General features: G+C 38.8%; 3 protein-coding genes across 4 annotated transcripts; 2 read left to right on the plus strand and 1 right to left on the minus strand.

Moving 5' to 3' along the window:
- Positions 1-27,610: 27,610 nt before the first annotated feature.
- LOC107760461 (beta-amyrin 28-monooxygenase-like) lies at positions 27,611-47,856 on the plus strand. 2 transcript variants are annotated; one of them, XM_016578510.2, is made up of 4 exons: positions 27,611-28,327; positions 30,042-30,500; positions 30,874-31,061; positions 47,316-47,856. In XM_016578510.2, the coding sequence occupies exons 1-4, from the start codon at positions 27,832-27,834 to the stop codon at positions 47,337-47,339; spliced, it is 1,167 nt and encodes a 388-aa protein (XP_016433996.2). In that variant the 5' UTR covers positions 27,611-27,831; the 3' UTR covers positions 47,340-47,856. The 2 variants fall into 2 exon arrangements, with proteins under 2 accessions (XP_016433996.2, XP_016433995.2); XM_016578509.2 differs by lacking the exon at positions 47,316-47,856 and adding an exon at positions 43,417-44,020 and having other exon boundaries at positions 27,618-28,327.
- LOC107760462 (uncharacterized) lies at positions 31,068-35,302 on the plus strand. Its single transcript, XM_016578511.2, has 3 exons — positions 31,068-33,181; positions 33,261-34,132; positions 34,212-35,302. Exons 2-3 carry the CDS (start codon positions 33,593-33,595, stop codon positions 34,248-34,250), a joined length of 579 nt encoding a protein of 192 aa, XP_016433997.1. The 5' UTR covers positions 31,068-33,181; positions 33,261-33,592; the 3' UTR covers positions 34,251-35,302.
- Positions 47,857-49,264: 1,408 nt separating the features above from the next.
- LOC107760460 (beta-amyrin 28-monooxygenase) lies at positions 49,265-54,309 on the minus strand. Its single transcript, XM_016578507.2, has 4 exons — positions 53,687-54,309; positions 51,840-52,295; positions 51,059-51,246; positions 49,265-49,795 (listed from the first exon to the last, which is right to left on the minus strand). Exons 1-4 carry the CDS (start codon positions 54,195-54,197, stop codon positions 49,496-49,498), a joined length of 1,455 nt encoding a protein of 484 aa, XP_016433993.2. The 5' UTR covers positions 54,198-54,309; the 3' UTR covers positions 49,265-49,495.
- Between the last annotated feature and the right edge of the window lie 17,780 nt (positions 54,310-72,089).

The raw sequence follows: 72,089 nt of genomic DNA on the forward strand, positions 1-72,089 counted from the left end.
TGCGATATGGTGAAATAGAGATGGGCTGAATGCCTGTCACTAGATCAATACCAAAATTAATATTCCTATCGGGCGGTATGCTCGGTAGGTATGCTGGAAACACATCTGAAAACTACCGGAATTGATTCAATAGTAGGAGTATCAACATTAACATCCCCCCACAAAGGCTAAGCATGCCAAGCACACCTTCTGAACCATCTGTTGTGCCTTTAGAAAAAGACACCACCTTATAAGGAACATGGTCCAATGAACCTATCCACTCCAACCTCGGCAATCCCGAAATAGCCAATGTCACGGTCTTAGGGTGATAATAAAGAATAGCGTGATATGGTGACAACCAATCCATGACCAAAATCACATCAAAATCCCTCATATTGAGTAATAAAAGGTCAACATTAGTCTCATAGCCCCTAATCATGACAAAATAAGAATGATAGACCCGGTCCACCATAATAGAATTTCCAACAGCGTAGACACATAAATAAGGGGTACTCAAAGAATTACGAGTCATATCTAAATATGAAATAAAATAGGATGACACATACGAATAAGTGGAACCCAGATCAAATAAGACTGATATATCTCTATGACAGATTAGAACAATACATGTGATGACAGCATCCCTACAGGGGAAAGCATAACAACGGGCCTGACCTCCCCATCCAGGACAACCTCTACCCGCCTGCCCTCCACCTCTAGCTGGTTGTGCAGGTAGAGTAGAACCTAGAGCAAAAATCATAGCTTGAGTACCCTACAGAGGTCCAACCCTCCGAAGCCTGGAACAATCTCTCACCATGTGCCAGTATCACTATACTCAAAATAACCTCTCTGTGGGCGTGGCTGCTGGTACTGAGTCTGACCCGGACGACAAGAATAAATGATGTAGAAACACCGTGCAGGAGGTGCAAAGGAAGATGGTTGTCCAAAATGAGTACTTTGAGGTCCTTGACTAATTGGAGCATTGCGAGTACCTGAAGTGCAGAGTGAACAGGTCGACTGACAAAACCTCTGCTATGACGAGCTATAGCTGAAGAAAGGGAACCGCTAAATTCTCCAAAGCCTCGAGACCTCTTGGCATCCATGTAAGCACGTAATTTTTGACCCGCGCAAGTTTTAAAAGTAGTATTTTAAAAAATATTTATTTATTTTTATTTTAATAGGATTTTAGTCAACTTTTAGTTTTAATTTTAAAACATAAGTTTAAAAAAAAATACAAAAATAGTTTTATAACGTTTGTTTTATCTTATTAGTATTTTATAATATTTATAACATTTAAAAAATACCAAAAATATTTTTTATTTAAATATATAGTTCACTTATACTTTATTCTTATTAACTAAAATTAATTAGTATATTTTGGTAGTATTTTTATTGTTTTATTTTATTCAATGAGAGAATTGAATTTGGGCCAATTGGGAGCTCATTTTCGTATTTTAGTGGCCCAGCAAGACAAATGCCATTATTCTCAATCCATTAGCCCACTCTACACTTAAATACAAGATTTAATCTTAGCCAGCTATTCTCCTCTAGCCCATGTTAATTCTTACACTCATATAAAATCAAAATTAAACCCTAATCTAGGCAGCTGGACACAGACAGAAATTGAGGGATAGAAAAAGTGGGGGGCCGAAAGGGACTAGGGTTAGGAGGTTGGAAATTTTGGCTTTGTTCATCAATTATCTTCTTCAATTTTTCTGCCTCTTTGAGATTTCAATAAGAAAAACTTATACAAAAAAAATGTTTCGTGCTAGATAGGATTAGAGTTTCAAAATCAGAATATACAGAAATATAAATTTCCGCTTCTTCATTCTAATTTCGAATTTGGTTTCGAAAATGGATTTCACTCGAGGTACTGAGATTTGGTTCGAGTTCGTCGCCGATCGAGGTCCGTTCATGGTTGCTAGTTCCTACTTCTTGGCTGCTGTTACTTCAGATTTCCATTGCTGGACTCACTTGTATTCGATTCCAAGCGAAATTAATTAAAGAGTTTCGCATTCTCAGGTCTACTTCTCTCTTTCTTTTTCATGTTTGATGTTTGATTTTTGTGTGGCTAAATATGACTTGAGCCTTAGTTAATTGGTATTCGGGAATATATAACTCATTTGGTTCTTAATTAAGTATGAATAGAGGTTGGTTCTGCCAAAATTTATATGAGTTGATTTGAGTGATTTTCTTTTTACATCTAGGTACATGTAGATCTTTTGTGTGTTTTGAAGTGTTATTCCAGTAGTAAATCTGTTGAAGTATTAGGGTTGTTTCCTTTTGAAAAGATCTAATTAAAGTCTAGTATTTGGCCTGTTTAATCAAAGCTTGAATGAGTTTCAATGTTGTTAGCATAGGTATGAATATGTCGTGTTTGCTAGATTAATTTGATCACCGCTTGGAACCATTAGTCTATAGGATAGCTACATGGCATGTTCTCATATTGTTTCTTTCGCTTGAGTTAGTAACGCACGCATGCAAGTTTTCTTCACGAGCCTCATTAGTCTCTAAACAATGTTAGTCCCTATATTTTCTTGAGAAGTTGATCCAATGCTGTTTGAACCTAGTCCGTTTTAGGTCCCATTGAATTTGAGTTGAAGTAGCACTCCTGTTAACTAGACTTAGGACAAGAAAAATGCATTTTATGGATTACCATTTGGCCTCACACCGAATCCCAAATGTAGCAAGAATTAAAATCGCTGCTTTAGGCATACTCGATTAATAATAAAATCATCGTGACTATGAGTACAGTTCCCGTGGCATAGTCATGATACATAATCCCCAATTCGAGTGTACGTTTCACGTGACTCGACCACACCTTCAAATTATAATAAAATAAACATGTTGTAAATCGCGGGTGCGTTTCACGTGGCGCGATTCGCAATGTGTACAAAAACAAATGATTGCGCGACATCGCGCCTTGTTCAAACAAATTCCATAAATACTAAAAACGGTTAAAAAGTAAAAAATGCACAATAAGTTTCTATTATGTATTAAATCAGATAATTAGGCCAATTATTAATAGTTGAGCGACCGTGCTAAAACCACGGAACTCGGGAGTGCCTCACACCTTCTCCCAGGTTAACAGAACTCCTTACCCGGTCTTTTGATTTTCGCAGACTTTAAACTGAGTCATTTTTTCCTCGATTTGGGATTTAAAATAAACCGGTGACTTGGGATACCATAAATTATTCCAAGTGGCGACTTTGAAATCAATAAATAATCTCATTTCGATTAATGTCACTTTAATTGGAAAAACTCCCTATCCCCTCGGGAAAAAAAAGGAGGTGTGACAATCCCTATCCCCCGTCTCCTGACCACTGATATGCTCTAACTTCCTGGCAATCTCTACAACCTGATAAAATAGAGTATCATTCTCCAACTCCCGTGTCATCCCAACTCTGAGACCACAACCGAGTCTCTCAATAAATCTGCGGACTCTCTCTCTAACAGTGAAAACCAAATCAGGTGCATGATGAGATAATTCAGCAAACCTCATAGCATACTCGGACACAGTCATAGTCCCATGAAGCAATATAACGCATCCATGAAGGTTTGCGAAACGAACTCCCTCAAGAAGAGAGTAGCGAACTGAGCCTAAGTAAGTGGCGTGCTTCAGCTGGACTACTCTCCTCATAAGCCTGCCACCATTATATAACAGACCCGTCAGCTGGAATGTAATATGGGGAAACCCTACTCAACTCCACTATGCCTATAGTATACAGAATACGGTGACACTAGTATAAAAAGCCTTGTGCATCATCAAAAGTTGCGCCACTGTCCTGACCTCAGGCTAAACCGCAATTATAGGTTGTACCGACATAACACCCAAAGCCTGATAAATATGAGCCCGTTGCTCTGGAGTACGTGCAACAAGAGTCTGACCTCCTCCCTAGCTTGAGAAGTAGCTGGTGCAATTGGGATCACTCCCGCCTGAGCCAAGGTACCCAACATGCTTAGGAAATGTGCCAAAGTCTCCTGAAGTCCAGGGTTAGAAACAGGCGCCTCAGGTGCCTTCTCATCAACCGGTGCCTCAACTGCTACTCTAGCAGGTGCTCTAGTTACAGTACGTGCACCACCTCGGCCTCTGCCTCTGCCCCATCCCCTAGCAACACTAGACCTGGGGGCAGTATTATCAGTAACTGAAGCTCGTGTCCTCACTATCTGTGAGAGAATATAAATACAAAAGATCAAACTCCGAAATTGATAAATCCGCATTATAAGGAATGAAAAGAGTGAAATTTCTTAATAGTTCTGTGGCCTCTTGGAGATAAGCACAGATGTCTCCGTACCGATTTGCAAGACTCTACTAAACTTGCTTATGACTCGTAGAACCTATGAACCTAGAGCTCTGACATCAACTTTTCACGACCCAAAATCTCACCTTAAGGATCGTGATGACACCTAGTCTCTAAGACTAGGTAAGCCTAACACATGATGACATCAAACAGAATAAAGCAACTTAACTGTTAATTAAAAGCTGGAAACTGCCACAACATAGCCGTAAAGTTAATACAACAATCATACATCTCCAAATCCGATAATATTGAGTCATAATCTCTACATAGAGTACACAAGAAATCTCAAAATATAATATTGTTTGGAATAAAATAAACAGTAGTAAAGAAACAATAGAAGGTGACTCCGAGGCCTGCAAGCGAAAAAAAAGGTATACCTTGAAGTCTCCTCAGCTCTGGCTCGACTCTTTAGTGATTAACACGATCTGAGGTACCTGGATCTGCACATAAAAAATGTGTAGAAGTATAGTATGAGTATACCATAATCGGTACCCAATTAGTATAAAGACTAACCTCGATGGAGTAGTGACTAATTTCAAGCCCAGACACTCACTGGTCAAAATACGATGTGCAAGATATCAACATAGAACGGACAATGGAAAGCTTAATAGAACAGATATTAACCACCTCGAAGAATATGCAACAACAACTCAATATAGAATAATCCGCCTATGCCAACATAATATCAATGGTATCGAGGCACGTAATGACATATCAAATTCCACTAACAACTCATAAAAACTAAAAGGAAAGTCATTTAATGAGAACAAGAATTTGATCAAAACATCAACCCTCCTTTCCAACACATGAACAATAGCGAGAATCACCCCCGATATATTTGATAACAATCCCTGACAAGCCACCCTTATGTCACCACATGCACATTATCAATGGAATGTCACCCTTAAATACCCACCCTTATCTCGCCTCATGCACATAAATAATGGAATACCACCCTTATGTCGCCGCATTCATATCTCACTCACAACATAACAATCAACCCGTATAACATATGCCCAAGTGCCACAATATCACCAAAACAACAATACCAAAATCACAACAAGATATAGCTCACAACTCAACAACAATATGTTCAAAAATCCTAACAATAACATAAGAGTACATGGAGTGAGCAACAATAAAACATGTTTCACATAACAAATAAACCCAATTCAAGATATACCAATAGCCTAAGGTCTAATCCGATCAATTACCACATATACGCCCGTGTATACACTCGTCACCTTATGTACACATCATTTCACATAGTAAAAATAAAGCAAATTAGGCCAAATCCTAAGGAAAATTTACTCACACAAAGTTAGGCAAGATACTTACCACAAACAAGCTAAGTCAATACTCTAAGAAGCCCTTCCCGCGTGAATCAACCTCTGGACGGTTCGAATCTAGCCAAAACAACTTAATAATATCAACGAAAAAGGGCTAAAATTACCCCTAACATATCAGAATTAGTACAAAAAGGCCCTCCGTCCACCTATTTGAACAAAAATGCCCCTACCATTATATTTTGGGCTCAAGATTACCCCTAATACTAATAGAAAAATTCGAAAAAAGAAAAACTTAATTAATATCTGCATGTCACCATCCCATTGGCCTAACGTAAACCCTAAGAAAAATTATAATTAAACTCACTAGTAACCCGCACGAATATTTGCTCGCCCCAATTTTAAAACATAACTCTCTCTCTCTCTCTCTCTCTCTCTCTCTCTCTCTACCATTTTCGTTTTAATGAGTGTTTTTGTATGAATTGTATATTTACGATTATTCATGAAATAAATCCAAAATTGAGTTTTCTATTAGAATTATTTTTATGGAAGAAGGAAGGAAGTGTCATATTATTTTTTATGCTAAAAAGTTTAGATTCTTTTTTGTTTGTGTAAGCTTTTTAATTCAAAATTTCTGGACGTTTTCTTCACTAATTTTTGTTATTTCTGTGTGAAAATCTAAGGATTGTTTTTCATTTTTTTCACTGCTTACGTAATTTGTATTTTTATTTTAAATTTATTTCGCTATTTGTTCTATTAATATGTAAGCTTTTTTGCTATGTGTAATGGGTATTGTGCAATTATCACATTTCACACACACTGGGTTCATATGATGTACTAATAATAGGTGACAAATTTTTATTTAATTTCTTCACTAGTATTTGTTTTCTTCTTTTGAATTATTTTTTATTATCATGGATTTTATTTTTTCGATTAGATAATTGTGTTAAGTCTAGTAAAAAAAAGGATTTTCTCTTCATAATTTGCAAGTGAGATGGGGTTGTTGTGTTTGTTTGATATTTCCTGTGGATTCCGCCTAAGCAACAACGAGGAAAAGAAGGCATAGAGAGAGAGAGGGAGAGAGAGAGAGAGAGATGTGTTTTAAAATCGGAGCAAGTCAAAATTCAAACGGGTTACGTGTGGGTTTAATTATATTTGGAGTGAAGTTTAAGTTAGGCCAATAGGACGGTGACAAGTGGATATTAATTAAAAAAAATTTCAGAATTTTTTGTTAGTGATAAGGGTAATGTTGAGCGAGAAGAATAACGGTAGGAGCATTTTTATTCAAATAGGTGGACATAGGATATTTTTGTACCAATTCAAATACTTCAGGGGCAGTTTTGAACCTTTTCCGTAATATCAATAAAAGCCAAAGGAAATAACCCAAACGATAAAGCTACGATCTTTGTTCAATTATGAAAAGTCAACTAAAAAGTCAACCCCAAGCTTGCATCCCGAAACCTGACCAAACCCACAAATTCTGAACACCCATTCCAACACGAGTCCAAATATATGTGTTTCATCCAATTCCGAACTCAAACCGACCTTCAAATCATCAATTTTTTTTACTTTAGAAATATTTTTACTAAGATCCACAATTATTCTTCAATTAGATTCACCAATCAATCGCTAAATTTAAGGTTGGTATAATGAATAATAAATAAATTCGAGTAAAATAATACTTACCCCAATTCAAATCGTGAAAACTCCCTCCAAAATCACCCAAATTCGAGCTCTATAACTCAATATGTGATAAAGTAATTAAAACCCTCGAAATAGAGTACTTAAGTGGTCTGCTGAGGTGTACACATTGCGATCGCGGGACCTATATCGCGACCGCAAAGGAAAAATCCACTCCCAGCTGCTGACCCTCCTACGCAAACATGAGACAACCTTCGCGAACGCGATGCTCAAACTGTCGGGGCCTACACGAACGTGGTTGCACACACTCGATCGCGAAGAACGAACACGTGCCACCCCCAGCCGACCTTCCCTTCTAGGCGAACACGACCTCACCTAAGCGAACGCGAAGGCCACTGCCTCACAAGCTAAGCGAACGCGGCCCATCCTTCGTGAATGTTGATACCCAATTTTACCCTCATATTTTATAAAATATTATTTTGCAGTATTACTTAGTTTACAAGAGTCATATAAGTATTTTCAAGTACTTATTAATTATCCTTTTAAAGTATTTTGTGACTTAATCATCCAAAGTTATTATTTATACCCACATGTGTGTTTTATAATATTTTTACTTTATTTCATATAATTGCATTTGTATTTTTAGCTATTTACACAATATTTTGCAATAATAAATCATATTCTATACATAATTATATTTATTATATTTATTATATTATTTATGCTAAAATAGCATTTTTATATTTTGATAATGTTAAACTATTATTTTCAACAATTTTACTGCATAAGTAATATTTTTATTATTTATTAATTATTTTTTATAAATTATATTAAATACATTTCGTATATTTAATTTGCAGCCCAATATAGGGCTAATTTCAGACCAAAATAGGCCCAAGTCATCGGCCCAGAGATCCCAAATCTTTAGTCCAACCTCCCTTGTCCCAAACCAAACGACCCCTCTCTCAAACCTGGTCGAGACCCGTTAAAATGACCGGCTCCGCTTTTGTCACGACCCAATTTCCCCTCAATATGATGTCGTGACGGCACCTAGTCTCTACGACTAGGTAAGCCAAATATTTGCGGAATAATGAAATAAAAATATAAATTTAACAACTAACTGTTAAAAAATACATAGTAATCCCAAAACCCGGAACATCGTTAATCACAAACTACAGAAGAAAAATTTAGTGTCTCTATACATCAGAGTCTAATAAGGAAAAATACAGAAGATAATGGACATAAGAAAGAGTAGAAGGGGACTCCGTGGTCTGCAGACACGACAGATATACTTTGAAGTCTCCAAAGCTGTCCCGGCTCACTGATAGTCCGGCTGATAAGGAGCACCTGGATATGCACACGAAAAACATGTACAGTAGAGTAGCATGAGTACACCACAATCGGTACCCAATAAGTGCCAAGCCTAACCTCGGTCGAGTAGTGACGAGGTCAAGTCAGGACCCTACTGGTATAAATAATAATAAAGCAAGGCAAGAACGAAATATCGCAGTAAAATAAAGACTGAAATTTAACAAGAAAGAATTCATAGAAGATAACAGCTCAGTACACAGAGATAACAATAGGGGATCTCCCGAGATACCGTCTCGTAGTTCCAAACGTAAATGTGCAGGGGGATTTCCCAGAATACCGTTCCGTAGTCCCAAAGTAAATATGCAGAACAGAAGTATCTCCCGGAATACCGTTCCGTAGTCCCAAAGTAAATATGCAAGACAGGGGGATCTCCCGGAATACCGTTTTGTAGTACCAAAGTAAATATGCAGTACAAGGGGATCTCCCGGAATATCGTTCCGTAGTCCCAAAGTAAATATGCAGGGAGAACTCCCGAGGAACCGCCTCGTTGTCTCAAAAGTAAATACACAGATCAAGCGACAAATACAACAGTTAACATTAGGATTTCTACGGCTATACTGATAAAGAACAAGGAAAAAGCAGGAAAACAACTAGGCATGCTTCATAGAGTTCAAGTAAGCAGTTAAAGCACGTAGACATGCGATATTAGACTAAACATGATAGCTACATATTGGAATAACTCAATTAAGAATGAAAACATGTTAATATTCATTAAAATGGTATAACTAAAAATAAAAGGAAAACAGGTTGTTGCTCAGTAAAAATTGGGTTTTTCAACAACTAGTCGTGTACGTACTCGTCACCTCACGTGCACGACGCTCCCATATCATAATAGTTCCAAATCTTAAGGGAAATCTCCCCCCCCCCCACACACACACACAAAGTTAGGCAAGCCACTTACCTCGAGTCAAGTTCAATCAATCCGTAAGAATGTCCTTTCCTCGATTATCTGACTCCGAATGGCCCAAATCTAGCCAAACGCAATTGCATATCATGAATACAACCATAATACACTCATCTAATTAATGAAATCAATATTTTAACAAATATTTAGAAATTCGCTTTAAAACGTCGACCCGGGCTAACGTCTCAGAATCGAATAAAGTCAGAAAATACGAACACCCATTTACTCATGAGTTCACTCATACCAAAATTATCCAAATCCGATGTCTAAATCCCAATCAAAACTTAGAAATTTTGTTAGGGAACGTTTCTCCCATTTTCCCAGCTTTTCAATCCAAATCTGAAATTAAATGGAGAAAACAACTATAGATTAATGAAATATACCCCAAAATGAGTAAGGAATCGGAACCCCAAAGCTCTCTCTGCAAATCCCTCAAAGAATTGCCAATTTCCGAGCTCCCAAGTCCAAAAATGGAGAAATGAATCAAACCCTCGAAATTCTCTCTTTTCTGCCCAGCGAACCCGCTCCTGCGACCTCACCATCGCACCTTCGGTGCTATTTCTACAGCTAGGACTCCGCACCTGCGAGTTTTCATTAAAACTCTAGAGTCTGCACCTGCGCGCCTAAGTCTGCATCTACGGATGCGCTTCTGCATCTACTCGTCCGCTTCTGCGGAACCTTGGGTCCTTCTCATCTCCGCGTCTGTGACTACCCTTCCGCAGATGCGGCTCCGCTCTTGCGATCCCAACCTCGCTTCTGCGGGTCCGCACCTGCGGACTCCCCACCGCAGGTGCGAAAACACTAGAAACCAGCATGTCAGAAATTCTTCTAATTCCAAGCTTTCACTCGTTAAGCACTTGAAACTCACCCGAGGCCCCCTGGACCTCAACCAAACACACCAACCTATCTTAAAACACCATACAAACTTAGTCGAATCCTCAAACTACCCCAAATACCCTCAAAAACACTGATTACACTCGGATTCAAGCCTAAAGATCTTTGAAATTTCCAAATTAGACAACCGATGCCGAAACCCATCAAGTCACGTTCGATTGACCTCAAATTTTGGACACAAGTCATAAATAACATTACGGACCTACTCCAACTTCCGGAATTAGAATCCGACCCCGATATTAAAATTTCCACTGCCGGTCCAAATCTCCAAAAATTCGACTTTCGCCATTTCAAGCCCAAATGAGCTACAGACCTCCAACACACAATCTGGATACGCCCCTAAGTCCAAAATCACCCAAACGGAGCTAACGGAACCGACAAAACTCCATTCCGGAGTCGTCTTCATATTATTCTGACTACGGTCAAAATTCTAAGACTTAAGCTCCCGTTTTAGGGACTAAGTGTCCAAAAATACTCCGAAACCAAAACAAAACCTCCCGCCAAGTCACATAACCAGAAAAAGATACGGGGGAAACAGTAAATAGGGAATCGAGGCTATTACTTTCAAAACGACCGGCCGGGTCGTTACATCCTCCCCCGAACGAGTATAAAGACATACCTGAAGCGGTGAAAAGATGAGGATAACAGTTGCGCATATCCTGCTCGGTCTCCCAAGTCGCCTCCTTGACCGGCTGTCCCCTCCACTGAACCTTCACGGAAGCAATGTTCTTTGACCTTAGCTTTCTGACATGTCTGTCTAAAATAGTCACTGGCTCCTCAACATAAGATAGATCCTTGTCCAATTGGACTCAGCTGAAATCCAATACATGAGCCGGATCACCGTGATACTTTCGGAGCATAGAAACGTGGAATACCGGATGAAATCCTACTAGGCTGGGAGGTAAGGCAAGCTCGTAAGCAACTTTCCCAACTCGCTGCAACACCTCAAAGGGACCAATAAACCTTGGGCTCAGCTTGCCCCTCTTTCCGAACCTCATAACACCCTTCATAGGCAAAACCCGGAGCAAGACCCGCTCTCCAACCATGGATGCAACATCGTGAACCTTTCGATCCGCATAACTCTTATGTTTGGACTGGGTTGTGCGAAGTCTACCTTGAATCAGCTTAGCCTTCTCCAAGGCATCCTGAACCAAGTCCGTACCCAATAATCTGGCCTTGCTCGGACCAACTCACTGGGGACCGACACCGCCTACCATACAATGCCTCATACGGTGCCATCTGAATACTGGACTGGTAACTGTTGTTGTAAGTGAAAACATCGCAAGTGGCAAAAACTTGTCCCAAGCACCCCCAAAATCTATCAGACAAGCGCAGAGCATATCGTCCAATATCTGAATAGTACGCTCGGACTGTCCGTCCGTCTGAGGGTGAAATAATGTGCTCAGCTCTACTTTAGTACCCAACTCCTGCTGTACGGCTCTCCAGAATCATGATGTAAACTGCGTACCTCGGTCAGAGATGATAGAGACCGGTACGCCATGAAGCCTAACGATCTCACAGATGTAGATTTCGAGCTAGCTGCTCGGAAGAATAGGTAGTCATCACAGGAAAAAAATGAGCCGACTTGGTTAGCCTATCCACAATCACTCAAACTGCATCAAACCTCCGTTGAGTCTGTGGGAGTCCATCAATGAAATCCATAGTGATCCGCTCCCATTTTCACTCCGAATCTCTAACTTTTGAAGCAACCCACCTGGCCGCTGATGCTCATACTTTACCTGCTGGCAATTTAGACATCAGGCCACGTACTCTACTATGTCCTTCTTCATTCTCCTCCACCAGTAATGTTGTCTCAAGTTCTGATACATCTTTGTGGCACCCGGATGAATAGAGTACCGCGAACTGTGAGCCTCCTGGGGAATCAACTCACGCAAATCATCTACATTGGGCACACATAGCCTGCCCTCCATCCTCAATGCACCATCAAATCCAATAGTGACCTCCTTAGCATCACTGTGCTAGACCGTGTCCTTAAGGACAAGCAGATAGGGGTCATCATACTGACGCTCCCTGATACGGTCATAAAGAGAAGACCGAGAGACCACACAAGCCAATACTTGACTCAACTCAGAAATATCCAATCTCACAAACTTGCTGGCTAAGGCCTGAACATCCAACGCCATGGGCGTCTCTGCTGCTGGTAGATATGCTAAGCTCCCCAAACTCTCTGCCCGGTGACTCAAAGCATCGGCCACCACATTGGCCTTCCCAGGGTGGTATAAAATGGTGATATCATAATCCTTAAGTAGATCCAACCACCTCCTCTGACGCAAATTAAGATCCTTATGCTTGAACAGATGCTGCAAACTCCGGTGATCGGTGTAAATCTCACAAGGAACACCGTACAAATAATGCCGCCAAATCTTCAAGGCATGAACAATAGCTGCTAACTCAAGGTCGTGGACATGATAGTTCTTTTCATGCACCTTCAGCTGTCTGGACGCGTAGGCAATTACCCTACCGTCCTGCATCAACACCGCGCCGAGACCAATCCGCGATGCATCATAATATACAGTATAAGACCCCGAACCTGTAGGTAATACCAATACTGGGGTTGTAGTCAAAGCTGTCTTGAGCTTCTGAAAGCTCTCCTCACATTCCTCTGTCCACCTGAACGGAGCACCCTTCTGGGTCAGCCTGGTCATAGGTGCTGCAATAGATGATAATCCCTTTACAAAGCGACGGTAATACCCCACCAAACCAAGAAAACTCTAGATCTCTGTAGCTGAGGACAGTGTGGCCCAACTATGCACTGCTTCAATCTTCTTCGGATCCACCTGGATCCCATCACTCGATACTATATGACCCAGGAATGCCACTGAGTCTAGCCAAAACTCACAATTTGAAAATTTTGCATATAACTTCTTTTCTCTTAAGGTCTGAAGCACAGTCCTCAGGTGCTGCTCATGATCTTCCCGAGTCCGGGAGTACACCAGAATGTCGTCAATAAACACAATGACGAATGAGTCAAGATAAGGCTGAAACACACTGTGCATTAAGTGCATAAAATCTGTCGGGGCATTGGTCAGCCCAAAAGACATTACAAGGAACTCGTAGTGACCATATCGAGTCCTAAAAGCAGTTTTCGGGATATCTGGCTCCCGAATCTTCAACTGATGATAGACTGAGCATAAGTCAATCTTGAAAAACACTCTGGCACCCTGTAACTGATCAAATAAGTCATCAATACGAGGCAATGGATACATATTCTTCACTGTAACTTTGTTCAACTGGGGTAATCAATACACATCCTCATAGAACCATCATTCTTCTTCACAAATAAGACAAGAGCACCCCAAGGTGACACACTGGGCCGAATGAAGCCCTTATCAAGCAAATCCTGTAACTACTCCTTCAACTTCTTCAATTCAGGAGGAGCCATACGATATGGAGGAATAGAGATGGGTTGAGTGCCCGACAACAAATCAATCCCAAAATCAATATCTCTGTCGGGCGGCATGCCCGAAAGATCAGCTGGGAACACATCTGGAAAGTCCCTCACTACTAGAACTGACTCAACTGTAGGGGTATTAATACTGACATCTCTCACATAAGCTAGATACGCGTCACACCCCTTCTCAACCATTCGTTGAGCTTTAAGAAATGAAATAACTCTGCTGGGAGTATACTCTAAGGTACCTCTCCACTCTAATCACGGTAAACCTGGCATAGCCAGCGTCACGGTCTTAGCGTGACAATCACGAATAGCATAATTGGGCAACAACCAGTCCATGCCCAAAATAATATCAAAGTCCACCATGCTGAGCAATAATAAATCGGCTCTGGTCTCAAAACCACTAAGAGTAATCAAACACGACCGATACACGCGGTCCATAACAAGAGAATCTCCCACAGGAGTAGACACATAAACAGGGGAACTCAAAGAATCCCGAGATACGCCCAAATACGGGGCAAAATAAGAGGACACATAAGAATATGTAGAGCCAGGGTCAAATAATACCGATGCATCTCTATGACAGACCGGGCCAATACCTGTAATGACAGAATCAGAAGTGACTGCCTCTGTACGAGCAGGAAGGGCATAATATCTGGCCCGGCCTCCCCCTCTAGGGTGACCTCCACCTCGAGCTGGCTGAGCAGGTGGGGTGGCAACTGGTGCTGTAATCATAGCCTAAGGACTCGGTGTAGCACGCTGTGGATGAGAAGTCTGTGGTGGTGTACCCCTCCTAAATATGAGGCAATCCCTCACCATATGGCGAGTGTCGCCACAATCAAAACAAGCTCTAGGAGGGTGTGACTGTTGTGGCTGGCTCGGGCCAGGTCTGCTGGACTGGCCGCTACGAACACCCCGTGCAGGAGGCAAATTAGATAATGGCGGTGCATAATAAGGCTCATGGGGCCTAGAAGGAGCTGGAACACTACTGGCGGTTGGAAGAGCTGAATGAACGGGGCGACTCACATAACCCCTACCATGGCGAGCTGTTGGGGTATGAGCACCCGAATAATAACCAGTCTCTCGAGACCTCTTGGCCTCTCTCTCCTCTCTATCTCGGGAAAGCATGCCCTCCAATCTCTTGGCAATACTCACAACCTGCTGATAAGAAATATCCATCTCTAGCTCTCTAGCCATACTAATCTGGATACTGGGTGGAGTCCCTCAATAAACCGTTGAACCCTCTCTCGAACTATGGCAACCAAGGCCGGTACATGTCGGGCCAAGTCACTAAAATGGACTGCATACTCTGACACAGTCATAGAACCCTGGCGCAACTGCTCAAACTCCGCGCGCCATGCATCCTAAGGCTTTGAGGGACATACTCTCTCAAAAACATGTCCGAAAACTGAGTCCATGTAAGTGAAGCTGCCTCAGCCGGACTACTGAACTCATAAGCACGCCATCACTGGTAGGCTGCTCCTCTAAGTTGAAAGGTGGTAAAAGAAACCCCACTCGTCTCTGCTACGCCCATAGTACGGAGAATACGATGACACTCCTCCAGAAAACCCTAAGCATCATCTGTAGCCAATCCGATGAAGGTAGGTGGGTGGTACTTCTTGTACCTCTCAAGTCTAAGCTGCTCCACCTCAGAAGCTGCTACCCTAACCTCGGGCTGAGCTGGAGCTACCGACTTCATTGGTACAATCTCTGGAATTTGATCGACCTGAACCCGCTGCTCTAGATTACCGGCGATGGGAGTTTTTGCTCCTCCCCCGGCCTAAGAAGTGTCAGGAGCAAGTGGAATCAATCCAGCCTGAGCTAAGGTGCTGAACATGATCAGAAACTGGGCTAGAGTCTCCTGGAGGGCTGGTGCAGAAACAGGTACCTCAGGTGTCTGCCCTCCAGCTGGAGCTACTGGGGGCTCCTCTGTAGCAGCTAGTGCGGGTACTCTGGCTGCACCACGTGGACGTCATCGGCCTCTACCCTGGCCCCGGCCTTTCGCGGCTCTAGCAGGGGGCGCGGGTGCCTGGCCATCAGATCCGCTTGTACGTGTCCTCACCATCTGTGAGAGAATAGAATACAGAAGTTTAGAATTTTTGAAGTCAACAATTTTTCGCACGACAAGGAATCAAAGTAGTGAAATTTTCTTAACAGTTCCATAGCCTCCCGAAGATAAGTACAGACGTCTAAATACTAATCCGCGAGAATCTAATAAACCGACTTGTGACTCACGACACCTATGAACCTAGAGCTCTGATACCAACTTGTCACGACCCATTTTTCCTCCGTATGACATCGTGATTGCACCTAGTCTCTACGACTAGGTAAGCCTAACATTTGCGGAATAATGAAATGAAAACAAAAATTTAACAACTAACTGTTCAAAAATACACAGTAATCCCAAAATTTGAAACACCGTGAATCATAAACTACAGAAGAAAAATCTAGTGTCTCTATACATCAGAGTCTAACAAGGAAAAATACATAAGATAATGGACATGAGAAAGAGTAGAAGGGGACTCTGAGGTCTGCGGACGTGGTAGATATACCTTGAAGTCTCCAAAGCTGTCCCGGCTCACTGATAGTGCGGCTGATAAGGAGCACCTGGATCTGCACATGAAAAATATGTGCAGAAAAGTAGCATGAGTATACCACAATCGGTACCCAATAAGTGCCAAGCCTAACCTCGATCGAGTAGTGACGAGGTCAGGTCAGGACCTTACTGGTATAAATAATAATAAAGCAAGGCAAGAACGAAATATCGCAGTAAAATAAAGACTGAAATTTAACAAGAAGAATTCATAGAAGATAATAGTTCAGTACACAGAGACAACAATAGGGAATCCCCTGAGATACCGTCTCGTAGTCCCAAACGTAAATGTGCAGGGGGATCTCCCGGAATACCATTCCATAGTCCCAAAGTAAATATGCAGAACATGGGATCTCCCGGAATACCGTTCCGTAGTCCCAAAGTAAATATGCAAGACATGGGGATCTCTCGAAATACCGTTCCGTAGTCCCAAAGTAAATATGCAGTACATGGGGAATCTCCCGGAATACCGTTCCGTAGTCCCAAAGTATATATGTAGGGAGAACTCCCGAGGAACCGCCTCGTAGTCTCAAAAGTAAGTACATAGATCAGAAGACAAATACAACAGTTAACAGTAAGATTTCTACGGCTATACTGATAAAGAACAAGGAAAAAACAGGAAAACAACTAGGCATGCTTCATAGAGTTCAAGTAAGCAGTTAAAGCACGTAGACATGCGATATTAGACTAAACAAGATAGCTATACATATTGGAATAACTCAATTAAGAATGAAAACATGTTAATATTCATTAAAATGGTATAACTAAAAATAAAAGAAAAATATGTTGTTGTCTCAGTAAAAATCAGGTTTTTCAACAACTAGCCCGTGTACGTACTCGTCACCTCACGTGCACGGCGCTCCCATATCAATATAGTTCCAAATCCTAAGGGAAATTCCCCCACACAAAGTTAGGCAAGCCACTTACCTCGAGTCAAGCTCCATCAATCCGTAAGAATGCCCTTTCCTCGATTATCCGACTCTGAATGACCCAACTCTTGCCAAACATAATTACATATCATGAATACAATCATTATAGACTCATCTAATTAATGATATAAATATTTTAACAAAAATTCAGAAATTCGCTCTAAAACGCCGGCCCGGGCCCACGTCTCGGAATCGGATAAAAGTCACAAAATACGAACACCCATTCACTCACGAGTTCACTCGTACCAAAATTATCCAAATCCGATGTCTAAATCCCAATCAAAACTCAGAAATTTGGTTAGGGAACATTTCTCCCATTTTCCCAGCTTTTCAATCCAAATCTGAAATTAAATGGAGAAAACAACTATAGATTAATGAAATACACCCATAAACAAGCAAGGAATCGGAACCCAAAGCTCTCTCTGCAAATCCCTCAAAGAATTGCCAATTTTCGAGCTCCCAAGTCCAAAAATGGAGAAATGAATCAAACCCTCGAAATTCTCTCTTTTCTGCCCAACGAACCCGCTCCTGCGACCTCACCATCGCACCTTCGGTGCCACTTCTGTGGCTAGGACTCCGCACCTGCGAGTATTCATTAAAACTCCAGAGTCCGCACCTGCGAGTATTCATTAAAACTCCAGAGTCCGCACCTGCACGCCTAAGTCCGCATCTGCGGATGCGCTTCTGCATCTACTCGTCCGCTTCTGCTGAACCTTGGGTCCTTCTCATATCCTCATATGCGACTACCCTTCCGCAGATGCGGCTCCGCTCCTGTGGCTCACTTGTCGCATCTGCGACCACTGACTCCCAGGCCTAAAGGCACACCTGCGATCCCAGCCTCGCTTCTGCGGGGCCGCACCTACGGACTCCCCATCGCAGGTGCGAAAACACCAGAAAGCAGCATGTCAAAAATTCTTCTAAGTCCAAGCTTTCACCCGTTAAGCACCCGAAACACATCCGAGACCCCCGGTACCTCAACCAAACATACCAACCAATCTTAAAATACCATACGAACTTAGTCAAATCCTCAAACCACCCCAAATACCATCAAAAACACCGATTACACCCGGATTCAAGCCTAAAGTTCTTTAAAATTTCTAATTTCGACAACCGATGCCGAAACCCATCAAATCATGTATGATTGACCTCAAATTTTGTACACAAGTCATAATCAACATTATGGACCTACTCCAACTTCCGGAATCAGAATCCGACCCCGATATCAAAATTTTCACTTCCGGTCCAAATCTCCAAAAATTCGACTTTCGCCATTTCAAGCATAAATGAGCTACAAACCTCCAACACACAATCCGGACACGCCCCTAAGTCCAAAATCACCCAACGAAGCTAACGGAATCGACAAAACTCCATTCCGAATTCGTCTTCACACTGTTCTGACTACGGTCAAAATTCTAAGACTTAAGCTCCCGTTTTAGTGACTAAGTGTCCCAAAAATACTCCGAAACCAAAACAAAACCTCCTGACAAGTCGCATAAGCAGAAAAAGATACGGGGGAAACAATAAATAGGGTATCAGGGCTATTACTTTCAAAACGACCGGCCGGGTCGTTACAACTTTCTTTTAAATCCTGGCCGTTAATCTCTCAAGATCAACGACCCACAATCACCCCTCCGCTTTTAATTAACCAAACCCACCCGAAACCCTTAAATCCTCTCTTCTCCTATCCTGTCAAACCCTAGCTGCCACCCCCAAACCTCCTCCGAATTCGATCAACTCATGGAATCTTACCATGATTCACTTACCTTTAATAGATTATCTCATTGTTACTTATGTGACTATGATGTTACTTAGTACTTACCCGATTTTAGCAAGTACCAATCTTCCGAATCAAGAGAAATCGGACTCACTCCTCAAGATTCAGACGATTTTTCGTCTATATACATTTGTGGTAATGCCTTACCTCTATTTTGATGTTTTCGTGATCAAGATGAGTTTTACTACATTGAGTTATTATTACCTGTTCTAAAACGGATTGTGATTATTGTTTTCAATTATATTCCAATTATTGGGTTTTTTCGATATATTTATTGCAGAGGTTATTTGTCTAGTGAGTATCACATGACTTGAACCTCGTCACTACTCCACCGGGGTTAGTCTTGATACTTATTGGGTACTGATTGTTGTGTACTCATACTACGCTTCTGCACATCTTTTTTGTGCAGATCCAGGTCCTCGGATCGGACTGATCGGCAGTGAAGCGTAGCACGTACCGGAGACTTCAAGGTATTCCTGCATGATCCGATCGCATGCCTTGGAGCCACCGTCTTATTTCACTTCTACTGTTTATGTGTTTCAGACAGTATTGTATTTTGATATTGATCTTGTATATTGAGTTAGAGCTTGTGACTCTATACCACCTAGTTCTGGGATATTATGTTGAGTATTTGCCGCGTTCGCCTGTATTACTCTTATTTATGTTAGACTCCGTTTTCATTAATTCATGGTTTTATTGCTCATAATAATGTTGAGTGACCGGATTACCTAGTTGAAAGATTATGTGCCATCATGACTTCCAAGTAGAAATTTTGGATCGTGACAAAAAGCATGAGACTTATTTAGCCTTGATGCTTTAAAACCCCAAGAACAATTCTTATATACACAATCAATGAAGTAACTGTTATTATGTAGGTATGATGTTAGTTTCTAACATATGCCAATTAAAATATGGTATATTATCACAACTTTGAAAGTTAACAATAAACAGTAAACATAACTTGTTGAAACTAAGACAAAGAATACTACCTCAGGCAAAGCAGATACATCATTAGCTAGTATCTTTGATGACAAAATCAAGTGTTGGTAAACTTATTCAAATCCTAATCTCATACATACCTGCTCGAATATGATTTTCGAACTTTGAATTGGAAATTATTCTTGATTGCATGGTATTTCATCACATTACGTATGTTCTCCTTATCTTTGAATAACTGAGCCACTTCAACTTTTTTGTGTAAAGCGTTTGTAATTATATTCATATCATTGACTTCCATATTCTTATCACTCTCTAATTTTCTTATTGTTAACATATCAACAACTTCATCTTCATGGTGCGATGTTGCTTTCACGGTCATGCTGTGTATTCTTAGCCTTGGCATTGCAACTGATCTTATAGTCGAGCAGCTCGCATATGCATTATTCTCTTTGAATGTAAGATACAGGGGAAAAACTATCACATTTGAATTTGTCTCTTTCAACTTGATATACATCTTCAAAGCCATTTCACTATTTACTGTTAATGGTGGATAACCATCTTTAATAGTATACTTGATATCAACTGTAGTCGTATACTACTTATGAAGATAGTTTGCAACCTAGAATTGAAAATCATCGAAATTCCAATTCGATTTGATTAACATTCCATCAACTTCAAAATTTATAAATCGATTATCATCAGACCAATATCCACTGTGCTGTAGCAACATAGGTATTTCGACCATTGTTATATTTCAACTTTGAATCATAACATTTAATCCGAAATTTGTCATTGCGTCAATTTTCTCCAAAAGTTTCTCTAGAATTCGTCTGCTCACCAACAAACGCGCAAACAGTAGGAAAGCAACGTACATATTTCAACCATTGGTATATTTCATCTTTGACTCAAAATAATTCTCCCAAATTTGTCAAAGCTTCAATTTTCCCCAAACGTGCAGACAGTAGGAAAATTCTTAGGTTTTATTTGAATTTGCAATTTATATAATCCATAGGTACCGAGAAATACGCAGAAAATCACGTGTATCTCGTGTTGGGGAAAGAGGGATATCAGATGGAAAGATTTTGGGCGTACCGACAGTAATTAGAGGTTTTAGGGGTATGGCTTGTCATTAAATTTTAATAGTGGAGTATATCTGTCCTTCCCCCTATATTTATTCTAGCGTCCGTAACTAATTTCGGATAATGGGTCAAAAATGAAAAAAAAAAACTATTTTCTTATGTATGTTTGAATTCATAATATGATCTCTCATGATTTTCTTTCGAATCTGAGCCACACCTGTAATTATGGCCAATATTTTGGCTAATGGAGTCCATCTCACATAAGCATAAGTATCTTTGCAAAGTGTAGACTTTGTTGGCAATATTCTTTGGGACCCAAAAAGATTACATTGTGTGGTGAACATTATTTGTATAAGTTGTATCTCTTCTTTTACAACTAAGAGACCAAAACTTTTTTACCTATAAAAGGGAAGGACATTAGTTCATTTTAGACACACCAACAAGACTTGAGTCTTCATTTCTTATTTCTTCCTTTCCTCATTATTAAGAGTGTTTTGTATGAGAGTTGAGTGTTGGGAACCACTTGTGTGAATCTTTTTTTTGGAGTGATCTTGTGAGGTTATTACCTTAGGGTATTTGGGATTAATTAGAGTATTTACTTAATTACAGTATTTACTCTAATTTTTTAATCTCTTTTGTACTCTTATTGATATAGTAAAATTGCTCTTCTCCGCTTGTGGACGTAGGTCACACTGACCGAACCACGTTAAATTGGTGTCATCTTTATATTCTTTAATTATCGTTGTTATCAACTTGCATTGTCTTTGTTATTGTCATTATAACATTGTTTGGCTAAATTTCACACTTCCAGAGTTCTCGATCCTATCAAATTGGTATTAGAGTCGGATCTAATCGGGTTTGTTTCAGTAGTCAATATGACTTTAACAAAGACTTATGTTGAGAAATTTGATCGAAGTGTAAATTTCGGAATGTGGCAATTAAATATGGAAGCTATCCTAATTCAGGATGGCATAGATTTGGCGTTGCAAGGAAAGGAGAAGAAGACGGATGGGGAGTTTGCCGTCATAGACAAAAAGGCAAAAGCATGTATCATTTTAAATCTCTCAAATGAGGTTTTACGTAATGTTTCTGTAGAAACCACAGCCAAAGGCATGTAGAAAAAATTGAAAACCTTATATATGAAGAGGACGGTGGAAAATAGACTTTACCTGAAGCAGAATCTTTATACAATTCGTATGGGTGGAGGTACTTCTATTATCTCTCATCTTGATGCCTTTGATTCCATTCTTATGGATTTAAGTAATATAGATGCTTAAATTAAAGATGAGGATCAAGTCGTGTTACTGCTTTATTCTCTACCCCCATCTTTTAAGCATATAAGAGATATTATGCTTTATGCAAGGGATAATTTCTCTTATAAGGATATTAAATCTATCTTAAAATCAAAAGAACAGATAGATAGTGATATTACTAGGGAAGCTAGTGAAACTCAAGCGGAAGTTGGCTTGTTTGTTAGGGAAAAATCCGACTCCATATCAAGATACAATAATTTAGAGTGTCGCTATTTTCATAAGAAAGGTCACATTATATTTGAATGCTTTAAACTGAAAAATAAAGAAAAGCATAAAGAAAGAAAAAATGAGCACAAAAATACTGACACCGCTGAAGCTAGTGTAGCAACTGATGAGATTGAGGGAACTATATTTTTAGCAACTGAAACTAGTTTCAGATCAGACAATGAGTGGATTTTAGATTCCGGTTGTTCATATCATGTGTCCTAGTAAGGACTTGTTTTCTACATATGATTCAGTTGCAGGTGGAGTTGTCCAACTAGGTAACAATGTTACTTGTAACGTTATTGGCAAAGGTACAATTCGGATGATAATGTACGATGGTGTAGTGAGAACTCTCACCGATATTAGACATGTTCCTGACTTGAAGAAAAATCTCATTGTAACGACCCGACCGGTCATTTTGAGTATTACAACCCCATTTTTATATTTACTACTCAAATTGGGCTTTACAGTTGTCGTGTGACTTGCCGGGGCAATTGGTTCGGGTCCGGTGAGGTTTTGGAATGAATTGGAACACTTAGTTCCAAGGTTTAAAGCTTAAGTTAAAATAGTGACCGGATGTCGACTTATGTGTAAACGACCTAGGAATTTAATTCTGATAATTCCAATAGCTCAGTATGGTGATTTTGGACTTAGGAGCATATCCGAAAAATTATTTGGAGGTCCGTAGTGGAATTAGGCTTGAAATGCCGAGAGTTAAATTTTGGGAAGTTTGACCGGGGGATTGAATTTTTTGATATCGAGGTCGGAATCCGATTCTAGAAATTGGAATAGTTTCGTTATATCATTTATGACTTGTGTGCAAAATTTGAAGTCATTGCGGATTGATTTGATGTGTTTCTGCACAAGATATAGAATTTGAAAGTTTAAAGTTCAAAGATTTTGATTTGAGGTTTGATTCGACGTTTTGATATTATTTGATGTGATTTGAGGCCTCGAGTAGGTCTGTGTTATGTTATAGAACGTGTTGGAATATTTGGTTGAGGTCTTGACAGGGCTTGGGTGTATTTTTCGATCATTGGTTGAGACATTTAATAAAGTTAAGAAATTTGAAAGTTTGGCCATGATCAATATCGGGTCAAGACGACCTCTTTTTAGTGTGTGAGTACACGAGCAGATCCATAGCGTGTCTTATGATTGAAATTCATATATGGTTTGTGTCTGGGAGTGTTTCGGATGAGTTTCGATGTGAGTTTTGAGCGAGTTCGGGCATTTCGTCACTCTAATATTTTTCTGGCACTTTTGGGGGTGCGGAGCGCACATTTTTTGGTGCTGAGGTGAAGGAGGGACGTGGACCGCACATAAGAGTGCGGACCGCAGCAGAATTTTGCAGACCGCACAATTCTGTACGCGGCCGCGCTCCAGGGACTTCTGCTGATTTGCTGGTCCAACTTCGGAAGCCTATATCTTTTGATCTACAAGGAATTTGGAGATGATTCAAAAACGGAAGTTGTAGTCCTTCGTGTCTATTTTCCAGAAAAGTACAAAAGTCATCATTTGGACATCTGTAGATAAAGTTATGACCAAAATACTAAAACCTAGCAGTGCAGCCACCAAGAATTTCGCGGACCGCAGCAGAATTTCACGGCCGCGCTTGGACTTTTGCGGACCGCGAAGTGGGAGTTCAGAAGGTGCACTATATAATGGGGTTTAGGGTATTATTTCATATTTTAGACCTAGAGAGCTCGGTTTGTGGCAATATTTCGTGGGTTTTTCAAGAAATTCATCGGAGTAAGTGATTCTAACTCGAATTTGGTTAATATACATGAATATATCTATGATTTCATCATTTCATTAGTACTTTGAGGTGAAAATTTGGAAAAAATTGTAGAAATTTCATAAGAACAAATTTTTGGGATTTGAATACCGATTCGGAGTCGGATTTGAGTGAAATTAGTATGGTTGAACTCGTAATTGAATGGGTTATCGGATTTTATGAGTTTCGTCGGATTCCGAGACATGGTGAGTTTCTACTCTTGGAGTGTAATTTTGGATTTTGTGGGAAATATTAGTATTTTGATATGGAATTAATTCCTATAATTGTGTGGACTGAATCAAATTAATTGTGACTAGATTCGAGCCGTTCGAAAGTTGATACACGCATAATGGGATTTCTGGAGCATTGTTTAGCTTGCTCGGCATTGGATTTGGCTTGTTCGAGGTAAATAACTCTTCTAATCTTGGAGCTGAGGGTATAAACCCGGATTATACATGTTATGTATTTTGTGTTGAGATGACGCACATGCTAGGTGACGGGCGTGTGGGCGTGCACCGTGTGAACTGTGTAGTTATTTGAACTTGTTTGAAATCACGAAATCTCTACGTACTAGAGTTATCAAAATGTGATTCATGCTATAAACTATGTTTAGACTACAAGTCTAATCCTGTTGGGACCCACCGAGGTCATTTATGCTATTAAGTTATCTGTTTTCATTGCATTTCATACTCAGTCATACGTATTTATATGCATATCATATCTCAGCATCTGTTGTTATTTATTGATACATTATATCATCATTTTCGGGTTGTTTACATGACATTGTGAGCCCATGAGAGAGAGACTGGAGAGATTGATGACTGAGTGAGGCCGAGTGCCTGATTGATTCTGATATTGATATTATGATACGTGAGTTGTCCGTGCGGTTATTAGCGCTTGAGCTGAAGGAGCTCCTCCGGAGTCTGTACACACCCCAGTGAGCGCGGTTGATATTATTGAGGGATGGATCTTCCCTAGATATAGATCTTGTCCGAAGTATTATATATCTGGAGATGGAACTTCTCCACGGGCTAGATTGGCTCTACTCGGTACTGAATGACTGATAATCAGTTGATGTGTATATTCCGGGATGGATCTTTCCTGAGCCAGATTGGCCATATACAGTACCGAGTGATTGGGCATGATGAGTGGAATATGTGAGAAAGGGAGATTGAGTACTCTGAGAGTGTGAGTACATGAGTTCATCTCTGAGGTACATTGCATTGACATGCACACATGACATACATGCATAGAGATGTATTTTTCTCATGTTGTACAGTATCACATCATTCATAATTTCTCACACATGTTGACAGATGGGCATAGTGATGCATCTGTTTTACACTGGTTATCTGGAAAGAAAATGAAATATCTTATTATTATTGAAAGAATTTTGGGAAAATTATTATTTTTCAAACTTATTCATATTTTTGGCAACTTCGGTAAATGATTTGGGTTTTTATTGATGTACTTGAAAGGCAGAACTATTTTCAGAAATCATGTTTTCTTTTGTTGAGCATTTGATCGTTGAGTTACTTCTGGTATTATTTTCTTTATATTGTTATGAACTGTTGTGGACTAGTGATTTTGGACCCGACCTTGGTAGAAGCTCGTCACTACTTTCAACCTAAGGCTAGGTTTGTTACTTACTCAGTACATGGGGTCGGTTGTACTGATACTACACTTCTGCACATTGCGTGCAGATGTTGACTGCTGTTGTTGCTGTGCTCGATGGTTGCGAGATTTGAAGATGCACCTGCATTCCTGTTGTAGTTGCCTCTTATTCATGGTAGCCTTAGATTTATAAAAGCTCTGTTTATGTATTATTCAAACAGACTATGTATTTATTTCATTTCTGCTTTGTATACTTTATTCTTAGAAACTCATGATTTGTACTACCAGTTCTTGGGGAAATGTATTGATTTTAGATATTTTTTTTAATTAATTTTATTGGAATTAGATAGTTGATAATTGGCTTACCTAACGAGTTGGGTTAGGTTCCATCACGACTAGTGGGATTTTGGGTCGTGACACTCATCTCTTTGGGCACTCTAGAATCTCTTGGGTGCAAGTACACAGGTGAAGGTGGAGTTCTGAAAGTTTCTCATGGTGCTCTTGTAATCATGAAAGCACACAGATCTGGTTCGTTGTATACTTTATTGGGCTCCACTGCTATAGGCCCTACTATAGTTTCGGTATCAGACAACTTGTCTGATTTTGATGGCATTAAATTTTGACACATGCCCATTGGGGCTTTTACGGAGAAGGTGGAGCAATCTTACTATATTAGCCAAAATTAGGTCAAGGTGGAGATTTATAATTATGACCAATATTTTGGCTAATGGAGACCATCTCACATAAGCATAAGCATCTTTGCAAAGTGTAGACTTTGGTGGCAATATTCTTTGAGACCCAAAAATATTGCATTGTGTGGTGGATATCATTTGCACAAGTTGTATCTCTTCTTTTACACCTAAGAGGCCAAGACTTTTTTGCCTATAAAAGGTAAGGTCATTAGTTCATTTTAGACACACTAACAAGACTTGAGCCTTCATTTCTTGTTTCTTCCTTTCCTCCTTTATTAAGAGTGTTTTGTATGAGAGTTGACTGTTGGGAAGCACTTGTGTGAACCATTTCTTTGGAGTGATCTTGTGAGGTTATTCCCTTAGGGTATTTGGGACTAATTAGAGTATTTACTCTAATTTTATACTCTATTTTGTACTCTTATTGGTATAGTGAAATTGATCTTCTCCGCTTGTGGACGTAGGTCACACTGACCGAACCACGTTAAATTGGTGTCTTCTTTATATGCTTTAATTGTCGTTGTTATCAACTTGCATTGTCTTTATTATTGTCATTATAATATTGTTTAGCTAAATTTCGCACTACCCGAGTTCCCGATCCTAACAACACCTATGGGCCATATTGCTACTCTTTGCAATATAGAACTAATGCAAATAATCAGAATCAAATGGAGAGATATCCAAATTATACTCTGTTTGTTTGAGTATGTGCGGTATTATTTCGTTTTTAGCCGATTTTAAAAAAAGAAAGATACTTTCTTTAGAAATAATTTAAATTTTAACTTCATTATCTTTTTATCTTTATTAACATAATTTTGTATTATATATTTAAGACGATAAGCTCTATAGGTCTTTCTTTCTATTTTAAATTTAATGCAATTAAATAAGTTTACATAAATGATACAAAGGCAGTAATACTATATGAGAGAGAAAAGACCTATAATGTAGAATTATTTTTGGGAAAGAATAGTTTCATATTTTTTGTATAGTTTGAGAGTAATATACTTGTCAAACAAAAGAAAGCAGAAAAGAGGAGTCTCTTTAAACGATTCAAAGCTCTTAGCCGTCGACTGCCGCTTTGAGAAAATATCTGTATATATTTCTTTTGAAGTGAAAAGAAATACTACTGTCAATGGAAATACTAATTAGCTTTTCAATTTTTATTGCGTCTATCCTAAGTCTTCTTTACCTTCTCAATTTATTTACAAGAAACAGAACAAAGACGTTAAATCTTCCTCCCGGCAGCTACGGGTGGCCAGTGATCGGAGAAACTCCAGAGTTTCTCCGATCAAGACGGGACGGAAGCCCAGAGAAATTTGTGACAGACAGAATAGAGAAGTATCAATCTCAGATTTTCAAGACTTGTATAGTGGGTGAAAAAGTTGCTGTGTTATGTGGCCCTGCTGGAAACAAGTTCTTGTTTGGAAATGAAAATAAGTTGGTCAATGTTTGGTGGCCAAGTTCTGTGAGACAACTGCTTGGATCGTGTTTGTCTACTATTTCTGGGGAAGAAGCTAAGCTCATGAGGAAGATGCTGACCTATTTTGTTAGCCCAGATGCTTTCTCTAAGCTCTATATTAAGACCATGGAATTGAGCACTCAGCAACATATCAAGAATTATTGGCAAGGTACACTTACTTCCCTAAATTACATTTTATATTTGTTTTTAAGGGGTCATTTGGTTGATGGTTTGGAATAATTAATTCCATAATAAAATCTCGGGGAAAATAATATAATGTTTGGTTGGCCGTACAAGAAAAAATAATAATAATTTTCGTATAACTAACGCAACGGTTGCTTGGCGGAATTACATAATACCTACATTGAGTTCTATGTGAATTTATGTCTTAGTTTAATTGCTGGATAGAATGTAAAAAAAGATTATATTTGTTAATACTAGCATTAAACTATCTAAATACAAAAAAAATACTCTTTTAAATTAAGTAATGCATATATAAAAACTCCTCGCGTAATAATACTTTCATCATTAATCCTCAATAAACAATCTCTACATAATAATCCTAAATTCTTTCGAGTGGATGTTTTGGAGTGTGATAAATCATATATGGCCAGAGTAGATTGACAATATGAAAGATTCAATGAGTATACTTTGCAGCATATATCAAATTCAGAATAATATTAGAAATCTATTTATAAAGTGTGATTCCCAACAAAACGCAAAATTCATTGCTCTTTAACTACAATTCTGTTTTTTGGTAAAATAAAATATCGAAATAAAATTTTCATTTTGAAATACACTAAATGAGCGTTTGGTATGGTGGATAAGCAAAAATAGTTTCGTACCGCCTTATTCCTTGTTTGGTAACTAATCATGAGATAAGTTATCCCACGATTATAAGTAGTATCGGGATAACTTATATCTGCCAGAGAGTGGAATAGTAATCGCAGAATAAGTTATCTCAAAATAAATCAGTAAAATTGACAGTCTTAGGATTAATACAACATACCAAACAGTAAATAAAAAATAATACTAAAATAACTAATCACAGTATAGCTAATTTCAATATAGCTAATTCTAACCAAAGGACCTATCCTTCTTCTCCCGTTCAAACGAAAAGGAAAAGTGTTCGAGTAAATTGTACATCGTTTGACTTGCATAATTAAAGAGACGTGCGAAAATTTTCTTAGTTAAATTTTATGCAGTATATTGACGTCTTGTAATTTATAATGTGCTTTGAAAGACCTCCACTAACCACACAAGTAGTGATTGCACAAGTTCAAATATTTTATGTTGTGTGACTCACATTGGACGGTTGGAGACTTGGAGGACCTCAACTAACCAAAGCGAAAGATAAGTAAAATATTTCATAGGCAATTATGTCATTATAGTAGGTGTTTAAAAAGTTTGACAATGTCATGCCTTCTAAATTATTCTTCGAGACTTAATTATCTACAAAAAATTGCAAATAATAGATTCAAGTTTTTTGATCTTAAATGGTTGAATATAAAATACTTATATAGTTTTAAAAACTTTTGTTACAAAACTTCAACAACAAAATATTGAATGTGAAATTGTTGTAGTTTTAAAATGCTTTAATAACTCGCTTTACAACATTCTAGTATCCAAAATTAATGATTAGAGATATTGAAAATCTGTGAGGTTTCTTCGTTGAGTTAATATTTCTGAAATCTCATTTCAATTCTTCATTTGTAATATTGGCCACTAGTATACGTTACTTTGATGGCATTTGAGCTGAAGTTCACTTTTAGTTCTCTTATTATGTGACCTTTAATTAGACTAAATGTCACGTGTTGAATTTCTCGAACTCGTTGCTAAATATATATGCACACAAATATTGAGGTTTATTTGTCTACATGAAGGTAAAGAGGAGTTGAAAGTCTTCCCAACTATCAAGTTACACACCTTTGAGTTGGCATGTCGTCTATTCATGAGCTTAGAAGACACAAATCGCATTTCAAATCTCTTCAATCTGTTCAACATTTTCTTGAAAGGAGTCTTATCATTGGCTCTGAATTTCCCTGGAACAAGATTTTATCATGCAAAGAAAGCAACAAATTCTATACGAAAAGAACTCGTGTTGATTGTCCAGCAGAGAAGAGAGGCCTTAGAACAGAAATTATTAGTTTGTCCTCCCCAAGATCTTCTCTCACATTTGCTTCTATTTCCGGACGAGAACGGTAAATTCATGTCTGAACTGGAGTTAGCAAATAACATACTGTTGCTGCTCTTTGCTGGCCATGATACTACCAGTGTTACTTTAACATTGGTGATGAAGTATCTTGGAGAGTTGCCTCATGTTTACGACAAAGTTTTGCAAGGTCAGTATATCATGTGTAATTATCCACCCCACCCCACCCCTCTCCAAAAAAAATGCAAATATAAGAATATTGAGTTGTCATCTAAAAGTTTAAGATATTAGAATCCAACCACAGTTTTTGATAACTTAATGTCTTAACATGACACCTAGATCATGTCAAAATTTATGGTTCTAACACGTAGAAATACTTTTTTGTTTTTAGGTGGTAGTGAAATTTGAAGATAAAACATCTTATCTACTCTAATATCACGTTAAAATATGGCTTATGTTAGAGAGGACACACATTTAACTTATTTAATTATATTATGAAGGCCTGGGACAGCTGTCCTGATGAAACTAGTTGTATTATTCTTTTGTCTTGATAATGAAAACAGAACAAAAAGAGATTGCATCATTAAAAGGAGGAAGGGAATACTTGAATTGGGATGATATGCAGAAGATGAAGTATACATGGGATGTAGTATCTGAAGTTCTCAGGCTAACATCACCAATCACTGGAAGTTTCAGAGAAGCACTAGTAAATTTGGACTACCAAGGTTACATCATTCCAAAAGGATGGAAGGTACTTTATTACTTTTACACTTTTACTTGATCAAAAGATTATATGGTTTAAATTAGAAGGGCAGATTTTTTTAAGTCTAAAACTCAAAAGGCATAAGTAGATGATATATATGAACTTGCTCTTGAACACTATTCCCTTCAATTAAACATCTTCAACATGCTTTAGAACAATTTGTTCAAGGTTAATTTCTAAGTTTTCTTAAACCGCTTGACGGGCAAAATTACCAAGATCAAACAATGTAGTAATACATTCCGTTTTTTACTTAGCTTTTAAATAGAAAGTCTTATTTGAAAGTATTTACGCATGTCATCTTCTCTTTGGAAATTTCTTTGAGACGCCCCATCATTGGAGACTTTAGGCCCAACATTTACCAAGGTTTTAATCTTATTAAAGATCTATATGTTTGTTTACCCGAAAAATCGGATAAAGTTGAATTTGTACGTAGTTCTAATGGTATGTGGCATAGCTTGATACAAATCATAAAGAGAAATAGAAATATCCAATCTTGACTATAAGAACGAAAGATAAAACTGTTGAAAAGAGGAAATAAATGAAGTAAGAGAGCTCAAAGGATTGATCTTTCAATATAAGGAATAATTTTTTGTTACAATGTGTGAATGTCCTGCTCACAGAAACAACAATCATCCCCTTTATAGTGGAGGGATCCTACTTTAGATATAATAAAAAATACATAGTGAGGAACCCATGGGGAACTAGCTTTTTCCTAATTCCTGCCAGGATTCTCTCTCCTAGTGTGGTTGCAACGACTCTTGTTTGTGAGCTCAATATTGACTCGAGCTCTCGATCTTGACTCGAGCTCGATTCTGACTCGGAGTCTGGTATTGATTCGAGGTCGGTGTCGGTCGGTCTATGCATCTTAGGCTCGATAATTTTGCCTCGCCCCGTAGTTCGATTTGGATACGAGCTCGATAATGATACCGAGCTTGTCATTGATCGGTCCTAGAACTCGAAGCTTGATGACCTGACTTCGGACCTCGACCTGGTATTACGGAGCCGCCCTTCGATCAAATTATTATCATACCGACCAGTCCGTACGACGGACTAATCGGTTTTGACCGTGTACAGATAGTCCCCGTGTTTCTCGGAAAGAATGTAACGAGAAACGATATGATTTTCTGACGGTACGATTAGATATATACTGACGTGTGCATCGAATCCGATCGTGACGTACGCTATAGCTGTCCCATCTATTTAGTTTACTGAGGCATTTAATGCGTGTGAGACGGTGGTTGGCCATTACCTATATTGGACCGCCACTGCTCAACCTATAAATATACCATTTATCACTTTTACATCTTCTGATCTCAAATTCCTAAGCATTTTCTCATACCTTCTGAATTAAGTGCAAAATTTTCCTTCTGTGGTTTTTACTGCCTAATCTTTCTTTGAAACACCACATCTTCTTTATTTCTTTCTTCTAAATTCAAAAAATGGTGAAAACATCAAAAACCGTCCCTCAAAAAGAAGAGGCTTCTTCTTCACATCCCGTCGCCGATAAAATACCGGTGGAGCCACGACCTGAGGAGTTTGTTCCTAGAACGTGTCTTCTCACCTCCGATTTTAAGGTCGGTAAGGGCTCGTTGGTTCCCGGTCGGTGTGAAACGGTATCAAGGTATTTGTGCTCGATAACCAAAAAGTAACTTGCACAGTTAAAGACAGATTGCAACTGGGATAACAAGGAAGTGGTAATTCCGACTCCCGATGAAGATATTACAACCCACGTGGGAGGGTTCCTTAGTGTGTATACTTACCCTTTTACATTAGGACCTTTCGACCCTATTATCATTGATTTTTGTCATCAAAACGAATAAATCTAGGTCAGATTCATCCTTCCTTTTGGCGGATCGTTATCCTGATCCGTTTCTTTGCAAGCAAGATCGAGGGGATGCCTTTCACCCTCGATCATCTTATTAGATTGTATAGTACCAGCCTCTTTCGAGGTGGCTTAATAAAACTTCAATGTCGGGCTACCAAGGTACTGTTCTCGAGCAGAGATAAGGACAATGATCGAGGTTGGATGGGCAGGTTCGTTCGAGTGAAGACTTCGGACTTGATCCCAACCGAAAAGATACCATTCCCCGAAGAATGGAATATGAAGTGTAAGTGTAATTCTGCTGCTTATTCCCTATCGCCTTGTCTCTTTGTTTCTTTCTTGCTGATATCTCTTTTGTGATGCAGCGGTTTCTTGGATGCCCGGTGCCGTTCCCGATCTTAAGAACTGGGTACGAGCCCTGGCTTCGACCTCTACATACGCCGAACGTTCGTGACGTGATTTGGCAAAGGGCCGATGGGAGGCCAAAAATCATGGTAAGCCTATTTCTCATGTTTTGAGAGTTTGAACGAAATATTTTCCACATATTCAACCGATTTTCTTGTGTGTAGGCCTGGGAAAAGATGCGATTTTGAGGCCCCTACCCGGCGAGAAAGAAGTCTCGGACCCGGTTTCTAAACCGGCAGAGGGGAATAAGAGAAAAAGGGCCTCTACTTCCGAAAATTCAAAATCGAAGGCAATGTCGACTCGTAAGTCGAGGAAGAATACCATCCCTTTGACCTTAGAATTGGTTCAGCGTCTAAGGGATGGAGATGAGGAAGAGGAAGACGACGGATCCGTACTGGTGGCCCGATCGAAGAAGACCACTGACGTTCCACAGGCAGCTGGATCGATGGTGGTTTATAAGGCTCCGCCTCGAACTAGGGATATATCGGAGAAAGATTCGGGCATAGTCCCCGAGTCGTTGGAGATAGAGGATGCTTCCCATCGAAGACAACGGATGGGGGATATGTATGAAGGGGCTCTCCCCGAATCTCTTCGAACCGAAGAGAATTCCCCAAGTGACTCACTTGGGGCAGTAGCAATTGAAGACTCGCCCACCTTCCCTGCCTTTTCCGAAGGGGCGATTCGGGAAGCCCAAGCTTTGGGCGCCCTCGAACTAGACAGGCCTCATGAGGGAGAGGATCCTTTATGTGACATGTTTACCGGTGTCGAAGACGCTGCCGGCACTAGTGATGCATCAGATCTTTTTCACGGAGTGCAGCAGGCTTTGAATCAGGTAAGCCTTAAATTATTTTGTTGGTATTATCTCTTATGTCTGTTTTTCTTTTCTTACTTTGTTTCTACTTTCTTTGTAGGCCGTGGTAGCTCATCGAGAATCATGTTCTCGATCCTGAGCTGAGCTGCATTGATACGAGGCCGATCTCCAACGGGTGCCACGGAGGAGAGGAAGGCCCTTAAACTCCTCTTAGGGCAAAGGGGAAAAGAAATCAAGGACCTCCGACCTGAGTTGGCCAAAGCTCACCAAGATCAGACCGATCTGTCCGAGCAGGTAATGACACTATTAAAAGCCTATGGACTCGATACTGGAACGATGCCTAATCTTTCGGTCTCATAGCTGCAGCAGAAGCTTGAGATGATCGGGAAGCTCCGTGAGGAGGTCGATGTGATAAAGGCGGAGTCCTTGAAATGGAAAGAAAATATGGACCGCTTTGCTGCATAGAAAGAGGCTGCTCGAGCCCAATTATCATCGGCCGAAAATCAACTTCAAAGTCTGAAGGAGAAACGCTTGGTTCAAGCAAGGAAAACAGAGGAGCTTGAGGCCCGGTTGGCTTCTGAACTTGCCAAGGATGAAAAGACAAAGGCCGATGCAGATGCATTTGTGGCTGTTTATCAGGCCGATGCTGAGGCCGCTCAGTCGCATACGAGAGAAGTAGCCGAGACCGCTCGAACTTGAGCACATTGGATTGCCGAATTTGCCAAATGCCAATCTTGGAGGGAAACCCTTGAGGAGATCCATGCTCGAGGCTTCGATCTTACTGAAGAGATAATAAAGGCAAAAGAGCTTGAAGCCTATGTTGAGGCCTTGGCCTCCGATGATGACGATGACGGTGATGGGAGCAAGAGCGGGTCTCGAAGTGGGGAGGAGCCCGATGGAGAAAAAGACTGCTCCCGTAGATAATTAGGGTTTTTCTTATTTTGATCTTTTCGTGTAAGGTCCTGATCGGATGTTTTGTAAACATATATATAAAGGTTTTTTCTTTTCCCAACTTGTCTCTGTTTTCTTTTCTGCCTAGGGAAGATTTTGTTTTACTTGTGTCTTATTAAAATGTTCAAAAGTTTGAGGATTTAGTTGAGTGAGTGTTTGCTCGAACTTTTAATAAAGTAGCCCTTAGGCTTAATAGTCGAGTGAGTGATTGCTCGAACTCGAAGTAATATAGCCCTTAGGCTCAAGAGTGGAGCGAGTGATTGCTCGAACTCGAAGTATTTCAGCCCGAAGGCTTTATGGTCGAGTGAGTGATTGCTCGAACTCGAAGTAAGATAGCCCTTAGGCTTAATAGTCGAGTGAGTGGTTGCTCGAACCCGAATTCGAAGTATTGTAGCTCGTAGGCTTTGTGGTCGAGTGAGTGATTGCTCGAACTCGAAGTATTGCAGCCCGTAGGCTTTATGGTTGAGTGAGTGATTGCTCGAACTCAAAGTAAGATAGCCCTTAGGCTTAATAGTCGAGTGAGTGGTTGCTCGAACCCAAATTCGAAGTATTGTAGCCCGTAGGCTTTGTGGTCGAGTGAGTGATTACTCAAACTCGAAGTAAGATAGCCCTTAGGCTTAATAGTCGAGTGAGTGATTGCTTGAACTCGAACTCGAACTCAAAGTATTGTAACCTGTGGGCTTTATGGTCGAGTGAGTGATTGCTCGAACTCGAAGTAAGATAGCCCTTAGGCTTAATAGTCGAGTGAGTGATTGCTTGAACTCGAACTCGAAGTATTGCAGCCCGTAGGCTTAATGGTCGAGTGAGTGATTGCTCGAACTCGAAGTAAGATAGCCCTTAGGCTTAATAGTCGAGTGAGTGATTGCTTGAACTCGAACGCGAACTCAAAGTATTGTAACCTGTGGGCTTTATGGTCGAGTGAGTGATTGCTCGAACTCGAAGTAAGATAGCCCTTAGGCTTAATAGTCGAGTGAGTGATTGCTTGAACTCGAACTCGTAGTATTGCAGCCCGTAGGCTTTATGGTTGAGTGAGTGATTGCTCGAACTCGAAGTAAGATAGCCCTTAGGCTTAATAGTCGAGTGAGTGATTGCTTGAACTCGAACTCGAACTCGAAGTATTGCAGCCCGTAGGCTTTATGGTCGAGTGAGTGATTGCTCGAACTCGAAGTAAGATAGCCTTTAGGCTTAATAGTCGTGTGAGTGATTGCTCGAACTCGATAGTGGTTGGCCCTTAAGCCTGTTTGAATCATGAAGTAGAACGAACTTTTCAAAGTATGAGATATCGGTAAAGAAGTTTTTCCTTTATAAGTCATTATACATGTGTTCGTATGTTGCGTCAGGCTCGAGCAAAACTATGCGGGCATGGTTCGTTTTGACCATTTGGCCCTTACACTTTTCTCTATCAAGACCCTGTCTGACGTGAATTTGATATGAAATAACTTTATTGTATCGAACTTGATTTATTTGATGGTAAAGCCCCCCAGTATTCGAGGTTGACTGTAAGGAGGCCTTGGATACTGTTAAATTGTCCTCAGGTAGCACATAGTTGTTGCCTCGTTAAAAACCTCATCGGAAAAACCGAGTTGGGATAAAAATCGATCAAAGGGAAAAAGGAGTGGAATGCGTACTTTAAAACCTGAGGTCTCGATGTCTTTGTTCGAACTCCTGCAGTGTGTTAGCGTCAAACATATATGGACGAAAGGAGGGAGAAAATCATACCTTAACAATAATATCGTTTGAGAAGTGATATGTTCCAGTTGTTTGGCAATGGTTTGTCATCCATCGTTCCGAGTTTATAAGACCCTTTTCCGACTATATCAAGGACTTGATAGGGTCCTTCCCAATTCGGGACGAGCTTTCCTTCAGTAGGATCTCGAGTGTTGATGGTGACCTTCTTTATGACTAAGTTTCCTACCCTGAAGTGGCGGAGGTTGGTTCTTCTATTGTAGTACCTTTCGATTCGTTGCTTTTGTGCAGCCATTCGAACAAGTGCCGCTTCTCGTTTTTCATCCAATAATTCGAGGCTAGTATTCATAGCCTCGTGGTTCGATTCCTCCGATGTATGCCAAAACCTTAGGCTGGGTTCTCCGACTGGAATTAAGGCCTCGGAGCCATACACTAAGGAAAACGAAGTTGTCCGTACTGGACTTTGATGTTGTTCGATATGCCTAAAGGACCTCGGGCAGAATTTCTCTCCTTTTCCCTTTAGCTTCGTTCAACCTTTTCTTCAAGTTTTGGATGATAGTCTTGTTCATTGATTCGGCCTGTCCGTCCCACTAGGATGGTACGGTGTTGACAATATCCTTTTTATTTTATGGTCTTCAAGAAATTTTGTTACTTTACTGCCGATAAATTGCTTACCATTGTCGCATGTTATTTCTGCGGGTATCCCAAATCGACACACGATGTGATCCCAGATGAGGTCTATAACCTCTTTTTCTCTCACTTTCTCGAATGCCTGTGCTTCAACCCATTTAGAGAAATAGTCAGTCATAAATAAAATGAACTTAGCTTTACCTGGGGCAGACGGTAGGGGGCTGACGATATCCATCCCCCATTTCATGAATGGCCATGGGGATAGTACTGAATGAAGTTGATCTCCGGGTTGATGGATCATCGGTGCAAATCTTTGATATTTATCACATTTTCGAACAAACTCCTTAGTGTCTTTTTCTATACTATTCCAGTAGTATCCTGCCCTGATGATTTTGTGAATCAGTGATTCGGCGCCGGAGTGGTTTCCACAAGTACCTTCATGGACTTCTCATAAAACATAATCGGTGTTTCCGGGTCCTAAGCATACTGCCAATGGTCCATCGAACATCCTTCTGTATAGTGTTCCATCTTTAGCCAACGTGAATCGAGCAGCTTTGGCTCGTAGGGCCCTTGATTCTTTAGGGTTCGATGAGAGTTTTCCATTCTTCAAGTATTCAATATACGTATTCCTCCAATCCCAGGTTAAGCTTGTAGAATTTATCTCGGCATGCCCCTCCTTGATTACGGATCCCGAGAGTTGAATGACAGTCCCCGAGTCAATCTCGTCTTCCTCGATCGATGATCCCAAATTTGCGAGTGCATCAGCCTCACTGTTTTGTTCTCGAGACACATGTTGTAAAGTCCATTCCTTGAAACGGTGCAAAGTTACCTGTAATTTGTCCAAATACATTTGCATTCTATCTTCTCGACTTCGAAGGTTTTATTTACTTAGTTTACCACTAGCAAAGAGTCACATTTGGCTTCAATGACTTCTGCTCCCAAATTTTTAGCTAGCTCGAGATCTGCAATCATGGCCTCGTACTCGGCCTCATTGTTAGTCAACTTAAAAGTTTTGATAGATTGCCGAATAATGCCACCCGTGGGGGGTTTCAACACGATGCCAAGTCCGGACCTTTTGCATTCGAAGCACCATCTGTGAAGAGGGTCCAAACCCCCGATGTTGTACCCGATTTTGACAAGAGTTCTTTTTCAACTTCAGGAACGAGGGTTGGCGTGAAATCAGCCAGGAAGTCTGCTAAAATTTGAGATTTGATGGCCGTACGAGGTTGATATTTGATATCGTACCCACTGAGTTCGACGGCCCATTTGGCCAATCGGCCCGATAGTTCGGGTTTGTGCAAAATATTACGAAGTGGGTAAGTAGTAAAAACGCATATGGGGTGACATTGAAAGTATGGTCTTAACTTACTAGAGGCGCTTATTAGTGCAAGTGCTAATTTCTCTAAGTGGGGATATCTAGTTTCTGCTTCTCCTAAGGTCCGACTTACCCAATAAACAGAAAATTGCGTACCTTGCTCTTCTCGAACTAGGATGCCACTTACCACAATTTTTGATACCGCCAAGTATAAGTAAAGTTTCTCATCTGCCTTCGGAGTGTGAAGCAGTGGTGGGCTCGACAGGTATCGCTTCAATTGTTCTAATGCCTATTGGCATTCCAGAGTCCAGGCGAAATCATTCTTCTTTTTGAGTAGAGAGAAGAATCTGTGGCTTCGATCTGACGACCTCGAAATGAAACGGCCTAAGGCAGCTATCCGTCGGGTTAGCTTCTGCACAACTTTCACTCTATCTACGATGGTGATGTCTTCGATGGCCTTGATTTTATCGGGGTTGATCTTGATTTCCCGATTTGATACCATGAAGCCAAGGAACTTGCCCGAACCAACCCCGAAAGCACATTTCTCGGGGTTGAGCTTTATGTTGTATTTCCTTAAAATCTCGAACGTTTCCTGCAAATGAGTCAAATAGTCCTCTGCACGTAGGGACTTAACTAGCATGTCATCAATATAAACTTTCATTGACTTACATATTTGTTCTTCGAACATTTTATTCACTAGGCGTTGGTAAGTAGCTCCTGCATTTTTTTAGCTCGAAGGGCATCACATTATAACAATATGTTCCATATTTGGTGATAAATGAGATCTTTTCTCCGTCCTCCAGGTTCATTTGAATTTGATTGTATCCGGAATAGGCATCGAGAAAAGTAAGGATCTCATAGACGGCTGTGGCATCGATCATGCGATCGATGTTAGGTAGTGGAAAAGAATATTTGGAGCATGCCTTATTCAGATCCTTATAATCTACACATATTCTAAGTTTTTTCCCCTTTTAAGGACTACAACTACATTGGCTAACTATTCAGGATATTTTACTTCCCGAATCGACCCTATTTTGAGAAGTTTAGTTACATCGTCCTTTACAAATGTGTGCTTTATCTCGGACTGAGGTCTTCTTTATTCCTGCTATGTCTAAATGGGACCAAGCAAAACAATCTATGTTATTAATAAGAAATTGAATAAGTTTTTTCCTGAGTTCGGGGGTCAATCCCGTTCCCAGGTAAACCTATTTCTCGAGCAGATGCTCGATCAATATAACCTGTTCCAGTTCCTCGATCGTTGTTTTGGTGGCGTCAGAATCTTCGAGGGTGATAAAAGTTCGAGGGGTCAGAAAATCCTCATCCCCTTCTTCCATTTCCTGCTTCCCTGATTCGGTCGAGACTGGCGGATGTGATTGCTATTTGACTTCTCGTATACCTTTAATGCTCGATCTTTCCGAGGTTGAGAGTGTTGATATCAGTGTTACCTCATCGACTGCAAATATTTCCTTTGCAGCATATTGCTCCCCGTATACTATTTTCACGTCATCCGACGTCGGGAATTTCATTACTTGGTGGAGAGTCGAGGGTACTGCTCTCATATTGTGGATCCAAGGCCTTCCAAGTAGGGCATTGTACCTCATGCCGCCTTCGATTACGTGAAACTTGGTACTTTGGATGGTCCCGTCCACATTCACCGGTAGAATAATCTCTCCTTAAGTCGTTTCACTGGACATATTAAAGCCGTTTAATACCCGAGCTGCGGGCACGACTTGATTTTGCAGACCGAGCTGCTCCACGACCCTCGATCGGATGATGTTCGTAGAGCTACCTGGATCCACTAAAACACGCTTAACTTGAACTTTATTTAATAGGATAGAAATTACCAGAGCGTTGTTGTGGGGCTGAAAAATGCCTTCTGCTTCTTCGTTGTCAAATGATAAAGTGCCTTCGGGCACATAATCTCAAGTTCGTTTTACCCTAGTGGTCGGTACCTTATTGCGTTTGAGTACGGGTCCCTGTGGAGTGTCGACCCCACCGATGATCATATGAATGATATGTTGAGGTTCCTCTTGTTTATTTTTTCTGTTGGCGTCCCTTTCTCTGAAGTGATTCTGGGCTCGATCGCTGAGAAATTCTTGAAGGTAGCCCTCATTGAATAGACGGGCTACTTCTTCCCTTAGTTGTTTGCAATCCTCGATCTTGTGGCCATGCATACCATGATATTTATACATCGAATTTGGGTTTCTCTGGGAAGGATCAGTTTGCATGGGTTTGGGCCACCTAGTGTCTTTGATTCTTTCGATTGCCGATACAATGCCTGATGCATCGACACTGAAGTTATATTCCAATAATCGAGGTACCCTTATAGGATCGGCATATTTTTCAAAACCACTCTTGTTCATAAGTCCCCGAGAATTCTGCCCTCGATCACTTCTTCGATTATTCCGGGCGGAATTGCGTCCCAAACCATTATTCCTTTGATCTGCAATGTATGGTTGATATCGGTCTTTGTTCAACCTTGGCTCTCTGTCGATGCCCCTTTGGTTTTTAATAGCCGACATAGCCGACCTGTTTGGATGTACTAATCCGGGATGAGATCCTAATTGGTCGTCTTCGACCCTGATTTTTGATTGGTATCGATTGTGTACATCTGCCCAAGTTATTGCTGGATACTCGATCAAATTCTATTTCAACTGACGTGATGCTATCGAACTTCGCTCGTTCAGCCCTTGGGTGAAAGCTTGAACTACCCAATCGTCTGCGACCGGTGGCAATTCCATGCGTTCTATTTGAAATCGGGACACGAACTCCCTCAATATTTCATTATCCCTTTGTTTTACTATGAAAAGGTCCGATTTCCTTGTTGCGACTTTTATGGCATCGGCGTGTGCCTTTATAAAAGAATCTGCTAACATGGCAAATGAGTCGATAGAATTCGGTGATAGGTTGTGATACCAAATCATTGCTCCCTTTGAGAGGGTCTCTCCGAATTTTTTTAACAACACAGATTCGATTTCATCGTCTTCTAAATCGTTGCCCTTGATGGCACACGTGTAAGAGGTGACGTGTTCGTTGTGGTCCGTCGTTCCGTTATATTTGGGAATTTCAGGCATACAAATTTTTTTGGGGATTAGTTTTGGGGCTGCGCTCGAGGGAAAAGGCTTTTGCACGAATTTTTTGGAATCCAACCCTTTTATCATTGGTCGAGCCCCCGGAATCTGATCGACCCTAGAGTTATATGTTTTTAATTTTTTATCGTTGGCTTCGACTCGCTTTGTGAGCTCCTCGAGTATTTTAGCAATTTCAGGAGTAGTCCCCGATTCTTGCTCATTTGACCTCACTATGGCTGGCTCTGTTCTGTGGGTAATTTCTCGAGGTGGACTGGGCTCCGGCCTGCTCGGTAGTTGGGTTTGGCTCTGCAACTGAGCTATCGCTACCTGTTGGGCTTGCAATATTTCAAAAATCATACGCAAGTTGATGCCGTTTTCCTCAATGTTATGGGTGTCTCGGGCTGCAGATCGAGTACCACCATGAATGCTATGTTCAGAACGTTGGTTTGCCTCAAGGGCCACATGCGAATTAACGTCTAGTGGTACTTCGACTCAAGCTTCAACGACATCGACAAGCGAACTTCCGGCCCTGGGCGTCAAGTTGTTGGTTTCATCTTGAAGGCTGGCTTCGTTGTCGATAGGTAAAGCCATTAATCGGGGGTTTGTCCTTTCTAATCCGAAGCCAAAGATACTCTCGAAAGACAAGCGTAAAACGGTGTGTGTTGCAGGTTTGTATCAAACAACCACTGTTATCCTCAGCCCCACGGTGGGCGCCAAACTGTTTACCCGAAAAATTGGATAGAGTTGAATTTGTACGTAGTTCTAAGGGTATGTGGTATAGCTTGATACAAATCGTAAACAGAAATAGAAATATCCAATCTTGACTATAAGAACGAAAGATAAAACTATTGAAAAGAGGAAATAAATTAAGTAAGAGAGCTCAAAGGATTGATCTTTCAATATAAGTAATAATCTTTTGTTACAATGTGTGAATGTCCTGCTCACAGAAACAACAATCATCCCATTTATAGTGGAGGGATCCTACTTTAGATATAATAAAAAATACATAGTGGGGAACCCATGAGGAACTAGCTTTTCCCTAATTCCTGCTAGGATTCTCTCTCCTAGTGTAGTTGCAACGTTTCTTGTCTGTGAGCTCGATTTTGACTCGAGCTCGATTTTGACTCGGAGTTTGGTATTGATTCAGGGTCGGTGTCGGTCGGTCTATGCATCTTAGGCTCGATAATTTCGCCTCGCCCCGTAGTTCGATTTGGATACGAGCTCGATAATGATACCGAGCTTGTCATTGATCGGTCCTAGAACTCGAAGCTTGATGACCTGACTTCGGACCTCGACCTGGTATTACGAAGCCGCCCTTCGATCAAAGTATTATCATACCGACCAGTCCGTACGACGGACTAATCGGTTTTGACCGTATACAATGTCAGTAGAAAATCTTGAGATCTTCTAGTGCGGGAAAAATTTCTTTTTGTTCATATAATATTGGATTGACACGGGAGTGACATGGACACTGATAATTTATATAACCGACCTCAACTTATTTGAAATTAAGACGCATTTGATGGCCGGACCAAAGTGCATATCCACTCTTTTAGCTTAGATTATGATTTACAATGTATCATCATTATAATAGAAAAGTATAATGCACTTGCTATGCAAACCTTAAATGATGGCTTGATTTGATGAAACAGCTATATTGGAACGGCGTTGTAACACACATGGACCCTAAGTTCTTTCCCAACACCAAAAACTTTGATCCATCAAGATTTGAAGGAGCAGGGCCGACGCCATTTTCATATGTTCCATTCGGGGGAGGGCCTAGAATGTGCTTGGGCAAAGAGTTTGCGCGGCTTGAGATTCTTGTTTTTATCCACAATGTAGTCAAAGATTTCAGATGGAAACTATTGATTCCGACTGAGAAAATAGAATATGATCCTATGCCCACCCCAATTGAAGGACTTCCAGTACTACTTCAACCTCACAACCCTTAAAAGAGTTTGCTTTAATTTCCCTTTCATTATGTTCTGATTGATGCTAAGAGAAAAGAAGGTAATACCAGAAACAGATGTTCAGTTCTATATGAGAAACGTAAAAGGTAAAAGAAAGCTTCTGATGAGTGTGGATGGATCTTCATCTCATATTCAACATTTCAACTTTTTCTTTTTCTCTTTATTTATCATTTTGGTAAAACTCAAGTAGTCATGATATGTTGAAGCAAAAGATAGCAGTAAATGATTTGTCACAATTCATAGCACGGCTATAGCTGGCTTATGAATATATTTGAGAACTTAGTTACATTCCACGATACTTTATTCAACCAGAAATGTGGTCCCTTCAGTTCACTACAAGAAAACACAGTAAATTCAACTTTTGACTTCAAGTAATTCGGCGGAATGGATTCACTCGTGATTCAAATTTTTATTATAATTGCCGCTAGACAATCGTTACAAACTTTGACTTTTAACGGCAATAAAATCTTTCTTTACCGGCACTTCTGTGAATGGCTGCTAAAAACTTCAGCGATCCCTTATACAACAGTAAAACTTTAATGGATAGGGATAAAGCTACTGCATTCCCGTGAACCAATAACTTATAAGCTAGGTCCGTCCCTATGCTTTTTATGTATCTCCATCAAAAGTAAGGATGAATCTCAAGGCTTGTGAGTTTGAAGGCTAATGGGAAGTCCTTCAACAGGGGTAGCCATTGGATCATATATAATTCTCTCATCAGGAACAACTAATTTCCATCTAAATTTCCTGACTATGATGTGCAGAAATACGAGCATCTCTAGCCGAACGAACTCTTTCCCAATGCACATCCGGGGTCCTCCCCCGAATGCAACGTATGAAAATGGAGCAGGTCCAGCTCCTTCAAATCTTGATGGATCAAAGCTTGTTGCATTAGGGAAATACTCTGGATCCAGACTTGTTAAAGTAGTGTTCCAGTAGAACTGTTACAACATCATATAAGTTGTTACTGTGCTTAAATTCTATGTGATGATGGGTGCATAAAATTATTCACAATAATTCACTTTAAAACTAATAAGGTAAATTTTTGTAGTTCAGTGACACAATAATGAATTTTTTACTACACTTCATTGTATATAAGCTAAATTATTGTAAGAGCTACAGTTGAAGTAAGAGCTATATAAGCTCTCCCAGTCTCTTAATGAGTAAAGTAAGAGCTACAGTTGAAGTGTCATGGCCAGCAAAGAGCAGCAACAATATGTTATTAACAATAACAAGTTCAGACATGAACTTTCCATTTTCATCTGGGAAGGAAAGCAAATGAGACAAAATATCTTGTGAAGGTGAAGCTGTCTTTTGTTCTAAGGCTTCTCTTCTTTTTCGGACTATTTGCAATAGTTCTTTTCTGACAGTAGCTACAGCTCTAGTTGCTTTGTGAAAAGTTGTACCAGGTAAATTTACAGGGATTGCTATTAATCCTTTCAAGGAAATGTTGAAAAGTGTTGAAAGCTTTTCAATTTCATTGTGGTCTTCAATGCTCATGAATAGCTGACATGCCACTTTGAAAGTGTATAGTTTGAGGAGATGGTAAACCTTCACCTGCTCTTTACCTTCATAAATATAGAGCACAAAAAGAAAAAGATTAAATACAATAGTAATTGCTATATTGGATAGGTTGTTACAGGAGTTCTTATATTGGTAATATCGACTGATTCCCAACATTAGACCCTCCTTTAATTTGGGAATACTTGATATTACAAAAGCTATTTTTCATAAAAAAAAAAATATATTCCGAATGTTTGTTTAATAGTGAAAGGAAAAAAAAAATGACCTTTCATAAAGCTAGGAAAACTGCTTCTTGTGTACCTTTTCCCAATTCTAATGTATTGTCAGATCTTATCATTCTGACATTCACATTGAATTGCCTTTCAACCATAGACAGAAAAGATTTAAGCATAGGAAAAACATTGCTTTTTGCACTTAATAAAAATGTCCATGTTCCTCTACTATAATCATCTACTATAGTTAGGAAATATCTAAATCCATTATAAGTATTTGACTTATAAGGTCCCCATGTGTCTACATGTATAAGTTCAAATATATGCTTGGATTTTATGCTACTGACAGGAAAAGGATTCCTGGTTTGCTTAACCTTATGACAAACATCACAGATAAACTCAGAATTTGACTTACAATGAAGGAAATCTAAATGTTTCATTGCTGAAAATGAAAGTTGTCCCAATCTTACATGCCAAAGTTTAACATCAGGAGTACCATTAACTTGAACTGGACTAGAAAAAGAAACAGACTTTGAAACGAAATTTCTTCTTTCGGAATTGAAGGTACATTACTACTGAATAGCCCTTAGACTTAAGGCTACTTGGTTCCAATAAGTAGAGTCCCTCTCTAACTTCACCAAAAACTTGTGGACTCTTCATTAAAAGGCCCTGCAACACACACCCAATAGATGTGAATAGGACATCATACTTGAACTGAACACAATACCTATTAACTGATAATAAGTTATATTTGAAATCTGGAACATGTAACACATTGTTCAGGATATGACCTGGCAGAATATAAATACTCCCTATATGAGTAACAATCACCTTGAAAGAGTTAGGTAAACTGATATTCAAAGGTACAGGAAGTAGAGTTAGAAACATGAAAGAATTAGGATCAAAACACATATGCTCTGAGGCACCTGGATCATTGATTCAGGTGTCTAATTTTATACTAGTAAACACTGAACCTGAGAATTTTAGAATAGTACCAGCAACTGTATTAGCATTGATTCCTGTAATTCCTTCATGTGCTAACTTTGCCTGCTTATACATGTGCATCATTTCTTCAATTTGTTCCTTGTTGGGTTGCTGTCCAAAATTACTGTTGTTGAGCTCAGTGCTTTGTCCTGCAGAATTCTCACGTTCCTCATGTGGTAGGACTGTATTTTCTTTAATTTGAGTCTGCTGACCTTTGTGATTGGTGAACTCAAAATCTTCTGAAAATCCAATAATTCTATAACAATCCTCTTGTGTATGTCTTGTTTTTCCACAATAAGTACAAGATACATTTGGATTGTACTTCTTTTTCCCTTTAAACCTTTGCTGAAGTTTAACAAACTTTCGCCCTGAGTTGTTATATTTGGGTGATATGGCTGCTCCTCTTTGTGTTTGGCTTCTAAGTTTTTGATAATTCTTCCCTTATCATGTGATCATAAAAGTTGCAAAATTAGCTAGAAGTTGTGCATTAGGCTGCTTGGCCTCTCCGGCTGCCATGAATGATACTGATTCATATATAAAATGTGCATTTGCATAAACTTCTCTTTGATTTTCATCCTGCAAGAGAAGTGAATAAGCAACATTTATGCTAGGCAAATGGTTCATCATGAAGATATTTCCTCTTGCTTGTGCATAGATGTCATTTAATCCCATTAGGAATTGGATCAATCTCTGATCCTCAAGAGACTTAGTCAACTTTGCTTTTCCTTTACAAACACAAACACATGAACAATATATGATAATATTTAAAGCATCTAATTCATCCCACAATCGTTTGAGCTTAGTGAAGTATGCTGCAATGTCACTGTTTCCGTGTACTAAACCTGATAACTCCTTCTGCAGATGATAAAGCTTGGCTCCATTTGATCTCCCATATCTCTTCTCCAAGTTGTCCCAAAGTTCTTTTGCAGTTTTGGAGTATATCACATTGTCTGTAATATCCTTTGAGAGAGCATTTAGGACCCCAAGAGATGACCATGTCATTCACACAACTCCATTGTTCATGGTCTGGAGATTTCTCATCTGGAGATAGACATGCTCCATTGATGAAACCAAGTTTCTTCTTGGCTAACAATGACAGGAGAATAGATCTCCTCCACCCTGGGTATCCTCTTCCATCAAACATAGTGTTGACTAGAGTCATTTCAAGTGAATCAGAGTTGTTGAGATGATAAGGGTGATTGACATCATAGCTGACTGGTTTTGCATCATTGCTCGTATTACCAGTATACGTGATGGTTGTTTCAGACATTTTAGGTTATTGATTATGATGATGAATCTGATGTAAATTGATTTGATGGTTGGACTGTTGGATCGAGCTTATTGCTCTGATACCATGTACGAAATTGAAAGAAAAAAATCTGATTGAAAAACCAATCTCCCGTGTGTTCTTTACATTGAGCTTTGTACATGTATATATTATACACTTGATATATATATTTATTCCTCCTACACTAACCCACTAACCTATGTCTCCTTATATTATAATTATCTTGCTAACCCCATTAATTTATGTCCCCTAACCCATTAATTATATTCCCCTATATTCTAAACACATAATATGCACGACATTCTTCTCCCTTCTTCTTCTTCACCATTCTTCTATATCTCTAAGTAAATCTCCACAGATTGTTAGAATTATGATATGGTTTCTGGTTTCTTCTTCCCAACCCAACAGAAGGTAATACCCGAAACAAATGTTCAGTTCCATATGAGATACGTAAAAGGTAAAAGAAAGCTTCTGATGAGTGTGGATGGATCTTCATCTCTATTCAACATTTCAACTCTTTCCTTTTCTCTTTATTTATCATTTTGGTAAAACTCAAGTAGTCATGATATGTTCAAGCAAAAGATAGCTGTAAATGATTTGTCACAGTTCATAGCACGGCTGTAGCTGGCTTATGAATCTATTTGAGAACTTAATTACATTTCAGGATAATACTTTATTCAACCGGAAATGTGGTCCCTTCACTACAAAAAATAAACCACAATAAATTTAACTTTCGACTTTAAGTAATTCCGCGGAATGGATTTAGCCGTCATTATATATAATTTTTATTATAATTGCGGCTAAACAATCGCTACAGCCTTTGATGTTTAATGGCAATAAAATCTTAATTTACCGGCACTAATGCCCTTGGCCAGACAATTTATTACGTGGCTATGGAGGTGACATTGCGTTCAAATTAACCTCCTCCACTTTTTTCCGATGTTAAGGAAATATTATAGTGAAGAAGATTCACAGAAATTTGAACAAACAGTCTTTCAATTAAAGGCCAATATAAGTATTTTGCTTGGATCCAAAAGATCTGATGGATATTGGCTCAATTCACCAGAATTCTGTCATTCAAAGGATTTGATTGACAATCAAATTAGATGGAAAAACCAGCAAGGTTGGCAAGACATATTAACATCTCAATGAGTATTCAATTTCAAGCTAAGTAATGTTTTTCTATATATTAATACGGAATTGACAAAAGATTTTCTAAAGATAGTTGAGTTATAAACAACGAGGAAGTTAGACTAATCAATTGATTAGGTCTATTGATTTTTAAAATCAAAATCCTCGATCCACGAAGATTCGCGAAGTAATGTTATCTTGAAAAATCATATGGAGTTCACACGAATTAGATCCTATTGAGAAAATCTGTCAAATAGGCTTGGATATAGATTTCCAGAAGTTTTTGTCAATTATCACATAACACAAATACAAAAGAGATTTGAGATCCATTACTTCCAGTAGTAGCTTTTATAAAATCTACACAACATAAATGCAAAAAGGAGGTGTGTGATTCATGTGGCTCAATAAACAAAATTTAAAATTTATGAGTTACTATACCAAGCTCAAGTTAATATACAATAACAATTGGTTTCACAATAAAATAATTATAGATATTTAATAAATTCTTAATAAATATACAAAGATAGGGATAAGGCTATTGCATTCACGTGAACCAATAACTTATAAGCTAGTTCCTCCCCTATGCTTTTTATGTATCTCCATCAAAAGTAAAGGTTCAATCTCAAGGCTTGTGGTTTTGAAGGCTAATGGGAAGTCCTTCAACAGGGGTAGCCATTGGATCATATATAATTCTCTCATCAGGAACAACTAATTTCCATCTAAATTTCCTGACTATGATGTGAAGAAATACGAGCATCTCTAGCCGAGCGAACTCTTTCCCAATGCACATTCGGGGTCCTCCCCCGAATGCAATGTATGAAAATGGAGCAGGTCCAGCTCCTTCAAATCTTGATGGATCAAAGCTTGTTGCATTAGGGAAATACTCTGGATCCAGACTTGTTAAAGTAGTGTTCCAGTAGAACTGTTACAACATCATATAAGTTGTTACTGTGCTTAAATTCTATGTGCTGATGGGTGCATAAATTATTCACAATAATTCACTTTAAAACTAATAAGGTAAATTTTTGTAGTTCAGTGACACAATAATGAATTTTTTACTACACTTCATTGTATATAAGCTAAATTATTGTACACTATCAGCATAAAATAAAATTTTACCCTATCAGTTAGTCTAAAACGGTAAATACAAGTAACAATCTACGATATGTGAAATTATTAATTTGAAAAATAAGGTAGGTAACCTCTTACAATTGATTAAATTAGTCCGATATAAAGCAAATTATATTGTCTGTTATATAAATTAAATCCTAAACATCAATGGATTATCAAATAATGTGATAAAAATGATGAAGAACCTACTAGATAAACTATACTGATGATATAAGAAAAAATCTTTACACTATCTGGTTAATGGTTTGTGAATTTAGTTGGACAAGTGTAGGAATGGCAATGGGGCTGGGCAAAAGCAGGGCAGAGCAGGGCAAAGGTTAAACGGGGCGGGGTAGGGTAATGGTTAAACGGGGCAGGGCAGGACATGGCGGGTCAAAACTGAAAATTTTGAAATATTAAAGAAGGCAGGGCAGGTAGTAGGGCAAGCTTTCTGTATAATCTGGTTTAAGCTCGATGAGTAACACTAATGGAAATTTGCGTCTTTTTGTTACAAAACCAATGCGTACATCTTATTCTTATTGGGATTTTATTTTACTGACTAAGTAATGCAATGGTACCGTGAAAATTAATTTTTTTGGTTCTGAAGAAAAGAAACTGTTTCGAAAATGTCTTTAAGTAGTTTACCCATTTACTTGAGTTGAAGCATTAATATAAGGGAATTTACTCTTTAATAAACTATATAACATTGATAAAAATCACATTTTATTCAATTGATATACATAAACAACTTTCATTGACGTGTCAACTGCAATGTCTCAATAGAGTCGAAATAGTTTTTTTTAGGACAAAAAAAATAGCATATTGCAAAATGAATAACAAAACAAAGAATTAAAAAAATACATAAACGGGGGCGGGGCGGGGCATGGCATGATAGGGCGGGGCAGGGCAAGGCAAAATTTTGAAAAAATGCTAAACGGGACACGGCAGGGCGGGTTAAAATTTTAACGGGTCAAGGCTTGCCCTGCCCCGCCCTACCTTGCCCGCCCTATTTGACATCCCTAGACAAGTGTGTGCATGAAAACATTATCGAAAACAGAGTAGATGATGTTCGTACCTTCCACCCCTTAGGCATGTGATAACCTTCATAATTTATATCAACAATTGCTTCTCGATAAGCTCCTATTATAGGCTGTTTCAGTCTCATAGCTTCACAAAGTACGTTCCACGAATACTTCATTTTCTGTATATCATCCCAGTTCAAAGACTCCCCTTCTTTTTTCGCTGAAGCTATCTTAATATGCTCTGCTTTTCATAATCCCAATGATCAGCAAATAAATTAATAAATAAATTGATAAAAGGGTTAAAGATATTCCTCTACTATATATGAAATATCTTAGTTTTAACATTCATTACTCTTTAAGACTATGTATACCTTAGCAAATTGTTTCGTACTTGCCCTTATCCCCTATGTTTACGGATTCGACCTAACCTATTAACTTTTGTGCAGACTCTGTATTTCTTTTGTGGAATTCATGGAATATGTACAAATTATTATTTTATAACTCAGTAACTAAAAAGAATTAGAATCTCGAACCCATAATCTTCAAATTCTGGCTCCGCCTCTGCTTATCGTAACTAGACACCCTAACCAAAGTATAACTAAAGGTAATTTTAAACCATAGTGACCTTTTTCAAAAGTATTTTGACACATGAACCCGATCATTCTACATTGGAGCTTCGTTAAGTTGACGGATAAGTACGAGATAATTTATTGGCGGTAAAGTTATAAATGACCACAAAGTATGACAGATAATAAAATTAAGATATTTCGTATACAAAAAAACGTAAATTAAGATATTTCATATAGCTAGATAACAGCTTTCTGAAGTACTGACCTTGCAGAATGTTTTCATAAACTTGAGGGTGCTCTCCCAGTCTCTTAATGAGTAAAGTAAGAGCTACAGTTGAAGTGTCATGGCCAGCAAAGAGCAGCAACAATATGTTATTAACAATAACAAGTTCAGACATGAACTTTCCATTTTCATCTGGGAAGGAAAGCAAATGAGACAAAATATCTTGTGAAGGTGAAGCTGTCTTTTGTTCTAAGGCTTCTCTTCTTTTTCGGACTATTTGCAATAGTTCTTTTCTGATAGTAACTACAGCTCTAGTTGCTTTGTGAAAAGTTGTACCAGGTAAATTTACAGGGATTGCTATTAATCCTTTCAAGAAAATGTTGAAAAGTGTTGAAAGCTTTTCAATTTCATTGTGGTCTTCAATGCTCATGAATAGCTGACATGCCACTTTGAAAGTGTATAATTTGAGGAGATGGTACACCTTCACCTGCTCTTTACCTTCATAAATATAGAGCACAAAAAGAAAAAGATTAAATACAATAGTAATTGCTATATTGGATAGGTTGTTACAGGAGTTCTTATATTGGTAATATCGACTGATTCCCAACATTAGACCCTCCTTTAATTTGGGAATACTTGATATTACAAAAGCTATTTTTCATAAAAAATATATTCCGAATGTTTGTTTAATAGTGAAAGGAAAAAAATGACCTCTCTCACTTATGACAAAAGTTATTTTCCTTACAAGTATCTTCATTTTTTATTTTATATTATACGCTCCAATTAAAAGTTAGATAATATTATTAATCTTTAGAACTACAATAATTTAATGATATACTTTGGTTTGTTAATATTATACAAAATCTATTCTAGAAAAAAATGAAGCAATAAACCAACGACGAAACTTAGTAGTTTGAACGCTACATACTCTAAACCCAAGAATTGTTAAGCTAATTTGTTCAAAAATGCCATATTGTAGTCTTAGTTTCTAATGTGTTTCATAAGTTGAGTTTGACGGTTGGAGGATGTGGGTGTTCAAGGAATTGTTACAACAATAGTAAGAACTAAGCCTTAATCTCATGTTAGTAAACCGGCATCAGTCAGCTATAGGAATTTTTAATCTGTTCTATTCAAATCCGTCCCAATCTAATAAGTATTACATAATAGTATACTTTCTCTAATATTAACCGTTCCTACATTTTTACTACCTCTATCTGTTTTAATTTATGTGATCTGTCCTAAAAAGAATAAAATATTTTTATATTTAATAATAATTTAACTTATAAATTTTTTATTTTATCCTTAATTGTGATAATTTATATCGACATAAAATTCTATGCACTGTTTTAGATCATAAAGTTTTAAAAGTGTTTCTTTTATTCTTAAATTTCGGGTTTAGTCAAACACCATTAAATAAATTGGAACGGAAAGAATAGTATATAAATATCAAGCAAGACTAAAATATTACTCCCTCCGTTCATTTTTATTTGACAGATATACTAAAAATAAATTTTTATTTTTACTTGTCACTTTACGCATATCAAGAAAAGATAATTTTTTTCATGTTTAACCTTAATTCATTAACCAACATTTCTTGAATAAATAATAGTCAATTGTAGCTTTCCAATGCTCAATATTGGAATTCACATAGAACTCTTCATTATTCTCTTCGTTAAACACAAAAGTCCACTAAAACTATCTTTTATTCTCTTATTCTTTGTAATATTTTTTTCTTTGGAAGTTATTTGGAAATTTGGATTCAATTATTGAGTATTAATTAATAGGATTATTGTGATAAAATTATCATATCAATCATTATTTTTTAAAGACATAAAAAGTTAAAACGTGATAAGTAAAAGTGAAGAGGAAGTATGTGACTGATGTGTTACCTTCCCAATACTTGTCGACGTGGTCCAGGGCAACAACTTCCATGGTTTTGGTGTAGAGTCTCGAAAAAGCATCAGGGCTAATAAAATAAGAAAGCATCTTCCTCATGAGTTTGGCTTCTTCTCCAACACTAGTAATCAAACAAGGTCCTAACAATTTTCTAATAGTTACAGGCCACCAAACATTGACTTTCTTGTTTTCATTGCTAAACAAGAACTTATTACCCCCAGCACCCCCAATTACAACGACATTCTCCCCCATTATCGAAGTCTTGAAGATTTTAGACTTGTATTTCTCTATTCTGTCTTCTACAAATTTCTCTGGCTTGCCTTCTCGGTTTGCTCTGAGAAAATCCAGTGTTTCTCCAACAATTGGCCATCCGCTGCTTCCAGGAGGAAAATTCAGTGTCTTTTTCTTCCTTCTGAGGAAGAAACTTATAAAAATTGTGATTACTAAAAGCAATATGAAAACAGATGGTAAGTCAATTGAAGCCATGTTTGAGAATGAATGCATTTTTTATATTACCTTGTTGTCGATTATAAATAGCAGTTACTATAGTTTCTACTACTGTGTTATAGAACATTCCGTGGCGTACATAAATACACCGCTCCTGTTTGTTTTTATGACACATAGTGCTTATTCTGAACCAAAAGTTAGAGCAGATCTTTTTGCTTCTAATGTCAAGTTCTATTTAATAAAGAATCTATTGGAATATATTTATTGTATAAACATTTGTCACGGTGGGAGTTGTACGGGGCAAAATATGTTATGCTAAATAATTGCATTAAAGAGTGGCACGTGAAGCCGAAGGCAGAGGATAACTAAAATCGAAGACAACTGTTCCATTTGTTATCGGAAAGAATGACGCTCATAAAGATACAATAAATATCTGCCAGCATTTAGTACGCTGCCCGTTACAAAGAGTTTGTCATTTATGCTCACCGTTACACATTCTTCAATGACCCTTATAATTGACATTAAAGAAGGGAATGATCCTAAGACCTTGTTCCTTAGGTGCAGTTATAAATAGTGAGCTCTGTTATCATTGTAAGGGGGACGGATTTTCTGAAAAACTGACGTTATAATCTATTCAAAACTTTATACAATTTTACCTTCTTACTTTTTTGATTTTATTATTATTGTGCCCGGAAGCCATGCTCCCAGAATTACTGTTTCTGCTATTTCATCTTCATCTCAAGGCTAGGTATTGCATATTTCTTCAATTCTTGTATTATTTCAGGATCGAATTAATTCCCTTGTCTAGAAGCCACATATAAATTCAACTGTATCGTTTTACGGGTAAACAGTTTGGCATCCATCGTGGGGCCTAGACAGTCGTGTAATTAAGTTGGTCCTTGCCTCTTTTACTAACCTGTTTTGATTATTTGTTCTTAGCAAAAAATCACAGAAAATGGCAGATAATGGTGTTATCAACACACACGATCTTGAGGCCCAAGGAGACTAGCCTCACCACGAGGATTCAATCACTAACACCCGCGATGAGGGAAACAATGCTACGCCGGTCCACTGCAGGCGGTGCCCGCGACATGTTCGGGAAGCGAGTCCTGATGATGCTAAAGAGGAGCATGTTATTGAAGTGGTAAGGGTCCTGCAAGAGCAACAAGAGGTCATTCTAGGTCATCTCACACGGCAGGATAAGGTTATGACAGAAATAAAGCAGGCATTGTCGGATGCTTCCAATAACGCAAATGGACAAGGTCCAGTTTCTCCCGGTGCTCCCGCAAATCAAACAACATAGAGGGTCGACAACAACACCCCGAGGGGCGAGGTCAGCTTTGATGGGGCCGGGAGGGGGTTCCGGTCATAACAACAAGAGTGATCCCTTCAAAAACGAGCTCTTACGGTTTATGAGGGAAGGGAATGCCCGCATGGACCAAATACCGGGTGCACCACCGGTGCTGAAAGGGCCGGACTCAAAGAAGTATACTCAGTTACCGTATAAAATAAACGTGGCAACAGAATTGATCCCGAAGCGATTTAAAATGTCCGACGTGCCGAAATATGATGGAACTTCGGACCCTCAAGAGCATATCACCGCCTATACAACGGTGGAGAATGGGAATGATTTAGCTCTCCACGAGATTGAATCTGCTTTGCTGAAGAAATTCGGAGAGACTCTCACGATGGGAGCCTTGACGTGGTATTCGCTGTTACCCGAGCATTCCATAGATTCCTTTGAGATGCTCGCGTAGTCTTTTATTAAGGCTCATTCCGGGGCCAGGAAGGTGCAGGCCCAAAAGACCGACATATTTAGAATTGCACAAGGAGAGTCCGAGTTGCTACAAAAATTCGTCACCCTAGAGGATGTTTCTCTCAGATGTTCCGGATGAATGGGCGACTGAAGCATTCACCAAGGGATTGAATCCAAGAAGTTTTGATGCTTCCCAGAAATTGAAGAAAAGCTTGCTTGAGTTCCAAGCGATGACTTGGGCTGATGTTCACAACTAGTATGAGTCTAAAATAAGGACTGAGGATGATCAGATTATCTTTCCGGTGTCGGCAAAAGGTCGGGAGAAGAATAAATAAAAATCAAAAGACAATTTCGACACAAATAGACGGTCTTTGAGGGGTCGGTTTTTGCCCTACGAACGAGCCAAAGGACACGGCAGAGGTTTCCGGTCGGCAGACAGGTTCGTTACCGACAGAAGAACTGATCGAGGTCGGAACAACAGATCATTGCAGACAAAGAAACATCAGGTACACAGGATACTTCCTACCCCAGGATATCAGAATACAACTTCAATATCAGTGTAGTAGATTGGCATCGGCTATGAGGAACATTAAAGAAGCACAGTTCATGAAGCTGATGAGGTCCAATCCCAGCCAGAGGGATCCCAATTTGTGGTGCGAATATCACAGGATGAATGGCCACCGCACTGGGGATCACAGACATCTGCGTGAAGAGGTGGCGACACTACTAAAAAATGGCCATCTCAGGGAATTTTTAAGTGACCGTGATAACGCGAAGAACTCAAAAATAGGAGAAGACTGTGTCATACTATCAATATGATCTTGGGGGGAGGGGGGACGAGATCAACGGGGTTACCTTCTCGGCAACAAAGAAGACGAAGGTATCAATAACCCATAGCAAGAGACTCCGGGAAGTCATTGAAGACGACATCACTTTCAGGAGGAGGACGTAGACGGACTATTGCTATCGCACAACGACGCATTGGTAATTTCTTTAAATGTACTAGATTTTAAAATCAGATGTGTTCTAGTGGATCTAGGAAGTTCGGACAATATCATACAATGGAGGGTATTAGAGCAAGCCAAACTTACCGGAAGTATCATTCTAGCCACAAAACTCCTCGCCGGATTCAACCTCGCAAGCGTGACAACCCGATGAGAGATCTTGCTGCCCACGAATGCCGAAGAGGTGATAAAGACAACCTTTTTCGAAGTTGTGGACGGTCATATGGGTTATAACGTTATACTAGGAAGACCATGATTGCACGAGATGAGAGCCATACTATCAACATATCATCAGTTGTTGAAATTCCCAACTCCCGAAGGAATTAAATAGATAAAAGGCAACCAACCGACAGCAAGGGAGATGAATGCGATTTCGGTGTCCAGTAGCAAAGGGAAGGAGCATGCGACATAGTAATTACAGGAACCGGCGCCCACTCTCGAATTAAGTGAAGTTAGCCAGGGGAGAAGCGTCGGAATCTTATCAGATGCCAAGATACTTCCAGGTACCAGAAGAGACGTATGTAACAAAGTCTACAATGGAAGAGCTCGGGCAAGTTGCATTGTTTGAAAAGTTCTTGGAGAGGAAATTCTACTTAGGGACAAGACAGCACCCCGAGCTCAGATCTGGCATTATTGAATTTCTTAAGAATAATGTAGATTGTTTTGCGTGGTCGCATGCGGATATGACAGGTATCCCAACGGAAGTGGCCGTACACAAGCTAAGCTTGGATCCCAACATCCCTCTGGTAAGACAAAAGAAATGCCCTATTGTGGAGGCCATGAATAAATTCGTCAAAGAATAGGTAACTCGCCTACTTGATATCGGTTCGATCCAAGATGTAAAGTATCCAGACTGGCTAGCTAATGTAGTAGTAGTTCCTAAGAACGACAATAAATTTTGCATGTGCGTAGATTATAAGGACTTGAATATGGCGTGTCCAAAAGTCTCATTCCCACTGCCAAACATCGATCAAATGATTGATGCAACAGCCGGGCACGAGTTAATGAGTTTCCTCGATGCTTATTCCGGGTACAACCAAATTAAGATGAACCTGTAGGATCAGGAAAAGACTTTGTTCATAACGAATTTTGGCACATATTGCTATAATGTGATGTCCTTCAGGCTAAAGAACGCCGGAGCCACTTATCAACGGCTCATAAACAAGATGTTTGAAAAACAGATAGGGAAAACCATGGAAGTTTATATAGACGATATGCTTGCTAAGTCTTTGAATGCATGTGATCATCTTAAGCATTTCCAAGAAGCTTTTGACATCCTAAGGAAGCATAACATGAAGTTTAATCCTGAGAAGTGCGCGTTCGGGGTCAGCTCTGGCAAGTTCCTAGGATTTCTGGTGTCTTTAATAGGGATTGAGGTAAACCCCGATAAGATCAAAGCCATCGAAGACATCCCAGACCAGCTATCAAGCGTGAAAGAAGTTCAAAGGCTCATAGGGAGATTGGCCGCTTTGAGCAAGTTTATTTCCCCCTCATTAGAGAAATGCCAACGTTTCTTAGTGCTGCTCAAAAAGAAAAACAACTTCGAATGGACCCCGAAAAGCCAGCAGGCTTTAAGAGATTTAAAAAGGTACTTGTCAAGCCCTTCGTTACTATTAAAACCGAAGGAAGGTGAAACACTGTTAATCTGCTATCAGTCTCGGAGGTTGCGGTAAGCGCTGTTTTAGTCCATGAGCTTGAAGGTACGCAATCTCCCATTTATTACATTAGTATAATTTTAATGGGAGCGTAAACTCACTACCCATATTTGGAGAAGCTGGCCTTAGCTCTCGTAGTCGCCGCTCGGAAGCTGAGGCCTTAATTCCAATGTCACCCGATAGCTCTGGTGACCACCTTTCCCCTGCAGAATATCCTTCACAAACCTGAAGTCTCGGGTAGATTGGCCAAATAGGCCGTCGAAATGAGTGAATTCGACATAGTATAAACCTAGGACAATGATCAAGTCACAAGTTTTGGCTGACTTTGTGGCCTATTTCAGTCCGGGATTGCTGCCTCTAGTAACTAAAGAAGTAGTGATGGTGTCAGAATCGACATCGGGGGTTCTGACTTTATTTACGGATGGAGCTTCCAATGTAAAAGAGTCCGGGCTTGGCATAGTATTAACCACGACTTCGGGAGAAACCCTAAGGCAAGCCATAAAAATGGTCCCTTTAACTAACAACGAAGTAGAGTATGAAGCTTTGATTGCAGGAATCAAACTGGCCCAGGGACTAGATTTCGAGGTCATAGAAATCAAATGCAACTCTCAGTTGGTGGTAAATCAGGTCTACGGGATCTTTGAAACCAAAGAGGAGCGCATGCAACAATAGATAGTGAAGGTCCATGCTCTGCTAACCTTGGTTCATCAACGAAAATGAGGTAACCTTGGTTCATCAACGAAAATGAATGGATCGGATTCCGGGATGAGAGTACAGTTCATGCACTCGGTTTTGGATGCAGATAGCTACAATGAGGTAAATACGACTAATATGGTATGGGAATGGAGGAATGAGATCATTGATTATCTCGAGCATAGAAAGTTGCCCGAAGACTCCAAGGCATCCCGGGCGCTGCACGCTAAAGCAGTGCGCCAAAGCAGCGCGATATAGCTTCAAAGGAGGCCAGCTGTACAAGAAATCTTTCTAAGGCCCGCTGTCCTGATGCTTGGGAGAGTTCTAAGCTAATCATGTTATGCTAGAAGTACACGAAGAAATATGTGGAAATCATTCCGGTGCAGATTCCTTAGTACTAAAACTGGTAAGGACATCATATTATTGGCCCCAAATGGAACAAGATGCTAAAGCTTTTCATACAAAAATGTAATAAATGCCAACGCTACACCCCACTGGTACATCAACCAGTAGAACCATTATATTTAGTTCTATCTCCATGGCTGTTATGTAGTGGGGAATGGATATCGTCGGACCACTGCCACCAACCCCCGGTAAGGTAAGATTTCTTTTAATTTTGACTGACTATTTTTCTAAGTGGGTTGAAGCAGGTCCTTATCAGAAGATCAGCGAATATGAAGTGGTGGATTTCTTTTGGGAGAACATAATTTGCAGATTTGGAATACCAAAAGAGAGAACCTACGATAACGGGCCACAATTTATAGGCACAAAGATCACAAAGTTCCTTGATGATTTGAAAATCAAAAGAATCACATCTTCGCCCTATCATTCGAGCGCAAATGGTCAAGAGGAATCAACGAACAAAGTAATTATACAATATCTCAAGAATAACTTGGAAGAGTCTAAAGGTAAATGGCCTAAGGAACTGCCTGGAGTGTTATGGGCGTACCGAACAATGACCAAATCAAGCACAGGAGAAACTCCTTTTTCCCTTGTGTATGGAGCAGAAGCCTTAATCCTGGTCAAAGTAGGAGAGCCTACCTTGAGATATTTCCAGGCAAGTGAAGAGGAAGCGATGTTAGTCAACTTGGAGCTACTCGATGAGCGCAGGAACTTGGCACATATAAGAATAGCAGCCCAAAAACAGAGAATGGAAAGATATTATAATCGAAGAGCCAACCTCCGTTATTTCAAAGTGGGAGACTTGGTTATAAGGAAAGTAACTCAAAAAACTCGGGAGCTAAACGCAGGGAAGCTAGGTCCAACCTGGGAAGGCCCCTACCGTGTTTCAGGTGTCACAGGAAAAGGTTCATACGAGTTGGAGAATCAAGATGGAGAAAGGTTGCCTAGCAACTGGAACGTGGCACACCTTAAGAGATATTATTGCTGACAAACATCACCTGTACTGAAAGTATGTGCTACACTATTTTTTCTTTCGTCCAGTTTTTAACGAGGCAGCAACAGAAAGCATACTACGAAGAAGGTTTCAACAGCAGCAATAAGACCTTTAATATCAAGGCACACAAGCGAAGAACTACTCCGGAGCGGTTAGATAATCTTTGGCTCGATAGCAAAATTTCCACCGGGAAATTAAGTTTGCTTTCAAGATAATGTTACCCGACCGTTCACAAGTACAAACCACTAGAGGATTGTTAGATAGTCTTTGGCTCGATAGCATAAATTCCTAAGGGGAAGCGAAGTTTGTTACCGAATTGAAGATTATCTAGCAATTCATTAGTGGAAATATCGAAGGTGCAAAACCTCCAGTGTTCCAATTCGCATTCGAGCACTGGGGGAATGATATGAGGATATGGCAAAAATGACTGCCACATCGATCGGAATATGAAAATTGGAAGCATAGCTATGTCATTGGGACCGAGGACTGCGTAGCCAGCCCCATAGAAACAAGTTGTATAAGCTAGCCATAAGAAATGAAAATTTTTTTTTAGCATAACGAATGCTTATGTACTTTTTGAAAATAGAAAGAATAAAGTAAAGTCCTTTTATTTCTATCTTGTTTCTTGTTTGAATGATGAATTGATTTTATAATTTGAAAACTAAACAAGTACTTTAAATCCTAGTATCGTATTGAACAGGAGACGTCCTCTTCAAGAGCACCATAAATATAAGAGGACCCTCTCTTATAAAAAGCCTCACGATAAAGGGTTGATTTCGGAAGAACTTGTGCCTGAAATCCAAATGCTTTTGGGGGGAAAATACATCCAAGGCCTTACATAATGAGACGCAAACAGTAAAACTTGCGCAAAACACTTAAGCAAAAAAAATGCAAAGATTAAAACTTGCATAAATGTTCAAACAAAAAAAGACTAATGCAATACTTGAGCAAAAGATATTTTTATTCATAATAAACGTGCCGAAACGGCACAGATAAAAATGTTGGGAAAAGAAAGGAAATGCTAAACTATTGCATCTCTGAAACCCGTAGGAAGAGAAGTGTCCGCGGCCCCAGGGGAAGTGGGTAGATCCGCCGATGGCCCAACATCTTGGCCCTCATCAGTTTGGCCTTCAATATCTTTGCCTTCGGTTCCTCTTCAGTTCCCGAAGTTTCGGAACCAAAACCAGAAGAACCAAAAGCATCAGGCCCTGTCGGGAGACCCTTTTTAGCAGCTGACTCTAGCTCATGGGCTTTAGCGATTTCGGCATCAAATTCAATGATACCCCCTTTAGCCTCTTTCAAGGTTTTTCTCCTCATGTTGTACATAACATAAGTTTTCTCAACAACGAGGGAAGCCGCTCGGCGCTTGAGTTCTTCTTTAAGTTAGTTAACCCCGGCAGAAAGGTTTTCCCCGGTAGATCTAATGGACTTGAGGCTAACGTCGAGTTCGCGGACAGTAGAGCTGAAAATTCTATTATGCTCAGTGGTCTTCTTATACTTCTCCTCCAATTGGGCATATTTCACCCCCATAGAAGCAAGCTCTTCAGTTTTGGAGTTCACGTCTGCCTCTAGGTTGGTCAATCTCTCAGCGGAGGCAGTCTCGCGATCGGATGCAGCAAGAATGAAACTATGGACTTCAGCCCATTTGGCCTTGGCCTCTTCAACTTGAACCCTTGGCGGGGCAATCTCCCGGCTAAGGGTTTTCACTTCTTGCTCGTTTTGCTGCAAACGAGACTCTAACACAACGGCCTCAGCAGCAATTTGTTCCCGTTCGGAGGTAAGTTCTTCTTTTTCATGAGTCATCCTCTGGAGGCCATCGGAAGTAAGGAAATTGGCCTACAAAATAATAAAGGCAAACTCAAGATGTTTATTCAGTAAAAGACAGGAGAAATGACAAAAGAAATGAAGAATGTACCGCTGCGACATTGTGCATGGCATTGTTCAACAAGCACTCTCCCGAGAGAGCCTGTATATTTTCCCCATCTTTTTTCTGAAGTCAAAGGCTTCAAATAGTTAGCAAGTTCAACCGGCTGGGATAGAAAATTGCATCGGGTGGAGACCGAGAGAGTAACGCTCCTCCTCCTTTTGCGGATCTTCTGAGGGGGCAACATAACTTTGCCCCAAATTCCCATAAACTAGGGACTGGGGAGAGGAACATCCTCTTCTTGGACAGATGCGGCCGTTGGAGATGATGTAGCAGCTACTGGTGGAAGAGTGAGAAGCAACTGCGATAAATGTAGTGCTCGTTGTTGGTTGCTCATCAATCGAAGATGGCAGGGACCCGGTACTCAGCCCTACAGTACCGGGCGCAGCGACTGGGATCCGAAAACGGGAGTTGGTATTTTCCACCATTTCATACTTCCCCCAAAGCATCGAGGCATCGTCCTTGGTCGGTGTAACTAACTCAATAGATTGAGCAATCTGTTGAGTTGAGGAAGGCCGTCGTCTTCTATGTAGAGAATATCCCTCCTCGCTAGCTTCTTCATTATCACCAATCATCATGGTATCTATGGCCGGCCCGAGCGGAGGGCTCGTCACCACGACTTTCGGAGATGACTCAGGGGAAACATTCTTCGCCCTCTTATTCTTTCCCCCAGTCGCGGAGGAATGCCTTCTTTTTGGTTGCTTATTCTCCGGATAGGGACTCCGAGAAGAAGCACTTGCACCAGAAGCAGGCCCAGAGATGCCTGTCTGTGAAAAATCTTTCTATAGTAGCCTCACCGCATCAACAAGATCAGCCAAAACGTCCTCTTCGAGGATGACAACTGAGCCCTGGGGTAGACCTATATTGAACAGGAGAGAAAAATCAGATAACTTTCTCATAAGAAAAGGTAAGGACAAGATGAGTTCAACTCACCATGATTTTTGGCCTTCCACCTATATTTCAAGGACAGCTCTTTCCACGAGCGGGCTTCGGGCGTATTAACGTCCAAAATTTTCTAAAACCATTGGTCTAATCCCTCAACCCTAGGGGGAACACACCGAGTCGCTGAGGCAGGTAAAGGAAGAAAAGTTAATAATTACGAGGAAATGATCTTTAACAAGAGTAGAAGCAAAATGTATACTTACGAGTGCGATTCCACAATTCCGGGAAGGAAGGAGTCGAAGCCGGGAGGATTTCACTGGTGGCAACTGAAACAAATCATTCCATTCATCATCCATGATGGATAGTAGTGTATGGTGGCCTCGTTTGTTGAAGTTAATCATCTCCCCACGGAAGATCTTGGAGGAATAAAGGTTCATCACTTGATCTAAGGATAACTCATCCCCCATTTCTTGGCTCAAGTGTCAAAGGCAAGCAATCGTCCTCCACACAAAGGGACTCACCTGTGCCAGACATACTTGGTAACGGAGGCAAAGCTCCGCAATAACGGAGTCAAGCTCTTTACTCAGAGAAAATGTTCCCAAAGTGAAGGGATACGTATAGAAGTACGTAAAACCCTTCTTGGGTAAGGTTACCCGCTCCGCTAGATCAGGAGAAATAATGTCTAAATCTTGCCAACGACAATCTTCCTTCACAACAGAAATGCTGGAAGGATAGATGGAAGAAGGATATTTGCTAACGGCCCATGTACGAGGGCTAACAGAAGGAAATTTCTCTTCGAAGTCTTTAGTTGTGACAAGATTTCTAGGGATGATGGTGCTCACTGTAGGAGGAGTGGCTTCATCAATTTTGTTTTTGTTCTTTGAGGAACTGGTATTTTTTGATGAAGTCATTATATGTTATAGAAGAAGGAAAATCTTTTCTCTTATGAGGAGAGTTAAAGAAAGGTTGAAGAACAAAGTACAAATTGAATGAAGAGAGTTTGAGAGAGTTTGGAGAATTATGGGGTGTGAATAAAGGAGATTGATGCGTATAAGTAAAGGTTTAGGCGGCTAAATTCGTGGCCATAATTACCTCAATAACCGGCAAAAGTTATGTTGAATCGTGGGATGACGCGTGTTCGGGGCATTAAATGCAGAGAGACGTGCGTCTAATCAACCGTCAGAAGCTTTTCAGAAAGGGTCAGAGAAATTTCCGCCAAAAAGAATATTTCTACCAACTTCCCGGTGCCACAAAGTTATGTCACCGGAAAGTAGGGGGACAATATGTATATGGTAAAATATGCTATGCTAAATAATTGCATAAGAGAGTGACACGTGGAGCCGAAGACAGAGGATAGCTAAAATCGAAGATAATTATTCCATTTTTTATCGGAAAGAATGACGCTAAAAAAGATACAATAAATACCTATCACCCGGTAGTATTTAATGGAGAATATTCTACAACCTTTAGTATGATGCCCGTTATAAAGAGTTTGTCATTTATGTTCACAGTTACACATTCTTCAATGGCCCTCATAATTGATATTAAAGAAGGGCATGATCCTAGGACCTTGTTCCCTAGGTGCAGCTATAAATAGTGAGCTATGTTATCATTGTAAGGGGGACGAATCTTCTGAAAAACTGACGCTATAATCTATTCAAAGTTTTATACAATTTTAGCTTCTTACTTTTTGATTTTATTATTATTGTGCCCGGAATCTTTGCTCCCGGAATTACTGTTTTTGCTATTTCATCTTCATCTCAAGGCTAAGTATTGCATATTTCTTTAATTCTTGTAATATTTCAGGATCGAATCAATTCAGTTGTATAGAAATCGCGTATAAATTTAACTGTACCTTTTTACAGGTAAACAGGAATAACAGGGACTGGGTCGGAGGGTAAAGGATAAAAATAACATGGAGTCCTTATCTCCATAACCTTATTCCATGCAAATAGATACAAATTCAAAATTTTTAACTGATTCTACCACTGATTGTTTGATTTAAGCAAGTACAAAATCTATTATTTATATATATTTAATAAATATTTTAATATTTATACAATATTTAAGCTCAAGCTAATGGATTCATATGAACATATAAGAGATTCACAGAAAAATTATACTCTCTTTGACCCAATTTATGTGATACTTTTTGCTTTTTAATATTCAAAGTTCTTAATTTTGATCATATATTTGGCCATAAAATGTTTAAGTTTTCAAAATAAAATTTACATATTTGAAAACTACGTAAAAAAAATACTATTAGTCATAATAAATAAGAATTCAAAATAGTTAAAAGTCATATGAAAATATTATAACCAAAGAATAATTTATTTGACCCTCGAAATCCAAACATCATCACATAAATGAGAAGAACAGAGTATTCACTAATCACTTTTTTCAAAGCTTGGAGAGACAAAAAAGGGAGAAAAAAAAATCAAAAATAGCCAGATTTATAACTGATAATTGAAAAATAGCCATAGTTTCAAAAGTAATCGACATTTAGCCATTTTTCATGTAAAGATAACATCTGAACAAAAATACCCTTAAAATCAGAAAAATTCAAGCATAATATACTGGAGTTAGGATTTTTTACATATGAGATTCCAGCATAATGTGTTGGAATTTTATAATATGGTGGAGTTCCAACATAATATGTTTGAAGTTTATACGTAGGAGCTCTAATGTCCAACATATTATGTTGGAACTTTCTGTGTGGTCAAGTTCCAACATAATATGCTGGAAGTTTATACGCTGGAGTTGCATAATCCAGCATATTAAACTGGAACTTTCCGTGTTTCAATAAAATAGTTGCTATTTTTCAATGACTTTACAAACGCTGTTTATTTTTCAATTACTAGTCCGAAACTGACTAGCCCGTGCTATTTTCACCCAAAAAAGGGCTAAAAATAATTTAATAGTCTTCTGTCATTTTACAATTGGAGATAATATTACTAATTATATTTAAAATTAAAAGTCTCTTCTTTTTACTTTTTTCTTTCGTTTCCCCTTTTTTCTCTCTTTGCTCTTTTTCACCACACATTCTTTCAAGAAAAACTTTAGTGTGCTGGTGCAAATTATGTATTTTTTCTAACAGCTAGTAGCGGAGGCAGGATTTATATTAAAGGGGTTTAGAAACGAAAAAATTTAAAAAAATTGTGGCTAATGTGAATTGAATCAGCAACCTCGCAAAGATTTCGAATCCTCTTGACTATTAAGCTATGTGTTTGGACTATGTTAAAGGAATTCAAAATATAACAAAAATTATTGTATATATACAATATAAGTTTTCGAGTAGAGGTCCGGGTGAACCTCCTTTTGCGCCCCTAAATCTGCCCTTATAACAGCTGCTTTGAATGACTTGTAGATTTCCCACTGGTCATCAGTAATGATGGTATCTCCTTGCCGTGGTCCATTGCATGATATGGACCCAAGTTGATGCCGACGTTTTCAAATTTGTCCAAGTTACCAAGATAATTAATTGGAAAAAAAATCAATAATAGTCTGATTTACAACTGCTAATTAAAAATTAGCCACAATTTTAAAAGTAATTAAAATTTAGTTAATTTTCATGCAAAATTATCCTTAAAATTTGAAAATTTTCAGCATAATGTGCTAGAGTTCGAATTTACATATGAATTCCAGCATAATGTGCTGAAATTTCATAATGTGATAGAGTTCCAACATAATATGTTGAAAGTTTATATGCAGGAGTTTCATAATCCAGCATATTCTATTAGAACTTTCCGTGTTTCAACTAAGGTATTTTTGTCGACATTTTATCTACGCATAAAATAATGGCTCTTTTTCAATGAATTTGCTTATGCTGACTATTTTTCAATTACCGATGTGAAAAATGGCTAGCCCATGCTATTTTAACTAATTAATTGGTAAAATATGAAACAACACGAACACTACTGAAAGTCTTCGATAGTTTAGTACTATCATTTTCTTAAAGAATCTCAGGGTGTGTTTGGTATAACGAAAAATGTATTCCGTGGAAAATATTTTTCAAGAAAATATTTTCTTGAAAAACAAGTAGTAATCTTATTCATTTTTTGGTGTTTGGTACGCAAATTAAGGAAAATAACTTCTCAAGAGTATTCATAAATAATTTAGATACAATAAACATGAAGTCATAAACTTTCGAACCAACAATCTTTCGAACCCACAAATTTCATAAACTTCCGAACCGTTAAACTTTCGAAACCGTGAAATCTCGAACCCGTAAACTTTATAATTTCTAAACCCGTAAACTTCCAAACACATAAACCTCTGAACTCATAATTTTGGAACGTGTAAAATTTCGAACCTGCAAACCGAAAGATGAAAAAACTAAAACTGAAAATATATAAAAAAAATATTTTTTTCCCGAGGGGGGAAGGCGGGCAGGGGCGGCGGCGGCGGGGGAGGGGGATGCAGAAAAACATAAAAATAAAAATTTGAAATCAAACATTGGATTAAATATCTTATATTTTATGTGAAAGGCTTCACTAGTCGCAACCAAACCAAATGTCACCTTATGTGAATAATACTTAAAAACACATATATACTTTTTTACCATTTAAAAATAGAGTTCACATTAGACAAAATTATAATTTTATTATTTTCCTTATATTTAGTATTCTAAAATCCTATAATTTTGGGGATAAATCTTTTTTTATTTGAACTATGTAACAATTCCTAATATTTAGGACTTTATAGAAGGTTTAAAAAGCTAGAAAAGACTTTGATTAGGTATTAAAATTATTCTAAATTTTAAAGAAATTAATATTTAGGGCGTTGAATTGAAGTATGAATTTACCACTTATACCTTTTCCTTTAAAAATTTCGACACTTTTGATTAATTAAAAAGAACTTTATTCCCTTATCTAAAAACGTTATTCATTGTATTCTAGCACATATATACGAATACTTCCTCATAACTGAGTATTGAGTTTTTATTGAACTGAAAGATCTTAACACTTAATTTAAAAAAGTGAGAAGCAAGAAAATGACTTTGAAAGTTTGAATTGGATATTATAATTATTTTGTTAAAAAATACTATTTTCCTTGTACTTGTGATGACCCAAAATATCATCTTTAAATTTAATAATTAAATTTGTATTCTAAGACCTCGACTTGCGTGCGCAATCCGTAAAATTTTCCGGAATGTTTTCAGGTGAAAAATGAATTAAAATGTGAATTAGAGCTTTAAAACTCAACTGAGTTGACTTTGGTCAATATTTTGAGCAAACGGACTCGGATCAGTATTTTGATAGTTTTGGTAGGTCCGTATCGTGATTTGAGACTTAGGCGTATGCCCAGAATCAAATTACGAGGTCCCTAGCCCGATATATAGAATTTTGATAAAAAATTAAAAGTTTAAGTTCAAATAGTGACCGGATGTCGAATTATGTGCAAATGACCCCGGAATAGAATTTTGATGATTCCAAGAATTCCGTATGGTGATTTTGGACTTAGAAGCCTGATCGAAATTTTATTTGGAAGTCCGTAGTAGAATTAGGTTTGAAATGCCGAAAGTTAAATTTTTGGGAAGTTTGACCGAGGGGTTGACTTTTTGATATCGGGGTCGAAATCCGATTCTGAAATTTTTTATAGCTCCGTTATGTCATTTATGACTTGCGTGAAATATTTGAGGTCAATTGGACTGGATTTGATAGGTTCCGGTGTTGTTTGTAGAAATTGAAAGTTCAAAGTTCATAGATTTTGATTTGAGGTACGATTAGTCGTTTTGATGTTGTTTGATGTGGTTTGAAGCCTCGACTAAATTCGTATTGTATTTTGGGATATGTTGGAATAATTGGTTAAGGTCCCGAAAGTCTCGGGTGGAATTCGAAAGGTAAACAGAATGGATTTCGGACAAAGAAGGTTGCTGGAAATTTGCAGAAATTTCGCCAGAAATTTCTGGTATGTGGAGACAATTTTGGAAGCTTATATCTTGTAATGAATAAGGAATCGAAATATTGTCAAAACATGAAAGTTGTAGTCATTTGTTTCTAATTTCCAGAAAGTTAAACCATTTATTATTTGGACATTTGTACAGAAAGTTATGATGGATTAAATGAAGGCTAGTAGAGCAGTTTCGCCAGAAATTCTGATGCATGGAGCCGATTTTGGAAGCTTATATCTCGCAATTCATAATGAATCAGAAAAGTTTCAAAACATAAAAGTTGTAGTCAGTTGATTCTAGTTTCCAGAAAGGTAAACCATTTATCAGTTGGACGTTTGTACATAAAGTTATGATCAATTGAAGGAAGGCTAATAGAGCAGTTTATGGTGAACTTTTAGTGACAAAAAATAGACTTTTAGTGATGGAAAATGGACTTTTAGTGACGGATTGACAGAAACTTAAGGACCAAAAATCGTCATTTCATTCATTTCGTTTTGGATTTTTGGAGCATGGTTCTTGGGCGATTTTTGGGCGATTTTCACGGGAAAATATTGGGGTAAGTATTCCTTATCCTATATTGATTATATTTCATGATTCCATACTCATTTACATCATGAATCCGTGAATTTATGGAAGAAAAATTAAAATTTTTGCAAAATCTTCCAAAAACGAAAATTTAAGATTTGGAGGTCGAGTTGTTATCGGAATTTGGTAAAATTGGTATGGGTGGACTCGTAATTGAATGGGTTGACGGATTTTGTAAGTTTCGCCGGATTTCGAGATGTGGGCCCCACGGACAAATTTTGAGCTAATTTCGAATTTTATTAAAAATATAATATTTTCTTATAAAATTGATTATTATAATTTATGTTGACTGTATCGAATTAATTATGACTAGATATGAGTCGATCGAAGTCGGAAAATCGAGAAAAAAATATAATACTTGGTTAAATTGGAGCAAGTCGAGGTAAGTGACTTGTCTAACCTTGTGTGGGGAAAATTCCCCCTAGGATTGATAATTATAATGTGTGAAAAGTCGTGTACACGAGGTGACGAGTGTGTACACGTGCTAAATGTGAATGATTATATTTTAAATTGTGTAGATCACTGTTGCGCATTAATTAAATTATTTTATTTTGTTATATTCTTCATTATTGATTTAATATTTATATTTTAAATTTGTTTGACTTTTCCGGCTAATTATTTTTTTTGTTTAGTTGGAACTTGGTTTCTTTTATTCTGTGCATTATTTGAAGGTTGATTTTCTTTAAATTAAATATTATTAATATGAAGTATTTGACATTTTCAAACTTGATATTGAAGCAATATATTAAAGATTTTGAAATATTATTTTCCTAAATTATTTACTCCTGAATATTTTTGTAAGATTTTCGTTCTCATTGTGATGGAGCAGTGAGCTTTTTATTGTGAAAAAATATTATTGTTGAATTATTTTGGCATGAGCCGTGAGCTCTTTATTGTGGAAAAATACTGTTGTTGAATTATTTTGGCAAGTTAAATTATTTGAGCACTTGAGGTACAAATTGTGATATTGATACGCATGCGGTGGTATAAGGTCTGAGTGTTGAAACGCATGCGGTGAGATAAGGGTGGCTTGATACGCGTGGCTAGTAGGGGTGACTACTAGAAGTCATGCGGTGTGATAAGGGTGGCTAAAATGCGGGATGCTATTTCGAAAAAAAATATTTTCTTTAAATAAATTGTGAAGGCTCCCGCGGTGATATAAGGAAATGAGATAATGTAAAATTATTTATAACTTGGGACTACGAGGCGGTACCTCGGTAGTGCCCTTGTTGATATTGATTTATGACCATAGTTGCTTTCGATTAATTGTTGTGATTTTTATAAAGTTAAAGGAAATTCTGTTTTGATTCCACGAGATATTATTTGCAATTATTTGGTGTCATTAAATGTGACATACTATTTGATTCATTTCCAATGTCATTTTATTTTACTATATTGATAAACATTTTACCATGCTATTATTATATTCCAGCAGGGCCTCACCTGACCTCGTCACTACTCTACCGAGGTTAGGCTTGGCACTTACTGGGTACCGCTGTGGTGTACTCATACTACGCTTCTGCACATCTTTTTGTGCAGATCCATGTACATTTTTACCAGCCTAGACGTCAGTGAGTTACCTGCGCACGGAGACTTCGAGGTATATCTGCCAGCCTCCGCAGACTCCGGAGTCCCCTTCTATCATTTTATGTTGCTTCCTTATATTTTATTTAGACCTTGACATATAGAGACATTGAAAATAAATTCTTAGAAGCTTGTGACTTATTTCTACCGGGTTTTGGGAGTTGCAATTATTTGAATTGTAGTTTATTTATTTCAGATAATTTATAATTATTCCGCATTGATAGGCTTACTAGTCTTAGAGACTAGGCGCCATCACGACCTCCTACGGAGGGAATTTGGGGTCGTAACAGTACTCTAACATATATGAGTAGTTCCATATAACAGTAATGATAGCACTGAATTTGAATGAAACAGAAGATGTTAAGGTTTGATCTTAATTAATGTTAAATTGTTTGTTCAATTGAGTAATTTTATTAAAACCAATAAAAAACAAAAATTTATTTATACAATAGAATAAAAGAGAGTAAGAACTTTATAAATATATACTCAACGCACGTACTACAAACAAATATTAAAAAATAAAGTTACATTTTTTAGCAAATTCCTAAAAGATTTTTATTTAAATTATAATTTATAA

This window comes from Nicotiana tabacum, chromosome 19 (genome assembly GCF_000715075.1).
Source record: "Nicotiana tabacum cultivar K326 chromosome 19, ASM71507v2, whole genome shotgun sequence".
In the NCBI taxonomy this organism is placed as follows: Eukaryota; Viridiplantae; Streptophyta; class Magnoliopsida; order Solanales; family Solanaceae; genus Nicotiana; species Nicotiana tabacum.

What these genes read in the sequence shown, in the direction of transcription:
- LOC107760462 (XM_016578511.2), top strand. Translation starts at nt 33,593, where the DNA reads ATGTCGACTCGTAAGTCGAGGAAGAATACCATCCCTTTGACCTTAGAA. An exon ending in TGCAGCAGGCTTTGAATCAG is followed by an intron (nt 34,133 to 34,211) that starts GTAAGCCTTAAA and finishes CTTTCTTTGTAG; the next exon opens with GCCGTGGTAGCTCATCGAGA.
- LOC107760461 (XM_016578509.2), top strand. Translation starts at nt 27,832, where the DNA reads ATGGAAATACTAATTAGCTTTTCAATTTTTATTGCGTCTATCCTAAGT. An exon ending in TATCAAGAATTATTGGCAAG is followed by an intron (nt 28,328 to 30,041) that starts GTACACTTACTT and finishes GTCTACATGAAG; the next exon opens with GTAAAGAGGAGTTGAAAGTC. An exon ending in TTACGACAAAGTTTTGCAAG is followed by an intron (nt 30,501 to 30,873) that starts GTCAGTATATCA and finishes TAATGAAAACAG; the next exon opens with AACAAAAAGAGATTGCATCA.
- LOC107760460 (XM_016578507.2), bottom strand. Translation starts at nt 54,197, where the DNA reads ATGCATTCATTCTCAAACATGGCTTCAATTGACTTACCATCTGTTTTC. An exon ending in TTATGAAAACATTCTGCAAG is followed by an intron (nt 51,247 to 51,839) that starts GTCAGTACTTCA and finishes TATGAAAAGCAG; the next exon opens with AGCATATTAAGATAGCTTCA. An exon ending in ACATGCCTAAGGGGTGGAAG is followed by an intron (nt 49,796 to 51,058) that starts GTACGAACATCA and finishes ATGTTGTAACAG; the next exon opens with TTCTACTGGAACACTACTTT.